This window comes from Bos mutus, chromosome 16 (assembly GCF_027580195.1).
Source record: "Bos mutus isolate GX-2022 chromosome 16, NWIPB_WYAK_1.1, whole genome shotgun sequence".
NCBI lineage: Eukaryota > Metazoa > Chordata > Mammalia > Artiodactyla > Bovidae > Bos > Bos mutus.
Window position 1 is genome coordinate 6292224 of NC_091632.1, and position 69798 is coordinate 6362021.

The window sequence follows — 69798 nt, forward strand, 5'->3', positions numbered from 1 at the left end:
CCACGTGTCCCCGTCCCACGGCCTAGCGCTCCTCCAGGACAACGCCGGGCCCCAGAGTGCAGGGACTGAGGCTGGGAAGGTTCAGAATGACATACCCGGCCGTGCTGCTGGCTCTGGGCTGGTCTGCCTGGGCCTCCCTGTCCTCATATTTGAATCGGACGTTAGCGCCCTCAGCTCTGCCGGTCTCACGAGGGTGAAGAAAGGGAACACCCTAAGGCTTTGCAAGGTCACAGAGCTGGCTTGTGGCCCCTCAGTAAAAAGCCCATTGCTAACGAAGGATAACTAACTTCCGTTCACTCGCTCTCCAGCTGTGCAGGGTGGCAGAAGGCCCTGCGTTCCAAGAGGTGATGCTTGAGGCCTGTGGTGTCTCCAGGGCAGCCTGGGCTCCAGGGACCAGCTTCCCAGCATGGGGTGGATGTGCCGTGGGCAGCCTGGACGTGGGGTCTGGGAGGCTCGGGCTCAGGGCTCCAGAGACCCTTCCCCCGTAGTCCAGTCTGTTTCTGGCCCCGCGGAACGTTGCACTCTCATCAGAAAGTTCTCCAAGAGGCCAGCAGGGCCTGCACCCTGCTGACCAGACACGGCTGGGTTAAGCCGCTCTGGCAGTGCACACACTGAACCCACCACCTCCAGCGGAATCGAGTCCTTGACAGCTGGCTGCACTTTCCAACATCATGTCACCTCCAGGCACCCCGGGCAGGGAGGCGCTCGCCACGTGGCCTCTGCGGTCGCACACACCGGCCTGAGGACAGCAGGCCACGTTGCGTCTGCGCCTTAGGGTCGTCGTGGACAGGCCGTCTCACAGCAGCGCCCGCGGTGCAGAGCAGCAGAGGATGGGGCCCTGGGGGAGCCCAAGCGCCTCCTGTTTACAGCAAGTGAAGGGCGGTCGCGTGGCAGGGTCCCGAGGGCCTTGGGAGCTGCTCGCTTTCTGAATTTGACCTGCGGGCCAGTGCTTGGCGGGTGGAGGTCCACAGAGCTGCCCGCCCCGCAGCTGTGTGCTCTCCCACACATACACTCTGCTTTAACGTGTGAGCGCCTGTTCACACAGGGACTGCAGCCCGCTAGGCTCCTCGGTCCATGGGACTCTCCAGGCAAGCGCACTGGACTGGGTTGCCATTTCCTCCTCCAGGGGAGCTTCCCGACCCAGGGTTCAAACCCGCGTCTTCTGTGTTGCAGGCAGTTCTTTACCACTGAGCCACCTGGGAAGCCCTCGCTTTAATGGCAGTTCACAATTAAGCACGTACTGACTTCGAATCTGCAGTCTGATCTCATGTTCTGGAGGCTCCAGACCCAGAGGTTCAACAGTCTGGGCCACAGACAGGTGGTCCTCCTCCCCCGGAGCTGCCCTCCCCCGGCCTTGCTGCGTGTCCCCAACTGAGGGATGACTCAGGGCTCAGGGTCACAGGCTCAGAAAGGTCACTGCCCTCCCAGGCAGGGAAGGGTCCTTCTCCAGCCTGCCTTAAGCCTTCCCAGGCCCCTCCATCCGGGGAGCCCACAGCCGCGGGTCCCGCCACCACCTGGGGCTTCCGCCCTGTGACTCAGGAAGTCCCGTGTGTCTGTCCTGTCCCTCGTGGGCCTCTTGGGGCGGCGGCCCCCAGCCCATCCTGCAGGACCCGGGGAGAACAGGCCTTCAGGAAATGCGAGCTCCTCTTTCAGCCCTGAGGTCTGCTTTCCAGGGGCCTGCCTGGGTGTGCTTCCCTGGACAACCTGTGTGGAGTTGGGCGCGTCTGTCCCCTCCTGAAGGGGACTTATCTGTAAGATAAGGGCTGCCACAGAGTCTGGGCCTCAGTCCTCGCCTGGCACAGGGAGGCGTGAGTGGCCCCTGGGGCCTTAGCGGCTCCCCCAGTAATCCACTGCTCAACAATGTTCAAAGAAACGCCAGCAATTTATTGATTTCCTGTATTTCCAAAAAAGCAAACACACGGTGTACCCCACAGGGAAACAGGCCTGGCCAGTGCCCAGTTCTCCCACAGACACAGAGCGGGGGCAGGAGCAGGCTGCAAAGGGACCCCTTTCCCTCCCCTGCCCCTGGCTCCACTCGGCCCCAGGCAGACAGGAGCAGCCCCGCCTCTGGTCCAGGAGCAGCTGCGTCTGCGCTGCTGGGCTGGGCCCACCGGGCGGGTCTGCCGGCCCGTGGCCCGTCCGCCTTAAGCCCTGGGTCGGGGCTGCACAGGGAGACCCCCGTGGTCCGGGCCCTCCCCCACTTGACCCTGCATTGGAGCGTCCTGTTTCCGGCATCGAGCCCAGCAGCGTGAGGACATGTTGGCCTCCAGCAACATGTCCTTCCAGCCCAAGCTGGGCCTGCAGACCCCAAGCTCCTTCTCTAGAGCCTCATCCACAGCACCACCCACCCTGCAAAGGTCTGCCTCTTCTAAAGTGACAAGCCTGACGAGCTGACCGCAGAAGTCACGAGAGAGATGGCCAAACCAGGCCTGGCCTGTCTACCCGGCCCACTGAAACACCGCCCACCCCCTGGCAGAGGCGGGGGCCCTCCCTGGCACTGCCACAGACCCCCTGGTTGTCGACTCCTTCCCTCTAGCCCTGACTGGACTGGGCGGCGCTCTCTCTCTGGGGACCCCTAAAGCTGGGGACCCCAGACCCCCTCTTTCGTCCAGGAGAATGTGGGCCACGTGGATGGGGTGTGGTCTCTCATCACCGATGTGTCCTAAGTGTTGGCAACACCGCCTGGCTCCTCACGTGTTTCTTGGAGAAAACAAACTCTCCCGGGGCCCTGGGAGTGGCAGAGGGGATGGTCTTCTGGGACCAGCTCCCCGTGGGCCTGAGAGGGAGACGGGCCTGCATCACGGGGGACGGGGCGGACGTAGCACAGAGCCCAGCAGCAGAGAACACCGGCCGTGTGGCCCGCCATCACGGGTCTGTGCCAACCTGGCCTGTCCAGCTGTTGACTCCGGCAGGGGGTCCCCGGGGCCGGGGTCTGACTGCCAGGGTGAGCAGTGGGGCTGGTCGGGGGACGGTGGGGGGACACGCGGCAGGAGGAGGTATGAGGTGGGCAGGGCCAGGCGGCCAGTCGCCGCTGGGCAGGGGGGCTGCAGCCAGGAGGCCTGCCCTGTCTCAGCTGCAGACGGGGCGCCCTTCCCAAGCCCTCTCCAGGGCCTGCTCTATGCTCATACAAGTCGGGGGGTCTGGGGCGGTCAGTGCCCCTGGCAGGCTCCTCATCATACTCTCTGCAGTTGTCACGGGCAGCTGGGCGTCAGGGAAGGCGAGGCGGCCTCTGGCTGATCCCCGACTTGACGGCTCCCTTTCCTAGCCAAGTGCCTTCCTCCGAAACCCTGCCTCACTGGGGTCTCAGCAGGTCTCGGGACCCGGGGGCCGACCCCTGCCCTACCCGGGCCAGCTCCTCTGCTGGGAACATGAGGACGGAGCCGCCGGTCTCCCACGGCTCGCGGGCTTTGATACCACTCTGCCTCCTTCCTCCCCAACACGTGGATTATTTGCCCCTGTAGGTGAGGGCTCCCAGGTGAGCCTGCTCTGATGGGTACACGGCCCACAGGAATGGTCGGCTGCCCCCCGGCACCTACTCTCCGGGCAGACTGCACGCAGCAAAGCCAGCCTGCCTGTCTCGGCCCATCCAGCAGACCCCACGGCCGCCCAGCCCCGGCCCCAGGCCCTGTGGGAGAGCCGCACGGCCATGCCAAATTTCCCAACAGATACACTGAGCCCCGCCAACCTCCCTTCCTGCAAAGCCGCCTCTTGGGGTGGGTGGCAGGGGGTGAGCCCCAGCCCCAGTCACTCCCCCACCCGACCCTGCAGGACTCCCCGTGGGCCTGGTGCTGCTGAGGGCCCGGCACCCATACTTCGGGATGACGAGGAGCAAAATCCCAAGCACAGGTCACCCTCGTCTATGAGCTCAGCCCGCAGCTCACCTGGCCCTGCACTTCCAGGGCCTGCCTTCCACACACACGCACACACACGCGCAAGCACACACATACTATACATATGTATATGTACTGTTTCTCAGCAAAAGAAGTATTAACATCAAGACATAAGCCCCCTTAACTCAAGAAAGCCCCCGGCTCCCCTCCCCCACCCCCACTGCCTGTCAGTTCCCCCAAGGAAAAGAAAGAATCTAAAAATATTTTCATCCACCGCAGCATCCCAGTGTGCTCTTGGCTGGCTTTGAACATCTCCAAACACTGTGCAGGTGGACAGACACGCCCGCAGCAAGGCCCAGGTCTGCTCAGCTGGTCGGATCACATCTGGAAAAGGAGAAACCTCCAGTGAGCACCCCGGTCTCACCAGCTGTCCCCTCCCAGCGTGTCCACACAGACACGCCCAAGCCTGGGGTCAGGGCCACCCCTGAGACGTTCGCAGGTTGCGTGCATTGGATCAGAGCCCCCCCCCACGCCCACATGTCCACCCCGGTGGTAGACCGCGCGTGTCAGGCGCCTGATGACTGGGCTCGGCTCTGTGCCCGTCCTTGTGCTGTTGGGATGCACTTGCCAGGAGGTGGGCGGTCTGAGGTCTGAAGGCACCTTCGTCTGGATTGAAGTTGCGGCCCCTGCCCCACCAGCATGCCCCAGGCCACTGGGGTACCCAGAAGTCCCTTCAACTCAGAAGGCCCTGTCCTCATGCCTGGCTCTCTGCAGGTGGGGCCACCTCTGCTGACCCTCCAGGGCTGACCAGGCCAGTCTGAGCACCTAAACGTGGCCCTAATCCCTTGGGATGCTTGTTTAAAATGTGTTTTCCTGGACCTCACTCCAGAGCCACGAGGCAGGACTGCGGGGGTGGGACCAGGCGTGTGTGGTTGAGCGAGCATCCCAGGTGCGCGTGGGAAGGCCAAGGCTTAGGAGCCCTTGTCAGGGACGCTGGATCTGAGCTTTCGGTCCCTAGAATTGTCAGCTAGAAACAAGTTTGTCCACGCTAGGCACGCTGCAGAGACTGGACAGTGGCCTGTAAGAAGAAGAGTTTAACTGCAAACACCCAAACCCAAAAGCACATATTGTTTCATTGCTGGGGGGCTGTTCACACTGCAGTCCACGTGAGTTGGACCGGGTTGTGCAGTGAGCAACCTACACGACTGTGCCCGGCAGTTCTGTCCAGACCTCTGGCCTGTTGATACTACCAGTCCATCCTAAAGGAAATCCATCCTGAATACTGATTGGAAGGACTGATGCTGAAGCTGAAGCTCCAATACTTTGGCCACCTGATGTGAAGAACTGACTCATTTGAAAAGACCCTGATGCTGGGAAAGATTGAAAGTGGGAGAAGAAGGGGACGACAGAGGATGAGATAGGTGGATGGCATCACCGACTCGATGGACATGAGTGTGAGTAAACTCTGGGAGTTGATGATGGACACAGAGGCCAGGTGTGCTGCAGTCCATGGAGTCACAAAGAGTCGGACACGACCGAGCAACTGGACTGAACTGAGCTGAATGTCCTGTGTCAGTCGCTGGCCAAGCAGTCTACCCGGCAGTCCTCACAGACCCTATATCAGACAGACCGGAAACTGCTTCTGCGTCCCTGGGGAGCAGGTCCGGGCCTCTCTCTCTGAGGCTGGCCGGGACTCCGGCAGGGAGCCTGGAGGTGCCCCTGCTCCAGAGGGGGTGATTCTTACCTGCAAGCTGAACGTGCGGGCGGCCCCTCTCAGAATCGGGAGGTGAAGTTCCTGAGGCTGTTGGCCCCGGCTAAGGTCCCCAGCATGCTCCTATCGAAACCTTGCTGCAGGAGACAACAGCTGCATGAGACACCCGGGGGCAGGCGCCACGGGCGTCCCCGCACTCGAAGGCTGCCCCCAGCACGCTTCCTCGACAGCCCCGCCCGCCGCACCTCCTCAGCCCTGGGCGGAGGTCAGCCCCTGGACCCCGTCACGAGGGGCCAGCCTGTGGGCGAGCGTGCCGGCAGGGCCAGGCGGGGTGAGGCCTTACCTGCCTGAGCAGCCCCTGCAGCTCCCTGCTGGACCACATGTCGGACAGGAGGAGGCGGGCGGCCTCCGCAGCCTTGGGGGAGGTGCTGTGGGGCGGAAGTTCACCGGGGCTGAGACTGGCCACCTGAAGATGAGCCAACCCTCTGCCCTCTCCCCCTCACTCCCCGTGGGGCAGCCCCGCTGGCGGGCACTCCTCACAGTGGGCACACCCCACTCTACCCACTCATAGGTACCCGGGGCTCTCTTTGGGGCCCCCGTCCTGTCTCTTGGCCTTATCCTGGGAGGACAGAGCTCCATGGACCGGATAAGTTCTGCACAGCTGGGGCTGCTGCTGCGTGCCTCCTGGCGGTCCACGGGACTCAGAGTCCCTTGGTTCCCAGCCGGGACGGGTGCTGCCCGGGGCCTGAAAGTTAGGCCTCAGCTTCTGGAACCTCCCTCCTTTGGGCCTCCCCGCCAATTCCCATTCTGCAGGGCCCTGCCATCCTCCACGCCACCTGCTGCTGCTGCAGCCCTGCTGCCCTGCCCCCACCTGCAATCCCCCCCCATCTGGAGTTCCCCCATCTACAGTCCCCCCCACATATAGTTCCCTCACCTATGGTTCCCCCACTGGTGGTTCCCCCACTGGTAGTTCCCCCACTGGCAGGCCCCCTCCTGGAGTTCCCGCATCTGCAGTCCCCCCCACCTATAGTTCCCTTACTATGGTTCCCCTACTGGTAGTTCCGCCACTGGCAGGCCCCCTCCTGGAGTTCCCCCATCTGCAGTTCCCCCCACCTATAGTTCCCTCACCTATGGTTCCCCACTAGGTAGTTCCCCCACCTGCAGGCCCCACCTGGAGTTCCCCCATCTGCAGTCCCCCCACCTACAGTTCTCTCACCTATGGTTCCCCCACTGGTAGTTCCCCCACCTGCAGACCCCCTCCTGGAGTTCCCCCATCTGCAGTCCCCCCACCTATAGTTCCCTCACCTATGGTTCCCCCACTAGGTAGTTCCCCCACCTGCAGCCCCCTCCTGGAGTTCCCCCATCTGCAGTCCCCCCACCTATAGTTCCCTCACCTATGGTTCCCCCACTGGTAGTTCCCCCACCTGGAGTTCCCACATCTGCAGTCCCCCACCTATAGTTCCCTCACCTATGGTTCCCCCACTGGAGTTCCCCCCACCCCCACTCTGTCCCCCCACCTACAGTTCTCTCACCTATGGTTCCCTCACCTGCAGTTCCCCCCGCCTGCAGACCCCCCACCCACCTGCTGCGGCACAGGTTGATGATGTTGTTGACCATGCTGCTGGAGAAGTGCTGCTTGGCCATGCCCGGCAGGGAGGCCATCAGGTTCCTCACAGTGTAGCAGGCCGAGGCCAGGATGTCCTCTGAGTTGCTGGTGTTGCCAGTGTGACTGGTGAGGAGTCTGGTCACCTCTGGGAACACTTGGGTCCCTGGGAGAGAAAGGAGGGGCGGGTACGGGGTCAGTGATTGAGGGGTCCCCGTGGGCCCAGTCCTAGGCCGCCCTCAGCCAGGCTCCCAGCCAGGAACCTCCCACTCAAGGCTGGTGACCCGATGGAACCGATGCACCTGCCCCCCGCCGAGGTGACCTGCCCCTTCCTACACCCAAGCCTCTCCCGGGCCAGCTCCCTCTCCGGGATGCGCCCCCAGGGAGAGGTCAGAGGGGGACTTTCCAGCAGGCCCTGGAGAGTGGGAGTCCTCCAGCAGGGGGTGGCCCGAGCCCCGGGGGCACTCACCCATCACCCTGTGCAGCGCGGGGTGGCGGGACATGTTGCTCAGGAGCGAGGCTCCGGACCGCACCACGTCCGAGTTGCCAGATTGCAGGAGGCGGGCGATGTGGGGCAGGCCCTTTCCTTCAGCCCGATCAGCTGGCTCATGCCACTGGACATCTGAGAAAGGGGACGCATGAGGCCCTCGCTGGGCTTCCCCAGGCCCACAGCAGGCAGGAGGGGGCCAGGAACCGCACCCTTAGGGACCCCAGAACTTCCTCTTCCGTGTTGGGAGCACAGACAGACTCTCATTTGCTCCCACCTGGGCGGCTACAGAACAATGCCCCAGGAAAATGCACCTGCGGCTCGCCGGGGGCAGCCTGAGCTCAGCGGGTCTGGTGAGGGACGTCCCTGCCCCTCGCCCCCCGTGGGAGGGGCCCAGAATCAACTCCCAGGAGTGGCCGGTGCCCGTGGCCGCCACCCAGCCTCCCTCCCGCTTCCCAGCACTATCTGGTCGCGAGAAACCTGGGATCAAGGGTACCCGCCACCTAAAGAAGGGCTGCCCGTCTCCTGCAGGCCTGCGGCCTCTGTGCTGACTGTGCATCGAGTTGAGGGTGGACGAATGGGCCTGTGCTGCATGGAGATGCAACCCGGGGTCCCTGAGAGGACGGCAGCCCATCCAGGCCACTGGCGGGAAAGCCACACTGGCCGTAACCTGGTCCAGACTCACCCTCTAACAGTGGGGTGGGTCCCCTTTGACCCTGAGCTCACCCTCACCCGCTTCTACCCGACCCTGAGCAGAGAGGGTGGAAGGGCAGCTGCAGGCCTGCCTCCCACACTCCCCAAGTCCATCATGTCCCCACACTGCCTCTGGCCTCGACTCTCCCCCGGTTCTGCCACGTTTTCCCTGGACCTGCCCACACCCCAAGCCCTCTACATCCACCTCTGTCCGCTCAGCACGCAGGAGAGCCTTCAGCCGCGCCCGGCTCCCAGCACAGCCTGAGCCCGGTCCAGGCCGGGAGCCCGGAGGCAGAGAGGATCCTACAGACAGAATCCAGTGGGGCTGGGGGTTCTGGCCCCCTCAGCTGCCCCAGGCCTGGCCCGGAGCCCAGCGCACATCCCTCCCTGACTCAGGCAGGCTGGTGGGAAGGGGCAGCCGGGGTCAGACCAGGGTGGAGAGAGGGTGGGGCGCGGCGGGGCGCTCACCAGCCCCTTGCTGGCGGTCAGGTTCTGCAGGGCACCCGCACAGGCCTCCAGGGTGGCGTCCTTCTTGCTCTTGCCCATGAGGTTCAGGTAGGTGCGGACGGCGTCCGAGTGGTACAGCCAGCTGCTGCCCTTGGGGTTGGGCTCTTCCTCGGGAAGCGGGCACTCATAGTTGTTGTTCTGGGGACAAGAGGAAGGTTGCAGGGCTGACCCCATGCACCCTGCTCCTCTGGCCTCAGCATCGTGGTTCCCGGAGGAGGGCGTGCCCGCTGCCTCCTCCCCCAGGCCCTCCGCCTTCCCGGCGGGCACAGAGCCATCTGCGCTCCCCGCCAGCTGGGCCCCTGCCTCCCGCAGTGAGGTTGTGGCTCTCACATGGGGATGCCTCCCTCACTCCCCGGCCAGCAGGGGTGGTGCAGGGTCTGGCTTGCACGGCCTGCCCAGAGAAGGTGGCCAGCCCTTTCTCCCCAGCATCTCTCTGCTTCTGGGGAGACCTGGGGGCTCAGGAGGCAGTGGGCGCCAGGCTGCGCCCCTCATCGGGAAGGAGGGAGAAGACGGGGGAGAGGAGGCCTGCCAGCAGGCGGCTCTGGCTCCTTCGCCCCGAGCACACAGGGCCTGTGTCGTGGGCGAGAGGAGGCCCTTCCCGCTCCTGGTGCAGTGAGGCCCACGGCCAGGCGGGGCAGGGGCCCTCCCTGGGGGCCGGTCTCGGGCTCCGGGGGCAGAGGCCGGGTGGACGGGGCGGTGGGGCCGGGGCCATGGGCACGCACCGTCATGCGGTCGCTCTTGTTGCTGAAGCAGCCGGTGGAGGACTTGTCGGTGTAGGCGTTGCGGGCGTTGTACTCCAGCTGGCGGTAGCGCGTGGGCACCTCGGCGTCCAGGCGGTAGGAGAGGTTGTGGAGGACGCACATGCAGTTCTCCACTGACTGGGGGCCGAGGAGAGACGGCCTGAGCCTCCGCCCGCCCCCCAGCACCTGGCTCGGCCGGGGAAGGCCCCCTCCCGGCCGCCCGGGACTGAGCGTGCAACCCTGCCCCCGCGGCTGTGTGAGCACCAGTGACCTGCCCAGCCGCTCTGGGCCTCAGTTTCCTCAGCTCTGAAATAGGACCAAAGTCACCTGCTTCCCGGGGAGATGACCCCCAGGAGGCACCTACGGGAGGCCTGGTCGGCGGCAGGCACAGGCTGCGGCCTCGGCCAGTGTGCCCACGACCAGCCTGGCCCTGGAGACAGCCTGCAGGAGAGACCCTGAACTCCTCCTCAAAGCCTTCGAGTCCCAGGACCTCCCCTCCTGAAAGGTCTCTCTCTCCTTCCTGGGGCCTCATCTGCTTCCCTCTTCCGTTCTGTCCTCTCTCTCCTCCTTCCTCTCCCCCCACGCCCTCAATCTCTCACTGTGACCTCCGCCCCTCCCCTTGTCCTCTGCCACTCGCCGGTGCCCTGGGGCCGGCTCTCTCTGGAGGCCTGTGGCCACAGCTGACAGAGGAGCAGGAGATGGAGTCCCCTCCAGGGAAAGCGCGTGCAGGACCCGGGGGTCGCGGTGCCTGGTCAGCCCCCCGGGGCCAGCTCTCTCCTCCTGCCGTGTGGACGGACTGCAGCCTCCGTCCCCCTTCCCGCCTCCGTCTCCGCTTCTGCCCGTCCGCGCAGGTGTGCAGAGTGCGGGTGGGCAGGCGGCTCTGTGGCCTTCTGGGGCCGCACTCACCTTGTCGTCACAGCGGTTGGCTGCCACGCAGTTCTGGACATAGGCCATGAGCGAGTCGATGAGCCCCGTGTAGTTGCGCATGGTCTGGCGGCCCGCATCTGCGGAGCTCAGATTCCTAGTGGAGGACACGGGGAGGGGCGGAGGTCACGGGGAGAGGGCAGAGGTCACAGGGAGGTTGGAGGTCACGGGGAGGGGATGGAGGTCGTGCGGAGGGGTGGAGGTCACGGGAGGGGCAGGGATCACGGGGAGGTGCAGGGATCACGGGGAGGTGCAGGGATCATGGGGAGGTGCAGAGGTCATGGGGGGTGGAGGTCATAGGGAGGGGGTGGAAGTCACGGGTTGGGGTGGAGGTCATGTGGAGAGGGCGGAGGTCACGAGGAGGGCAGAGGTCATGGGGAGGGGGTAGAGGTCAAGGGGGTGGAAGTCATATGGAGAGGGTGGAGGTCACAGGGAGAGGGTGGCGGTCATGGGGAGGGAGTGGAGGTCACGGGGGGGTAGAGGTCATAGAGGAGGGGCAGAGATCATGGGGAGGGATAGAGGGCATGGGGAGAGGGTGGAGATTATGGGGAGGAGTGGAGGTCATAGGGAGGGGCAGAGGTCAGGTGGTAGAGATCACGGAAGGGTAGAGGTCACAGGGAGGAGGTGGAGGTCATGGGGAGGTGAAGGTCATGGGAAGAGGGGAGAGGTCATAGGGAGGGGCAGGGGGTCACAGGAAGGAAGTGGAGGACACAGGGAGGGGTGGAGGTCATGGAGAGGGGGCAGAGGTCACAGGGAGTGGGCAGAGGTCATGGGGAGGGGTAGAGGTCACGGGGTGGAGGTCAGGGGGAGTGGGCAGAGGTCACAGGGTGGAGGTCACGGGGAGTGGGCAAAGGTCACGGGGAGGGGTTGGAGGTCGTGGTGGGAGAGGAAGGCAGGGAAAGAGGACAGAAATGGAGAGGGAAGCAGATGAGACGAGGCTCTGCTCAGGCCTGGCTGAGGCCGGGGCGGGCTCTCCCTGGGCTCCTTCGCCCTCCTCTGTGCCCCCCTGGCCCAGAACTTCTACGTGTCCAGGGCTCTGATGCCGCTGGCAGCCTGGCACACACTGGACCCTCGTGGCACGTTCTGGGCAGGGCCCGGGGCTCCACCCACCTGGCCCTGCCTGGGGCTGCTGGACAGGGGGCTGGAGGCTCCCTGGAGGCGGCGTCCTGCCCCCAGCAGTGGGCTCGCCCCTGGGCAACCTGGGTGCCCCTTCCTGGTGCAGGTGGGGTGTGCCTGCAGCCGCCCCATTAAGGCCTCCATGACCCTGGCTCTGCACCTCCCCAGCCTCTCCCCTCGGCTCCTCGGAGGCTGCTGTTAGAGGGAGGCGTGATCCTGAATGCGGTCTGCTCCTCGTCAGTACCCACCACCCCAACCCCAGAGGCGAGTCCCTCCACCAGCAGCCCTCAGGGCCTTTGCCACGGGCTGGGGCGGAACCCAGGAAGTTCTGGCCAAAGCAGAGCCCTCTCACACCGGGGAACATGGCAGACGCTGTTAGCGTCACAGCCAGGAGGTGATGCACTGGGGCCGTCAGTACACTAGCATCTCAAAGACGCTCTTCAAGAACGCAAGAGCCAGGGCTGTGGGGTGCGGGAGGGTGGGCGGCTGAGCCAGTTCAGACACTCAGATCCACGCGTCTCCACTCAGACTCCTGGCTCAGGCCCCCTGAGTGCAGGTGGGGGTCCGAGCCTCGTCCAGGCCCTCACCCCCAGCCCCTCTGAGCCCGGGCTTGGCCGGCTGGACCCCTGCCCTCACCTCAGGCAGCCGGTGGCGTTGAAGAAGACCTCGGGGTCCACGGGCTCACGGGACAGGTTACTGTTGCCGTCGCACCAGCCCGAGAAGGGGATGATGACGCGGTCAGCCAGCACAGGCAGCGCCTCGGCGATCAGCTCCTCCTTCAGCTCGTCGGTGGAGGACAGGTTCCAGAGCAGCCCTGGGGACCGCAGGCTCAGCAGGACCAGGCCCAGGGCCGCCCCACTTGACCCCTCCCTGTGCCCCCTGCCCCGTCTCAGCCAGTTGGCGGCAGGATTTCGAGGGCAGAGCACTGGGGCTTCTGTGTGGGTCAACGGGACACGGTGGCTGAGCCAAAGCTCCGACCCCTTGGGGTCTTCTCCCGGTCTCCGCCTCTCCGAACACAGATTCCACCTGGACACACTGCCCTCTCTCCTCAGATACCTCAGACCACACGGACGGTCGATGGCCGCACAGAGGGGCCCAATACCCAGGGCACCAGCTAGGCACTACTAGCCTGGCCAGCACTGGTCTGTGGGACTCCAGGGGTGTTCGCCTGAGGCCGCCCCCGGCCCTCACCCTGTCCCGGCCCCCAGCTGCCCCCACCCCAGCTCCCGCGGCCAGGCGCCCACCGGTCAGCTGCTTCTGGATCTCGGTGCTCCCGGTCCTCCTCAGGAGGCTGACCGCCTCGCGGATGCCGTTCTGCCGCCGCGTCTCCAGCTTGTTGGTGGTGCTGCGGAACACCAGGTTGCGCAGGGCCCCGGCTGCGGCCTGCTGCACATTCTGGTTGGGGCTGCGGAGCAGGTCCACCAGCTTGCAGATGCCGCCCAGCTGGTACACCTGCGGGACAGCGCCACGCCAGGCAGGGCTCAGGCCGGGCTGGAGACCCGCCGCCCAGAGCCGCATCACTCTGAGCCAAACGCCCAGACAGACGGGCAGCCTGGGGAGACGCGGGGGCCAAGGCAGCACTGGGCAGGGTGCCCTGCTGCCTCGCAGGGAGCCCTCAGCCCCCTCCCGAGCCCCATGTTCCTCCTGGGGGCCTGCGGTGAGGACCACATGGGGCACGCTTCGGAGTCCTGTGGTGGGGAGACCCCCGTGGGGACACCTCCCGCTGTGGCAGGGACCGCGCACACGGACCCCACGCTGGGAGCCTGCCAGCTGCACGGGGCCACGAGGAGGCCTCCCTGCCGGCCACGCTTGGGAGGCACAGACAGCCCTGCTCTCAACCATGGGAGAGACAGACAGACAGACAGAGAGACAGACAGACAAAGGGACAGAGAGAGGCAGAGACAGAGAGAGACACAGAGAGACAAAGAGACAGAGAGAGACAGAGAGAGACAAAGAGACAGGGACAGAGAGGCAGAATCAGAGAGGGCAGGGAGGACGCTGAGGGGAGGGAGCCGCCCTTCCCCTAGTGAACTTGAGGAGGGGTTTCCTCTGAGCCCGTGGCTGTCACTCCAAGGTCTCCTCTACGACCAACAGCTGAGTGGCGTCCCCTCCACAGACGCTCCCCCGACCTCGGGCAGTGCCAGGCACACTCCCGGCCTTGGGTAGCCGGGCAGGGGGATGAGGAGCCAACAGCAAACGCCTCCCCTCCGGCTTGGGGCAGGTTCAGGCTGCCCCCCGGCCCCCGGCTGCTGACCTGCTGCTTGGCAGACTCGTCCTGGAAGCAGGTGTGCTGGATGTAGTACGCCCCGATGGCCTGGCACTTCTCGTCCTGGGAGCTCAGGTACTGCACGGCCTTGGGGATGGTCAACCCGCTGCACTCAATGTCCTCGCTGCAGATCCTGGGGGCACGGGCGGGCCGGAGGGTTGCAGGGGCTCGGGTCCCTGTGCACGCCCCAGAGCTGGAAGGGGCCGGCCCCACTCCCACAGTGGACAGCTCCCCCAGAGCAGCAGATGGCTCACCCCGCAGTGAGTGCTTGCAGGGACGAGGCCCTCCTGGCTGGTCATGCCCAACCGGGCAAGTCACCTCTGTACTGAGAAGCTCTGCCCTACTCCTGAGAGGAAGCACCCGCCCACCCTGCCATCTCTCACGTCTGTGTCTGGTGCTGGGAAAGCCGAAGAGAATGCTGGGAGCCTGTGCGTCTGTCTGCATCCCTCCATCACCCCTCCTCCCGCCCCCCTCCACCACCCATCTTCCCTCAATCTGCTGTCCATCTTCCATCCATCCCTCCATCCACCATCATCCATCCATCCATCGGCCATTTTCCCTCCATCCCTCATCCATCCATCTAGCCATCCACCCACATCCCTCTCTTCCTCCTCCCTCCATTCCCAAGTCAAGCTGACTTTTCTGACACACACATTCCCACACCTACTCCTCCTCCCATCCTCATGGTCACCGCCTTCCTCCTGACCACGTCACGCTCACTGGGACGAGACCCAGCCCCACTGGCTGTCTTCTCCGAGCACCCGCTCCCACCCAGAGTGTGACGCCCGTTCCCAGGTGAGCGGTTCTGACACGCTGTTTGCTGTGCTGTCCCCATCAGCAGTTTCTCCATACTGCAAGTTCAAGTTCAGTCTCAAACTTATATCCAAGGGCATGTGTTAGGTCGAACCATACAAAATGGCCAATAATCCACATTTTTGGAGCCACAAAACTAGAACCATCCTGTTCTAACCCAACAATCGGGTTCTGCCATCACTCATACACTTCCAGCCCTAACTCACGTCTGCTCTAGCAAGACTGCACTCCACGCTGCACCCTGATCAGGGCCCGGGTGCCTCTGTCCCTTCCCCTCACTGCAGACACCCGGCTGGGAGCCCCCCTGGGGAAAGGAGCCCCTCCTTCCTGAACCTGCTCCAGCTCCCATGGTGCCGAGGGCAGGCCGCCTGCCCAGCCTCTGGTTCCCACAGACAGCAGGGCAGCCTCTTCCTGGCCCCAGCCCCCGCCCCTAGAAATCCTCCCAGCATTTCTAGAGCAGCCGCACCTCATGAGTCCCAGCCTCACACCCGTCCACGGCAGGCGCCCGACTCCGTTTCTGGAAAGACCGCCTCTGGAGAGGAGCTCCTGAACCTCTATCAGTGGTACCCACCGCATCGGGAGAACACCGCCCAGCATCTGCCGGTCAGACCTCACCTCCACACAGCCTGCCACTCGTGCCCCACGTGGCTCACCCGCCCTGTCCTCTCGGGGCCTCCGGTTTGGGGAAACGAGGCAGGGCCAGATGCGGTGCTGGCCCGTCTCCAAGGGAGAGAGCCGCTAAGTCCTCCCAAGAATCCTAACGACCCGTGTGGCCTCCGGGCAGCCAGGAGAGGGCCAGCTCTGTGACGGCCAGGACAGTGTGGCGAGCAGCGGAAGGTGTGGCAGTGGCATGGCCCTGGGCGAGCTACCTGGCCCCTCTGAGCCCATCTCTCCCCAGCTCCTAGTCTGGAAGGGCTCTGGGGGTCAGACACAAGGACTGCAGTACCCCCAGGCCCCGCGGAAGGCGGTTAACCCCGCAGCTGCAGGCGGCCCAGGCTATTCAGTCCATGCTGTCTCCCTGCTCCGCCCACAGACCATCCACGTTCAGCAAACATCAAGGAAACAAGTATGGGACCCTGGGGGGGGACCGAGAGCAGCTCCGAGGTTCATGGGGCCCAAGAGCGACCTGTGCCCAAGGCTCTCTATGGGCAGCTCCCCAGCGCTGGATCCTGCCAGCTTTTGTCTTCTGCCCTGTAAGACGGACCCCACCCCTTTCTTGTCGTTGACCCCAGGGCACACTCCTTTGCTCTTTCAGAAGGTGGGGAGAGGATTACCCCCCAAGCCCAGGGAGCCTCAATCCCCGACAGAGTCTGCAGTGCTTGCAGGCTGGTGACGCAGGCTGCAGCCCCAGCAGGGTCTCTGAGCCGGAGGTCTGGGCGGCCTGCCGAGGAGCCTTCCTCCAAAGCTCCCTGGTGATGCCGCGGCTGCTGGTCAGAGGCACACACTGTGAGGATCACTGGCCCAGCCAGCCCCTCACTGCCCTCCTCCCCCGCTCATCACCAGAGGCCCCTTAAAATCCACACGCTTGATGCCTCTGTTCGCTCTCCGGGTTCTGCCTCCCATGCAGGCTGAGACCCCGGGGCCAGCAGTCAGTCCTCCGCCCGCCCCTCACTGTGGGTACTCACTTGGAGCTGGCCCTGGAGTGGCTGAAGGACAGGTCCTTGGTGCAGGAGGTGGATGGGACGCACACGGGGTCCTGCCTGGAGGTGCAGGAGGGCGGGCGCCCCGGGTACTTCTTGACTGCCTTCTGGCCGCTGCACGTGCTGTAGAAGCTGTAGCGGTTCTGGGTGGTCTTGTGGCCCTTGCCACCCAGCGTGCCCTTGCGCAGCGTGCCCCGGGGGTCGCAGTAGAGGTCGGGCTCGCTGCGGCTGGCCTTGATCTTCTGCATGAAGCAGATGTCGCTGCCGGCGCCCGGCGCGGTGCAGCTGCCCCGCGGGTACTGCCGGCCCCAGCTCTCCATCTGGCTGTAGGAGCTGAAGCGCCTGTTGTCAGCCTCCCGCTTGAGGGTCCCATTGTATATCTGGGGGAGAAGTGGAGGGAGGCTCAGCCGGGGTCCCCACCCAGGATCTGCCGCCCGCTACCGCCGCAGTGACGCTCAGAGGGTCCTGGGATGTCTGGTGTGGGGGGAACCTTGACCAGCTTCATAGACGACTTCTCAAACTGCAGGTTGTGACGCCTTATGGATTAGGAAATCAATTTAGCAGACTGTGACCATCATTTAAAGAAAAATGGGATCAAATTATATATATTGGAATTAGAAGATATGAGTGCAGCACATGTAGAAGGGCTGGGCTGTGTGTAAAGTGTGCTGCTTACTGTGGCTTGTAGCCAGAAAAGGTTAGACAGCTGCTGACCAGGTCCCAGAGGGCCTGGTCCAGAGGGGAGCTGGGCTCAGGGAGGAGAGGGGCTTTCCCACGGAGGGAAGTGCAACCGTGGGGCTTGAACCCACGTCCCCGGGCACGGCCCTGCCACCGTGTGTCCTGTGCAGACACCCCAGCTCCCGAGATCACCGAGGCCGCCTGTGCTCCGCGGGGGACTGCTCCCACCCTGGAAGGACTCTCCCATTGTCATTTCTCTGCTAAACTCCTCACCTCACCTCCTGCTGACCAGGGCAAGAAAGCATTCTGGGGGACCTCTCCAAGGTCAAGGGGGTTATCCTGCTCCTGGGCCCCCGGCGCCCACGAGGCGGGCCCGGGGCTGCAGCGGGCACAGGGTGGCCAGGGCTATGCTGTCAGACGGGCATCAGGGGAGTGGTGGGCAAGGCTCAACCGAACGGCAAGGATGGTGAGGTGTCCCCAGGGCTCCGTGTGAGCCCAGCGGGGAGGCGGGCGCCCTTGGAAGAGCCTGCAGAGCTGGGGGTTGGAAGAGCGCGACCTCACGGAACAGAACAGCCAACCGCAGGGCCGGCTCTGACTCACCCGGAGGCCAGAGGACCCACACGCGCTGGAAAAAGCACGTGCACCAGGGCCGACTCGGACTCGGCTCTGCCGGGGTGAGCTGGGGCCCAGAGCCTGCCTGCCCCACCCTGTGAGTGAGTATGAGTGGGTGTGTGTGCGTGTACGCGGGGTCGGGCAGCCCGGTGCGTCCCCTCCACCCAGGTCTAGCCACCGGCCCTCGGCCAGGCCCCCCTCGCCCCGCACGGAGAGCCTTTGGGGCAGACGCCACTGTGGTCAAGCTCCGGTCAGCGGTGACACCAGCTCAGAAGCCCCAGGTCACCCTGGCAACGATGCTCCAGTGCGCTCTGCTCACACCGGCAGGTGTGCACCCTGGCAGGCGCGGCGCTCACCCCCAAACTGGGTCAAACCAGCCACGCCCAACGGTGTGTGAGGTGGGGGAGGCGCCAAGCGACCAGAAGGGACAGAGGTCAGCGGGGCGTGCTGCCGTCTGGGCGTCTGCGGTTGGCTCGCCGCCGCGCGTTACACGGGAGACAGGCGGAAGGTGAGAAACAGGAAGCCGGCCCCCAGGCGGCGGGCCGGAGGCCACGCCCCGCCCCCTCTGGGGAGGAGGCGGATGGCGGCACCTTGGAGCGAAGGCTGAGCCTTAAATGGAAATGCAGCCCAGAGCCTGCCTGTCCGCAGAGACGACACTCCCGGCCCTTGTTCCGACGGTCCCCGGGTCCAAGCCCAGCACACGCAAATGCCGGCATCCTAGCTGGAGCCTGTGACCTTCGCCCCTTTCTTCTACCGGCCCCAAAGGACGGGGGCGCGCGTGCTCAGTGTGCGGGGCGGCAGGGAGAGCTCGACGCGAGGAGGTGTGGGGGGCGCGGCACAGGGTGAGGCTCACAGTAGGGCAGCGGCTGCGGGCTGCCCTGGCGCTCAGACCGGGACCGCGGGCTGCTCAGGCACAAGAGGGGCCCGAGGCCTCACCCAGGGCGGCCCAGGATGGGTGGGGCGGCCTCAGAGCACGGAAGGCAGAGGAGCCTGGTCCGCCCACACAGGCTTTCTGATGGAACGGCGCCCTATTTCTTCAAGCGGGCAGGACAATTCTTCATTGTCCACGATGCCCTGAGCACTGCGGGATATGTGCTGCGCCGGCCCCCAGACCCTAATCGCCAGGAGCACCTCACAGCCGCTGTGGCCAGGGAGAACGCCCCGCGCACTTCCCAACTCTGCCTCGCGGGTCCCGAGCAGCCACGCGCCAGACCGAGGAGCGGGCAGCTCAGTGCTAGCCAGGCCGGGGCGCCCGGCTCACCCCACGCACAGACAGCGGTCTGCTGGCAGTGCCCTCGGCTTTGCCTACAAAGGACAGTGAGCACACACACGCGCATACACACACGCTCACATACACACATACGCTCACACATGCACACACACGCGCACGCACATGCTCTCACATGCTCACACGCATGCGCACATGTTCACACTCACGCATACATATGCTCACGCATGCACACATACACCCATGCTCACATGTGCGTGCACACGCACATGCATGCCCATGCTCACACATGCGCACACGCTCACATGCAGACATGTACACGCACGCACACATGTTCACACACACACAACACATGCACACACATGCTCACATGCACTTGCACACACCTATACACGGTCACATGCACACACATGCTCACGCTCACACACATGCACAGACACGCACACACACATGTTCACAAACATGCATGCACACACATGCTCACATGCACATGCTCACCCATGCACACGCCCCCACATGCTCACACATGCACACACATACACATGCTCACACATACATGCATGCACACACATACAAACATGCTCACACACACACACATACCCCACACACGCATGCACGCACACACACGCACCTGTGCCCTGTGGTCTGCTTATCTCATGCTTCCTTGGGAAAGGCCAGCCTCAGATGTCTCGGAACATGCCAGAGGCTAGAACCCTGGGAGAGCCTGGGAGCAGAGCTGACCAGAGAGCAGCCTGCGGACACCTGGGGGGCTCCGGACAGACATGTTTCTGTACTGGAACCACCCAGCGAGCCTCGCCGGGCCAGGCCCTGCTCTGCTCCCACTTCAGCTAATGACTGAGCTCTCGTAACCCATTTTTCTCCCTCTCCCCTTCCTTCGTGGAGAAGTGGGGAATTCTGCCCACCTCTGAGTGCCCCCCAACCCATCTCCTCAATGTAAGCTGTCTTCCCACCCCTCTTGAGATTGGAAAGTCCTCAGAGGCGAGGAGTCCGGTCCTATGGGCAACTAGACCCCAGTAAAGCAACCTGGACTGGGGCCTCAAGCCCCTGAGCGCAGGCATCCCCCATCTCCCCCCCTTCTTGGGCTGCGGCAGCCAGAGGTGCACAGGGCAGGCCCGGATGAAAAGGAGGTCTGTGTCCTGCCTGTTAGCCCATCCTGAAACCAAGCCTCGCCGGGCAGGTGGGGCTGGGCAAACCGGCTCCGGGTGAACACACCCAGCCCTCCTGCCCAGACACGCCCAGCAGAGAGTCACCACAGAGGCCCTCAGTGAGAGCCAGCTGGGGCCACTTCGTGGGGTCCTCACCCTCCTGGCCTGGTGAGGGGCTCCTGAAGAACCCAGACTGGAGACGCCTCGGGGACAGACCTCTCCTGCCATCTCACTGCACCCGCTCAGCACCCAGCCAGGGCCCCGCCCAGGGGAGCAGACAGACCACAGCCCGCCATCTTCCTGGACAGCATTCAGGATGGCACCACAGCCAGTGCAGGTGGCAGGGGGCCTTCCCACGTGACGCACTGGCCCGGGGTCTGGAGGGCACAGAGCCCCTCCCAGCAAGGGCTCCCAGGGAACTCGGGGCCCAGGGCGTGGGGAGCTTCCCAGGGATGGGGTGACTGCTTACTCAGCAATTTGCATCAGCGTGGGAACCACCGGCCTGAGTCACCAAAGGTGGAACCTGGGCGGGGGCGGGGTGGGGGCGTGCCAGTCCCTGCCCCCTCCGGCGCACCACTCCCTCCCTGGCTGGGAGCAGCAGCCTGCCCTGGGCCAGCCTCCCTTCCTTCCCAGGCATGGGGCTTGGTGCAGAGCGTGAAGGACAGACAGCAGCCCTGGGCTCGGAGGCCCTGCCGTCTGGGCCGGAGGCAGCTGTGGGGGGTGCCCTGCCCTGTGGTCCCCCAGGCTGGGAGAAGCTGCCCCAGGGGCCCATCACCTGCACCCAGAGACGACAGTGCCCACTCAGGGGCCCTGGCTTGTGAACTGGATGCTGCTGGTGGGTGACCAGCTCGCAGGCTGCAGGGAGCACACGGAGATCTGGAATCACTGATGCCAGCTGCCAGGCATCTTCTAGCGCCTGATTTGTTTAATGTGGATAAAATGAAAGTTTTGAGGTCCATTCTGGGAGCAAAGATCTCACCAGAGAGCTGGCTGACAATGGCTAGTGTTCCTTGTAACCTGGGACGGTGGGATCGGGGCTCACAGAGACCAGGCGGTGGTGAGAACAGTCATGGTAACTCAGAGAGGTCTTCTGAAGTATCTGACTGTGAGGCCCGAAGAGAAGAGCCTGTGATGCTCCAGGCTGTAGCCTATGGGGCTGTCTCAAGGCCCTGCTCTTTCCAGAGAGAGAAATCGCGGCCCTGAAAAGGAGCATCCTGCTGTCCTGGGCTCTGGGCCCACGTCTGCTCTCAGAACGGCAGGCATCAGGCTACCACGGCTCTGCTGTTCCCAGTGATGGGGCAGGGGGTGGGGCCGGTATACTTGGTCATCCCGCACCTTGAGAGCTGACCTCCACGACACATGATGTCCGAAGAAACAATGGTGTGAGCTCCCGCTCCAGCACCCAGCTCAGGTACTGAGTTCCAGCACCCAGCTCCAGCACCCAGCTCCAGCACCCAGCTCCGGTACTCAGCTCCAGCCCCCAGCTCCAACATCCAGCGTGGGTACTCAGTTCCAGCACCCAGCTCCAACACCCAACTCAGGTACTGAGTTCCAGCACCCAGTTCCAACACCAAGCTTGGGTACTCAGCTCCAACACCCAGCTCAGGTACTGAGTTCCAGCATCCAGCTCTAACACCCAGCTCAGGTACTCAGCTCCAGCAACCAGCTCAGGTACTCAGCTCCAGCACCCAGGTCTGCCTTCACATCCTGCTTCCTGCTCCATCACTGAATTGTGGGAGAGACTGGGTCTTCTGAAACTCTCGCCCTGCACACCTGAGACAGGCTTTCCTCAGCTCCTGACCCCCTAGGATAGGTCTGGGGAACTGGGACTTTGGGTTTCACATGCAGACATCTCCGCTTCACTTTGGGAAGGACCCCCTGGCAGGGGACTGCCTTTCAGAGGCAGCTCTCAACAGGCCCAAGAGGCAAAGGAGCCCTGAGCGTCAGCCACCGTTCACGGGCTCAGACCAGTCCGAGGCACGGTCCTTGCACCCTCTTGGAGCCCCAAGTTCTTTTGAACCCAGAGGCAGCTCCTTGGTTCCAGTGGTGGTTCATCCTGGGGACCCCTGGCCCTTCCAAGGCTCCCACGTGAAATAACCCCTGGAACCTCAGACGAAGGGTGGACTCCTGAGAGACCGCACCTGAGGGTGAGGGAGACTCCTGGGCCAGGCACCCCACCTTGTGCCAGGGGTCTGGGGGATCGCTGGGCCCCGACTTGCCCCTGAGCACTAAGCCAGGAGATGAAGGCCAGACGCCCCGAGGTGGCAACGTCCTCAGGGCGGATTCTTCCTTGGAAACTGCGCGGTGAAGGAAGCACCGCTGCTGGGGAGACAGTCATGATTTCACAGGAAGGTTGGCTGGAAGCTCCAGGGTTTGGTGACCGAGCCCTGCTCTGGAAGGTGAGCCTGTGCACATGTGCACACACACTGCTACACGCATACCTGCCTGTGTGGGACACACGTCACTCCACTGAGATCTTCACACATCACGTCACTTCACAAAGCGACCCCACGGGGAAGGTCTTTGGAGCCTTGAGCCTATGATCGCTGTTGTAGCAGGGCTGGCACTTCAGTTTGCAAAGATGCCCCCAGTCATCCCCTGGACATATTGCAAGGACATCAAACCAGTCAATCCTAAAGGATATCAACCCTGAATACTCATTGGAAGGACCGACACTGAAGCTGAAGCTCCAATACTTTGGCCACCTCATGTGAAGAACTGACTCATTGGAAAAGACCCTGATGCTGAGAAAGATTGAAGGCGGGAGGAGAAGGGGATGACAGAGGATGAGATGGCTGGATGGCATCACTGAGTCAATGGACATGAGTTTGAGCAAGCTCCAGGAGACAGTGAAGGACAGAGAGGCCTGGCGTGCTACAGCCCACGGGGTCACAAGGAGTCGGACACGACTGAGCAACTGAACAACAACAGCTCCTTGTGCTGGAGCCTCACAACCCCTGCCTCCCACCCGGATGACGTTCAGGACAGACTGCAGAGCTCTCTCCCATAGCATCTCTCTCTCTCTCTCTCTTTTTTTTGGCTGCACTGTGTGGCATGTGGGATTTTAGCTCTTAGACCAGGGATTGAACCCGCAGCCCCTGGAGTGGAAGCCCAGAGTCTTAACCACTGCTACCAGGGAAGGCCCTGAGAGCATTTCATAATCTTAGAGAACTTGAGGCCAGGCCAAGGCCACACAGCTAAGATGCGGCAGACTCTGAAGCAGGACTAAGACCTTCGACCTCTCCCGGATTTCGTCCTCCGGCCACCCGGCCGCCAGAGTCTGGTGACACGCGTGCCATCTAGTGGCCCAGAGCCTCTGCAGCTGGGGCCCTACAGCAGCCGTGGCCCCCGCCCCGGCACCTCCAGTGTCAGTCGGCTCAGCGCCTGGGAAACCACCTCCCCTGGGCCCCCGACCCTGGCAGCGCCTGCCTCCGTCGTTGGCTGACAGTGGGAGATGCTCAAGAAGAGCGCGGGTGCCTGGCTGGGCGACACACGACACGGCTCCATGCCCACAGGACCGGGCGGAGGCCCTCTCTCCCAAGGGACGCCTGTGATCGGTACACGGCTGCCTGGCGAGGTCACGGGAGGAGGGCAAGACGAGTGAGTGTGGAGTCAGGTCAAGGCTGAGCTCCTGGAATCAGCCAGGCCTTGCTGTGCTTCCCGGGGCCCTAGAAGCCCGCCACCTCGCTCCCCACCCTGGGGGCACTCAGAGGGAGGAGAAGGGCCTGCCCCAAGCCCCCCAGCTCCTTCCCGGCCTCCTGCACAGCACCCCGCCCTTCCTCCCACTCTGTGGGCCTCCTGGAACTTTTTTTCCACCTTGATTCCCACGAGGAGAAGGCCCAAGCTGGTGCCAGAATGTGTCTTTAACATTTGCCAACCTCCCTTTTCTGGGTAGGGAAAAAAAAAAGCCATCCCTCTATGGACTTAAATAAGGATACTTTTTTTTCTCTCTCTCTCTCTTGCGTTACTGATACAAAGTTTCCTTTCAAAATGAATGCACCGAAATTTAAAAGTCAGTCTATTAAAATTAAGGAATAATTGTTGGTGTCATGATTTTGTGAAAAGTGGAGATCAGATGCCCAGGTTCCCTGGCAGGGACAGCGGGACAGGAGTTCTGGACAAGGGGCCCCAAGGTCAGTGCCCCAGGGCCGGATCTCCCCAGGGTGGCTGTGCACCCTTGGGCCATCCCCTCATGCCTCTGAGCCTGCATTTCCCCAACCAGGGTGGGCCCTGCAGGCTTCTGCCTTTGGGCGTCTATGATTCAGCCGGATTGCAGTTGGACATGTCCTTCTCCCCAGCTCAGAGCTTGGGAACGAACCCACCAGCCTGCCCTCGTCCCCTTCCTGGCCACACCCTCGTACAGCTGTGGGGGTGCAGCCCCCCAGCTGCCTCCCTCCCCAGCTGTGTCTACCTCCCATCACCTGTCCCGATTTGGGTTTTCAGCTGAGTTTGCTCTCCCCAAGCAGGAAGGCCTCCGTAGAGACAGGGTGGGGTGGGGTGGGGGTGTGGGGGGGCGTGGTGGGGGCCCTGGGCTAGGAGGCTGGGCCCCACCCTAGCGAGGGGTGGGGGCTTCATCCACCAGCTTGGGAAAGGCTGCTTGCTGCTCTTGTCCCGCTGAGCCTGGTGACAAAGGAAGCCGCAACGCAAGGGAAGGCAGGCAGCAGACCCCTGCCGGTGTTTTGGCACCCCCGCCCCCTGCTCCCCGCTCTGGAGCCGAGCAGGAGAGGCGGGAGACCAGGTCTGGGCCGCCTGTCCGGCCTGAACACCCCCCGCAGCGTGGACTGGGCTCTGGACCGGTTCTGCCGAGTGGACCTGTGAGGCATCTGCTGGGCCAGGCCCTGCACCGTGCTGGAGCCTGGTCTCCCCGCTAATAAATCGGAACCCCAAGGCCCAGTTCGCTCTGATCCCACCAGGATGCCAGGACAGGAAGTGGAGACAAGATGGGGGACAGCAAACTGCCCTGCTGCTGATGAGGCTCCCAGGCCCAGCCCCCTCGCTCTGCGCCCATGCAGCGTGAAGGCAGGGGCCCAGCCGGCCCTGCCTGTCTGCTCACCCAGAGCCCCGGGGTCCCGTCCCCAAGCCTCCCGGACACCAGGAACCAGGGCTGGGGCTGACCTGGTCCTGCCGCCCGCCACTGACGCCCAGGAGATGAGGCTGGAGGTTAGGTGGCTCTGCCACCCACCACAGCACCTCATCCCAGCCTCTCAAGCTGTTGTTGTTTTTAACTGGCGAGTTAGGGCTTTAAAGATTGGTTGGCTGAGGTTAGTTCTTGTCAGGACTTACAAAAAAAAAAGGCAAAACCAAAACACACTAATTTTCTTCTGGCACGAAATAAAGAAGCTTGTGATTGGCCCTGAGTCTTCAAATCTTCCCTCCAAGGTTTCGGAGGCTCTGAGGTGACTCGTGAGAAGGAAGGCGAGCCCGACAGTGGCTCATGGGGAGCGGCCTTCCTAGGAAGACGCTGACCGGAAGCGGCAGGTGGATTAAAGCCAAGAATATGTAAACGCAGGCTCCGTCCTCTCCCAGAGGATGGCACGCCCCTTCCCGAGCCCCATGGGGAAGGACCACTGCAGACTGTCCGGGCGGGCAGAGTCCGACCTTCCGGCGCACTGAGGCCCTGCGGGCACACGTCTCCCCGAGCACGCCCCCTGCCCCGCCGGGGCCCACCAGCTGGGACCCAGCCAGGTGACATCCTGCCTTCGCTGGGGCCTGGCCCCTGGCACTGCCCTACTCGGGGGAATGGCCCTGCCTGGTGAACTCTCAGACAGGAGTGTCCAGGGGCCCGGTGCCAGCCCCATGCCTGGGCACTCCCCTGCCCCTGCTGTCTGCGAAGGGCAGCCCTCCAAGCTCAGTTCCCTGCCCAGAGCTGCTCTGGGACTCTGCCTGCATGGCTCCCCGCTGCACCCTCTTCCTTCCAAGCCCCCAGGTGCCAGCTTCTCTCCCCCAAGTGAGGACACCTGACACAGGACTTCAGAGCCAAGGAGGCCCTGCTGGTGAACTTGGGGTCCGGCCGCGGCCAGACGGGGGCCGCTCCTACCGGGAAAGGAGTGGGGGGCGCCCCTGGCCCCACGCCCTCGTCTCCCCTCTCGGGCACATTCTGTCCCTCGGCAGCAGGATCGTTGCCTCTTCTTGCCCGGCAAGAGCCCGGGGCCCTTGGGACTGGGTAGGGGTGCGTCACTGCTGGCAGAGGACCCGGGCTGGCAAGCACCTAGACCACTCCCTTTGGGGGCAGGAGCCGTGCCCGCCTGGACGGGGCTTGCTTCTCCGCCGGGACTTTCCAAACCGATCAGAGAACCCAGAGGGGGTAGCAGGGCAGGAGGCAGGCCTGGGCTTTCAAGGAGGTGGTTTCTAGGGGCTTCCTCTCCTCTGTAAGGCGTTTGAGGGCCCACCTCCTCTCTGTAAAGCGAAGGGCAATGAAGCCTGAGCAGCTCTGTGGCTGCTGCAAGGGTTAATTAGCCACGGTTTCCCTGGTGACCAGCCCAGATGACAGCAGAAGGCAGTGCACCCACAGGCCTGGGGGCGGCCCCGCCCAACCCTGCCCGGAGACCACCGTCAGGCCCTGGCAGCCGCTCAGGGGCTGCTCTCCAGCCACACAGAGCCTGAAAAGTCAGGGCTGAAGGGGCCCTCCACTAGGATCTCATCCAACAGCCTTCCTCCAAGGATGAGAAAGGCCTCAAGAGATGAGCCCCAGGTCCCTCTGCTCATAGCAGCCGATGAGAGCAGAATCGAAGCCTCCAACTTGATTGGTACATCCTGTCCACAGCCCCGCCTGCCCTCGAAACAGGAATTCTCACCCATTGTGGAGACAGGCAAGCTGAGGCTAAGAACGGGTCCCTCCATACCACCTGCCTCTGGGAGGAGTCTGTTTGCTAGCACAGACAGTCTGTTCCTCTGCCTCAAGGGCAAGAGTCCCACCACATTCTCTCCGGCAGCCCCTCACCCGGCCCCCGCAGACCCTGCGCACACGCAGCTCCCAGAGCCTGGGTTCCCGTTGCCCACCGAGCCTTGCAAAGCCCAGCCCTCTCATCGACAGAAGGGGGCCTCCGGGCACCTCAGGGTGTTGCGTGCCCACCCCCCTCAGGGAGGGGGTCCCAGCACATGGAGGCCACTAACATGTCAGTGAGCATGCATAGCTGAGAAGAGGCCGAGAGGAAGATTCGTAGTGGATCCTGGGTGTTTTCTTCACATAACTGTTTTTCCCTCCAACAGTACCAGTCTGCTTGTGTGACCTTGGTTTGACCTTGGTTTCCCAAACAGAGCCTGGGCCCTCAGCAGTGAGAGCACAAAGTCCTCAGCACTGGACTGCGCTGAAAAACTGAAAGTCACTCAGTCATGTCCGACTCTTTTCGACCCCATGAACTATACATGGAATTCTCCAGGCCAGAATTCTGGAGCGGGTAGCCATTCCCTTTTCCAGGGGATCTTCCCAACCCAGGGGTTGAACCCAGGTCTCCTGCATTGCAGGCAGATTCTTTACCAGCTGAGCCACAAGGGAAGCCCAAAAATACTGGAGTGGATAGCCTTTCCCTTCTCCAGGGGATTTTCCCAACCCAGGGGTTGAATCCAGGTCTCCTGCATTGCAGGCGGATTCTTTACCAGCTGAGCTACAAGGGGAGCCCAAGAATACTGGGATGAAGTAGAAAAATAGAGTCAATGGCCAGAATGAACACAGAATCTCCACTGGTCATTCTCCTGGGGAGTCTGGCCCTCCGAGCTCTGGTCTGGTGTAACTGAGCACAGAGAAGGGGTTCAACACGGTGCCCCCGGGGGTACCCTAGCCCAGACTGCCTGGCAGCTGCTACCGTATGGGATCAGCTCCCGGCAGGATGCTCTCAGCCTGTCCACAGCCAAAGCACCTCTTTCCCGTGTGACGCCGAGAGGGATGGAATGCTCATGACGCACTTGTTGGTTTGTGGAAAACCCTCCAGGCTGGAGGCGCAAGTGAAGGAGACTGACACCGTAACCCAGAGCCTTTCCCAGGAAAGGCTCCTGGGAAACCCAACCTGTCCACGGGCTGCAGCCTCGACCAGGACATGCCAGGGTGAGAGCAGCCCGCTTCCAGGGACCTGGTACAAGGACCCTCAGAGGGGCCAGCAGCCTCCCTTCACTCCCCTAAGAAATTCTGTCTGGGTCCCCAGCCTAGGAGACGGCACTTAGGGGGTCTTGTTTATATTACAGGGAATAAGTGGGAATACACAGTGACCTGCAAGCACAGGACACCCAGCTAAATCTGAAGATCAGACCAGAACAAATAACATTTTAGGATAAACAGGCCTCCAAAATTGCATTCCTTTATATTTTACTGTGCAGCCCATCCTGACCTCCATTGACTCTGACGGCTGAGGGACTCAAGTCCAGGAAGGAAAAAAGGGCCGCTGCCCTGCAGCTCTTGGTGGTGGGGAGGAAGGGGTGGGTGTGGGTGGGGGCGGCAGGGAGCAAGTGAGCGGATGTGAAGTCATGGGTATTGTCTGAGTCCCCAGAACGGGCTGTAGGGCTAAAATACGGAGATTGATGTCTGGAGTGAGGACAGGAAAATCCGGCAGGGCGAGAGCCCGGAGGCGGGGTCCAGTCTGCTCCCCGTCACCAGCCACGAGACCCTGGGCCTCACGGGGCCGGGGAGCCTCAGCTGTGCAGCGTCAGCCTCGGTGGGCTCCGACACTCCCCAAGCCTGGTCCTGAGGACAGGGCTGGGCACGCCCCACCCTTCGGCTCAGCTCACCCACTCCCCTTTCCCCAAGGTTCTGGACTCTGGGCTCTAGCCGTGTGCCGCCCTGTAGACTCAGTCTCCAAGGGCCAGGAGGCTGGAACGAGCAGAAGAGAATGGACAACTGACTGGCCAAGGCTTTTCTCTGGACCGGTTCTTTCCCTCGAGCCCCTGGGTGGTGTGTCAGAGTCACTGTGCTTCATTCTATTACACACCCTCTACGTCCAACTTTCTTGACTTGTGATATGTCTGTGTACACGTGTGCTAAATCACTTCACTCGGGCCCAGCTCTTTTCGACCCCATGGGCTGTAGCCCACCAGGCCCTCTGTGCATGGGATTCTCCAGGCAAGAGTACTAGAGTGGGTTGCCATGCCCTCTTCCAGGGGATCTTCCTGACCCAGGAATCAAACCCTTGTCTAACATCTCCTGCATTGGCAGGTGGGTTCTTTACCACTAGGTGCCACCTGGTAAGACTGACTTGTAATATAAATGGTTGTAGATTACAAGTAGTATAAGTAATATGATGACATATATATATCTGGAGAGGGAAATGGCAACCCTACTCTGGTACTCTTGCCTGGAGAATCCCTTGGACAGAGGAGCCTGGTGGGCTACAGACCATGGGGTCTCAGAGTTGGACATGACTGAGAGACTGACACACACATATATATATCTCATCTATATTTTTTAAATTAGAAGACTATTGCTGAAATAGAATATAAGGTAGAATCCTAAGGCTTTTTAAACACCTTTAGAACTTTCCTTTCTGGAACCGCCCACAGGTGCTTGGCATATTTAAATAAAATCCATGCTCAAGGGTAGCCAATCTTTGTTATCTGAAGTTGATTCAATGTCCCAAGCCTGAGAAGTGAGGGTCTCAGAGGGCTGACTGTCGTTTCTGCTCAAACACAGGTCCTGACAGCACAGAAATGGGGCTGGTTTTCCTAGGGGGCCCCTAAAATGGCGCTAAAGACCAGTATATTTTATGAAGCTTTTTTAGGGTCACGAGTAACGGCAGAGCTGGCGCAATCCTGCGGCACAGCCACCGAGGCCTGCGTTCGCCTTGCCCGCGTCCTCTCTGGGTTCCTCCCAGTTCCCTACTTCTCTGCGGGGAGCTGGAGGCTCCTCTGAGGAGGGTCCGCGTGCCCCGTGCGCCCCCAGCCCCGCCCTCTGGGCCGGTTTCTGGGGAGGGGATGGGGCTGAAGCCCCCTGGCGCGGGCGCACCGTCCCTGGGACAGCCCCTTGGCCTGAGGCTCTCCCTGCATCTCCGCCGCTGCCCGCTGCTCCGCGGCCCGAGTCCCGACCTGCTGGGTTCCGCCGTCCTGGCTGACACGTGCTGGCTCCAGCATCAATTCTTCCACCACCATCCCCCGCCCCTCCCGCCGCCAAATCCCCGTGTGCGCGCAGCTGTGCGCTGTTCCCAGAAGCCTCCTGAGCGGAGCGGAGCCAGGACGTGCCCCGACAGCGCCGGCCCTGAGTCATGTCTTAAGTCCCGCCAGCAGGCCCTGGAGGGAGGGGTTCTCACCAGGTGTCAGCAGGCAGGCACCGCGGGGGTGGGGGCGGCGGGGACGGACTCAATGGGCGGGAGAAACACTCAGCCCTGCCACACTCAGGCTCTGGGAGCAAGCCCTGGGAAGAGCTCCGCGTAGCCCTATCCAAAGGTCCGCTGAGACAACGCCTCCCGGTCCACCTGACGGGAGCAGTCCGGGGCATGGACCCAGGGCAGGTGAAGCACCCACGGAGGGGAGCGCCGGCACCCGGCGGTCAGAGCTTGATCCAGAGCCACAGCGCCCAGGTTCCGATTGGGCAACGCACCGCCATGAAGACACACAGCAACTGCTCAGTCAGCAGCTTACTCATCCTCGCTGCCGGTCCCGTCCAGGGGCCTGCCCTCCTCACTCCTCGCCCTTTCCATGGCATTATAAGTCATCCCCAGATTCTGCCTGGTCATCCGTCTACGTGTCAAAGCCTTTTGCTCACATCTGTGCCTGAACTACCAACCTGCTGGGCCCACTGTGCTCAGCAGGTATTGGCCCTGGTGTTACCAACTGACATCAAGAATCTGAAAAAAGAGGGCAAATGAATGCACAGCAAACCTAGTTAAACCTGTGACATGCAAGAAAGGCGAGTCCCCCTGTCTGAGCTACCAGGGAAGCCCAGTCCTCCCTGCTGCTGCTAAGCTGCTAAGTCGCTTCAGTCGTGTCCGACTCTGCGACCCCAGAGACGGCAGCCCACCAGGCTCCCCCGTCCCTGGGATTCTCCAGGCAAGAACACTGGAATGGGTTGCCATTTCCTTCTCCAATGCAGGAAAGTGAAAAGTGAAAGTGAAGTCGCTCAGTCGTGTCCGACTCTTAGCGACCCCATGAACTGCAGCCCACCAGGCTCCTCCGTCCATGGGATTTTCCAGGCAAGAGTACTGGAGTGGGGCCAAGTCCTCCCTAATGAGCCTCAATAAGACCTCAAGGAGGAAGGAATCAAGGGGATGACAAAGAACATGTAACTTGTAGATCACCCACCTCTCTCTTGCCCAGGACCTGGACAATCAGGGTGACATCTGTGAGCAACGTGGGCTCAAAGCCAGAGCTGCTGAAACCCGAGCCCCAGCGCACAGAGCCCAGCGTCTCCTGGAAAAGCTGTCCCCGCTGCACAGGCCTCAGGGGCCTCGCAGAACTCCTGGAGCAGTACAGGCTGATGTGGACGTTAGCAAAAATAAAGTCACGGAATCTGCAGACTGGGCGAAAACCTGGGCGTCGCCTAACCCAGCACCCCGATCTGGAGGAGCAGGAGACTCCTGTGTGGGCTTGTGTGGTTGAACCAGAGCATCTGGTTCAGTGCTTGGCGTGGAGTTAGGGCCAAAGAGGTATTTGCCCAGTAATGGGTGATGGGCACAGCGGGTGAGGCCACAGAGGACGGTGACAGGGCCAGGATGGAGGCATCGAGGACAGTCTCTTGCTCAGCTTTTTTAATGCATATTGTTTCATTTAGTCCTGACGACAACCCAGAGGTAGACTCTGTCAGACCCGTCCTACATGTGGAGAGACTAAGGCACAGAAGACTCTGGCCCAAGGTCACAAGCCCAGTAGCAGCACAACTAGAATCTGAATGTGAGTCTGTCCAACTTACAAACTCAAGCCATGCCGCCCTGGCACACACCCTCACTCCAGAGCTGCCATGCCGTGCCCTGGCACACACCCTCTTACTCCAGAGCTGCCGCCGCCATGGACGCCCCCGCCCCCAGCCTCAGGGGACCTCCAGAGTCCCGTCCTTGGTCATCAGCACACACTGAGGAGAGGGGACCCCTGGGGATTTTCCTAGAAATATCTAAATATGCCCATGACCGGACCACAAGAATTCAAACTTCTTTCAGATCCATGAGTAAATCGGACATAGGAGAAAATGGACTTAAAAAAAAAAAGGATGTTTTCTTTATGCCTTTTCTAAAATGTTCTCATTTGATACATTTAGAAATACCCACTCTGCCCCGAAGGAGGCTGCAATAGCGCGACGTGAAATAATGGCCAAGCAAACAGACCGGTGAGGAATGGGGGGTTTCCCCTGGGGGAGCCTGCTGCCCCCCACCTCCTTCTCAGCAGCCAGGACGCTTTCTCCTGCTCAAACCAGGGACCGTGCCTGCAAGTGCCCAGGAAGCAGCTCCTTACCGGGTAGCCCCACGAGCCGCTCCCCGCCTGGAACTTGGAGTAGAAGCTGCTCCGGCTGCTGGTCCCGTAGTTGTTGTAGTTGTCGGCCAGGCTGTCGTACATGGAGCCTTGGGGACAAGGACAGGGGTTAGGACGGTGCCGGCCCCGTGCTGCCCCCAGCCCTTGTCCCCCAGGCATCGGCGCCCGCAGAGGAGACCAGCAGGACAGGGAGCAGCCCTGTGCCCGCCTCTCCTCCTCTGCCCGCCTCCTGCACAGTCGCATGGCTGCAGGCTCAGCTCTGAGGGCCCCGGGCAGCCCTCTTCCGGGGTCTACCTGCGGTGGGCTGGCACCAACAGGTCAGGAGCTGGCCTGGGGGGCCTCGGGCCCCTGCCGCCCCGGTCCAGGGAAGCAGGACCCCTTGCTCCACGAGGAAGGCCTTCCCGCTCAGGGGAAACAGCCAGGAGGTGGACATGCTGGGCCCAGAGGCTCTGCTCAGGGCCACGGGGCAGTGCCCAAAGATGCGGCCCGCACCCGGCAGACTCTGGTTCCCGACCCAGATGGGGCAAGGGGCCTCCTTCCTCTCCCAGGTGCCCCCGCCACTGAAGGGGGAGCAGCCACCGACCTCAAAGGACCAGGAAGGAGTAATTACTGTTTTCCCAGAGCGTGTGGGCCCGCAGATGACAGGGTCCGCAGGAGGACACAGTGTCATCACGGTTATTAGGGGCAAAGTGGCTTCGGCTCGCAGAGGGCGGCCTGGGCACGCAGCCCCTTCACCGGAAGTGGGGGGCTTTAGGACCTCTGGCTCTGCACAGCAGGGGGTGGGCCCTCAGGATGCCCGGCTCTGCACGGCAGGGGGGCGTGGGGGGGTCCTCAGGATGCCTGGCTCTGCAGGGCGGGGCGGGGGCGGCTCAGGATGCCTGGCTCTGCCCGCTGCCTGGAGGCCGGCTGGGACCAGCCTGGGGCTCTGCTCACGCTGTGTCTTGTGCTAAGCCTCGGCTGCAGACGCAGAATCGTAACCGTCAGTGAACCCAAGCTCAAAACCTGGGAGCGAGCTCCGCCCGTGGGGCTGTCCTGGGTCTGGACCCTGGGCCGCATCCCGTCTGGCGCCCCATTTCCTGGACCGGGAGCTGTGGCCTGGGCGTCGGGAGCGAGGCTGGCCCCCAACCTCATTAAGTGACGGCCCTGGGGAAGGTGGGTCCCGGCCAAGGGCCTGAGTTCAGCTCCAGGGGCAGTGTCTGGCTCAGTCCGCTCCCCCCCGGGGCTGTGCCCCACAGGCCCCCACACCTCTGGGGGTGGGCACTGAGCCCCCGAGCGGGGAAAGAACGCAGAGCAGGGGCAGCTTTGCAACATGGCTGGCATCCCCGCCTCGGGCCACCTCCTCTGTCTAGAGCCAGGTGACCCTGACAGCTCGTAGGAGGGACCCTGCCCCTGACTCCCCAGGCCCCCACCACGGAGGGCTGCTGGGGCCACTGGCTGTGGCAGAGACCCCTGCCCTGCAGCCTAGAGGTGTTGAAACTGGTCCTGGCTCTGGACCTCGGTGGGGGCTCCCCCGGTGGCTCAGTGGTAAAGAATCCACCTGCCAGCGCAGGAGGCACAGGACACGCAGGTTCAGTTCCTGAGCGGGGAAGATCCTCTGGAGAAGGAAATGACAAACCACTTCAGTATTCTCGCCTGGAGAATCCCATGGACAGAGGAGCCTGGTGGGCTACAGTCCATGGGGTCACAAAGAGTTGGGCACAACTAAAGAGACTTGGCACGCACTTGCACTGGGCCTAGCCTTCCTCTTCTCGAGAAAGAAGGGGTGGGTTCTCTGTACCTCCAGGTCCCAAGACTGTGTGATCATAACAACTCTCACTGTGGCATTCAGGGAAGCCAGCCTTCTTGTCTCTAGAGACAGGCTTCAGCAAGGAAGCCTTGGGCACCCAAGGCTTGGGCATCATCGTCTCCTTGGCTGCCAGCCTCAGGGTCCCTCCAGAGGTGTGCCCGTTCCAGGGTGCCCTGGGCCCAGGCCTGACTCCCAAAGGGGCTCCCCTGAGGCTCTGACTCACTCCAAGCTCCCTGATGACCAGGCAGCTGCACTTCTTCCCTTCTCAGGAAGCCGCCCCTCTGAAAGGTGACCTTCATCAGGAGGAGCCTGGAGGCAATCTTGCAGACATGGACACCCAGGGGAGCCAGCCGACAGCCGGCGTGCTGTCCACCTCCCCTCTGTCCAGCCCACTCCTGCACCCCTTCTGGGTGGGTCGGGGGGAACAGACCAGGGTCCCACAGGGCAAGAACTCCTCACCCAGGGGTGGGTGTGGGCCAGCCAGCCGCTTTGGATGGAAATCTGGGCTGGAGACAGACACGGGGTCCTGGGACAGGCGTCCCCAGGAGGCTCCATGGAGGGCAGGCTCCCACGGGGCCCCTCCCTGCTTGAGAGGGAGGCGGTCAGCAGTGACGTCACCAGCTGAAGCATCTCCTCCCCTGCCTGCACCTGCCCGCCTCCCTCTTACTTCCCTCCACATGACAGAGGGGGAGTTCTCTGCCGTGGATCTGGAGTACCCTATCAGCCAAGGCCAGTTCCTGTGACCTAGGGGGACTGTGGTGGTGACAGGTGTGGGTGGCAGCTCTCACTTCTGGTTGGACCAAGGTCTCCAGGCCCTTCCAGGCAGCTCCTGAAGGCACCTTCCCAAGATCATCTGCGACTGGGGGTCAGACTTCCTGACTCCCACTGTGAGCTGCCTGGCTTGGCCTCCTTGTGAGAACAAGGCTGCCATCACACCAGCCAGCACTGCTTCTCAGGCAGAAGGCAGCTGCTTGTGGGCTGTGGTTTTGAGGGAGGGGAGTCCAGAGACCTCACACACTTGCAGTCACAGCTTGCAGTGTGCCAGATACTCAAAGGGGTGCAGATGGGAGGTGAGCCGTTTGTGAGCCCTGCTCCCACAGCAGAAGCAAGGGCTCCCTCTCCTGACTCGGGGCGGGGGTCTGGTTGGTAAGCACCACCCTCTGAGTCAAGTGCAGCAGGAAGAACATGGGGCTTCTCCCTGAGGGTGATGGAACAGCTCTGCTGGCTTCTCCACTGGCCCCTTGACCTTTCTGGACACCACTCCTAGGAAGCCTTTCACAATGACCCCCACCTGGTCCCTGCTCCCCAGGCTGCTGTTGTCTCAGTGCTGGGCACGGTGAGGTATGGGGCCCCCGCCCAGCCCGCACCTGCAGCAGGACACTGGGGTCCTTCACTCCACTCGGCCAGGTCCCCCCTCACCCAGAGAGGACCCTGATTGGTCCGTGAACTGGGGAGAGACTGGAGCCAGAGTGCCCACAGCTGTAGCCCTGGAGGGGGGTGGGAAGAAGGGTCCCAGCACCGCTCAGTCCACATTCACCCCACCTCCCGGGGAGCACGGCACCCACAGTCCTCTCAGGAAGGGCCATGAGCCTCTCTGTCCAACATGTGTCTGCCACGAGGTGTCTGCCCACCCCCAGAAGTCTGGGGTCAGAGGGCAAAGGTCTGCCTTCCCCGTGGGGTCAGCATCATCAGCCGTTTTGCCCGCACAGAAGCCTCATTTGGGTCAGCAATCGGGGGAGACCCATGCCGCAGACGAAAGCACCTGGGGTCCTCCCCTAGGGCCGCACAGGGGCGACTCGCCCCGGGTCACCGGGGAGCCCTCGTCAGGACGCCCAAGACTCTTCCCCCGCCGGGCGGGCGGACCCACCCGGGATGACTCATCCTTGCACCTCCAGGCTTTCCGTGGCCACACCCGCCACACCTGAAACATTCCTGCTCTCCTCTCGGTGGGCCCCGCCCGCTCCCCCAACCCGACCATGGCCAGCTCCTCGTGGGGAGACCCCCCGGGCGCTTGGGCCTCCCGTGGAGCCGGTCAGCATGTGGCCACCTGCTGGACGCACTCCTGCCGTGTGTTCTTCGTGTGTGTGTGTGCGTGTGTGTGCATGTGTGCGTGTCAGGGGAGGTCCCCACCCACGCCAACCCCAGGACCGGACTCCACCTGGAGGAGGTCCTTGGGACATTAGCCAGCCTGCCGGCCAGGCTGCTCCAGGACAGAGTCCACCCCCCTCCCCAGCCCCCACGCCCCACCCCCACGAGCCGCTGGGCCTCAGAGAGGGGCGCCTCCAACGGCCCCACAAGGCCCTGTCTTCCGGGTGCTCTTGTGCTTACGTCGATTCCTCAGCACAAAAGCTTGAGAAAGGACGCCCGCTACCTTTTGGCCCTGAAATGCTTTTGCTTCACCCCCTAAATCCCTCCCATCAGGGGTGCCCAGCAGAGAGGGGCCCACAGTAAGAGGGACTTCAGTGAGACAGTAAGGACTGTGGGGAGATGGCACAGGAGACGCCTGGGCGCCTGGACCGTCTGGCAGCCCGGCGCCTGCCCTCCCACCACCAGGCATGGCGGGAGATGTTCCGCCCTCGCCCAGGCCAGAGGGGAGCTCCGGACGTGCCACCCGGCCCTGGATGAGGGCGTTCTACGCAGCCCCACAGCCACCCTGGCACAGTCCTGCCCATTCCCGCGCACGTGTAGGAACAGACACCAGAGCAGCCTGGGCCGCCACAGCCCCGTCTCCCCCGTCCCTCACCAGCACACGTGACTCCGAGGGCTGGCCGGGGCGTGCTCAAACCAGCTCTGAACCTGCTTCTCCTTCTGATGATCTGTGCGCGGCCACCGCTGAGCCTGAGGGTTGAGCCAAGGGCAGGGCTGGCACAGGGGGCGGGGCTGGGCAGGGCTCACCCCGCGGGGAGTTCCAGAGTAAATGACTGTCCCCAGCTACCGCCATGCTGGATGACATTTATATGTGTGCGTGTGTGTGTGTGTGTGTGCGCGCGCGCATGCGATGGGGTGATCCCCACACTGGGTCTCTGTCTGAGGCAGGGTGGGGACAAGAACAAGGATTCCTGAACTCTGTTCCAAGTCCACCTGCCCACGCTGTCCCCACAGTAACTAAACCAGAGCCTCCAGGGTGGGACCCGGGCACACGCATTCTTTAAAACTCCCAGACAGTGCCAACACATGGCCACGATTGAGAGCAGCGTGCACTGGGAGATATTTTTTAGTGATCCGATGCTTCCTGGAGGGAGACAGGGAGGGCTGTGTCTTGTGAGGAGCGGCCTTTTGCCGCGGCAGGTGGTTTGGGGAAACGGTCTGCAGAGGCAGTGAGACAAACAATCTGCTTCCAGTGAAACATCGGGGGGCGATCGCACCCCACCTCTTACGGCTGCACTAGACCCAGAGAGAGGCAGGGCTGGCCTGAGGTCACACAGCAGCTGGCAACAGCTCCAGAGAGCGCTCAAGCCTCCGGGGGCCAGCCGGACTCCTGCTGCTGCACGAGCTGGAAGGCAGGGTGAGTGTGTGTGCGAGGACACCTGTGTGCACATGTGCGTGCCTCAGAGGTGCAGCCAATAAAGAGCCTTGCACTAGGCTACCTCCCACTCCCGGGAAGCATTCTTTCATTTTGTTTTGTTCAAACATCACACACCTTCTAGGAGTCATGCCCTGTAGAGAGGTAGCTCCCAGAGTTTTAAACCTCGAACAACTGGGGTATTGGTATAGATAGTGTGGTGTGTGGGGAGAGAAGTTTGTTTTGTTTGTTTTTTTAATCTCTGTCAATGAGCTTAGCAAAGGAGCAGGAAGCTGGGAAACGGCGTGTGCCGTGGAACAGCCGGGCTACTCGGCATTTTTGCATGTGTTGTAACAGGCCGGTGGAAATGCTGGCTAAATCCTCAGCTCCGAGCCAAGAGGCCTTGTGAAGAAAGGAGGACTGGCTCCCGCGAGGTGTAATCAGGACACTCTGCTCTGGGACAGGCCGCCACAGACACCCCGCCCTCCTCGCCCCTCGGCGCTGGTCCCGAGGGAGAAGCCCAGTAGAGCCGTCTGAGCCTGGCCCGTGCCCGGGACGGGGCACCTTCCGAGAGAGCGGAGAGTGGACCCCTGCCCTGGGCGCAGCCTTGTGCTGAGACATGGCCCACGCAAGTCCAAGAGCCAGCCAGCGCGGCCCTAGACGGGGCCGTGCCAACCCTCCCCCTGGGTGCAAGCCTCCGCCAGGAGGGCCTCGGGGAGAGGACACCTGCCCTGCGCACCCCCCACCTCTGCCCGTGCTGCTGAGGAGGGTGCAGATGGGACCCCCAGCCCGTGGTGACGCCTCTCGGGGCAGTGGGCAGAGTGGGCGGGTCAGGACTCCCTGGAGTGAGGAGTGGTGTGCAGAAGGGAGTGGGCTCCAGCATGTGTGTGTGTGCGTGCAAGGGTGTGCCCATTCATGTGCGTGTGTCTGCGTGTGTGCATGCGTTTGTGCACGTGTGTGCACATTCGTGTGTGTGTGCGCGTGCGTGTGTGTGTGCGCATGGTGGTGGTGGTAGGTTTGGATTTGAGTCTGAGTAGGCTTGGTCAGCTTTCAGCAGAGGCTCTGAGCGGAGTGTAAAGGGCGTGAGCGCCACAGGGCCTTGGGCGGGACGACAGTGCACCAGCCCCTTCCCACACAATCCACCCCGCATGGACTCCCCCTCAAGGGGGTCACATTTTCCAGCCCCCATCTCCCACTGGGCGGCCACCTCCCAGGTTCCTTCTGCTTCCCACCTGGGCTTACACCCTTTGCCCACGGGCACCCTTAGGAAGCAAGGGCAGCCACGCCCCAGAGCCCCTTCAGGAAAAGAAGGGGGGGAGGGCAGGTCCTGAGTAGACTCCTCCTGAAGGGTGTCCAGGCCCCAGAGACCCCCTCCCTCCCTGGGCACTGCCTGGCTGGGCAGGGCATCTGTCTGGGCCCAGGTTTTGGGGGGGGGCACGGCGTCTGCGCCAGGCCCCTTCCACGGGCCCCTTTCCCCATCCTCCAAGGCTCCAGGCCCCTCATGTCATGGACCAGGTGGAGAGCAGCCCCGTGGGGCCGGAGCCAGGGCAGGGGCCCGGGAAAATCAAAGACCCCACAGAAGCCTGCTCTCCTGTCGTGGGAAACGGAAGGAGAACCGAGTCTGTCCTGGGGCGGAGGGGGACGGCCTGGCATGTGGTCCCCCCAGGGACCCCGTCACCCGTCCTGGGAACCAGAGCACATGCGTCAAACGAAACCAACGGGACAATGAGACCAGAGCCGGCAGAGGTGGTCGCGGAGCACACAGGGGGCGCCTGGGCGGTGCTTGCCAGAAGGAGGGGATCCCTCGGAAGACAAAGCCAGACAAACCAGAAACACCAGCTCCAGGTGGCCTGATGGCCTCGCCCAGTTACAGCGCCCGCTGGGGAAACTGGTCCAAGCCAAGGGTAAAAGGGACACGCCTACAGGGTCAGCCCTCGGAGAGGGATGCGTGGGCTATCGGCAGAGTCCACGCACACCTGCTGACGCCCCCAGAGGACCTCGGGGTGGAGGCATGGGAAGGGGAGGGGTGGACGTCGCCACAGAGAGGGAGGCTGGGGCGCCCAGCCGGCACCCCGTTGGGGCTGGGAGGGGGCATCGGGCACCTCGCCTGGCTGTCTTCTACAGAGCTGCGGCCCCCAGCGCAGGCCAGGGAGGAGCGGGCGAGGAGGGACCGGCGAGCCCCGTCCCAGGGAGAGAGGAAGCCGGCTTGAGCAGCGACTGCGCTGCGCCCAGAAAGGGGACACTTGTTTTCCAGTCCTACTTCCAAAAAAGGCTGGAAGCAGCCGCCGAGGCCCCAAGCAAACAGGAAGGTGGCAAGCACTCCGGAAAGCTGCGACTTTGAGTGGGAGCCTGGCGGGAGAGGAGCCAGGGCAGGGGCACAGAGCCACAGCCGTGCGGGCTTGGGCGCAGAGCAGTCCTCTGCCAGCCATCTTCTCGCCCTCAGCTGTACCTGGGGCCACTCAGGAGAGAGAAGGAGGCATGGAGGTAGAAATCGTGAGCTGCCGTGTGTGTGTGTGTGTGTGTGTGTGTGTGTGTGTGTGAGAGAGAGAGAGCTGGTATGTGTGTGTGTGTGCATACCTGTGTGCATGTGGACCACGGGCGGGGGTCCGTCCCCTTTGTCTCCTCCTCTTTACTACTCTCGTCTACCCCACTCTCTCATGAGCTCCTGACTTGAAAAATATACCTCTTTTTTTTTTTTTCAATAAATAAACCTTGGTTGACCTGTATTGGTTTACAGTCTGCAGCTTCCTCATTAGCCTTAAACTACTGGGCTTCCCTGATGGCTCAGACAGTAAAGAATCTGCTTGCAATACAGAAGGCCCGTGTTCAGTCCCTGGGTTGGGAAGATCCCCTGGAGAAAGAAATGGCAACCGACTCCAGTATTATTGCCTGGAGAATTCCATGGACAGTGGAGCCTGGCGGGCTACCGTCCATGGGATCCCAAAGAGCTGTACACGACTGACCGGACTTTCACAAACTTAACTAAATAATTAAGTAGAAGGTACCCGCTGACTTACATGTAATTCTCACTGGGAAATGCTTTGTATGAGTCTTTGGTCTAGAACTTCCACTGAGGCGACTGTCAGGTAACAGACCTTCCTCCTTGAGTTTCAGGGGTCCTGCCCCTTTCTCCTGCCCTTCCCTGACAGCTGGGGGACCTCAGCGCGGCAGGGAGGGGCTGGCCAGGCCCATGCCTAGATCAAGGAGTGCCCAGCACCAGGGCCCAGCCAGGGGTAGGGGCAGTTCTGGCCTCCAAGCAAATTGCCTCTGGCCTCTAAGAGGCACACTTCTACACCGGCTGAGTGGGCAGGCGAGTTCTGAGGGAGAGGGGGCTGCTCTCAGCCTCGAGGGCGTCCTGGACCCCTCCCCGGGCTCAACCCCACGGTCCGCGCTGCCCTGGGGCCACCTGGGAACCACACTGCCTCCTCCGGGTGTGAGGCTCCCGCGCCGGCGCCATCAGAGGGCGCCTGCCTCCTGTGCCCGGTTCCCGGAGTGCGAGCCCCTCCCGAGTTCTCGGCGGGCTCCGTGACTCCCAGTCCATCCCAGCCAGGCACTGGGCGGCCCCTCCGCCCCGGACCGGGACCCCACAGCTAAGTCCGTGAACGTTGGGGTGGGAAGGGTGAGGGGCGCTCGACCACGGGCAGCTGGGCAGGATCGGGCTGGGGAGAGACCCCTGGAGCCGGCTGGGGAAGAGAACCCCGGGACCCGAGGTCGGCCCTGACTGTCCGCCACTGAGCGGTCAGGGCCGCGGCTCCACGGTGGACCAGGAGGCAGGGCGCACCCGCTGGGGCCCTCCGCGCGGACCCTGCCCCGCGCCGCCAGATGGGGACGCGCGCGCCCCTCGCCCTGCCACCTGGGAGGCGCGTCGGGGAAGGGCGAACGGCCACGCGGGCATCCGGCCCTCACCTCGGTTGGAGTGACTCAGGGTGGACGACTGGGAAGACTTGGACTTCTGCCGCTTGACGGTCATCATCACCTGTTCCTGCACGCGCTGCCGGCCCGACGTGCCGGTCTTCATCTTCTGGTCGGACGGCAGAGCCAGCGTCGAGTTGTCCTGGTCCTGGAAGCATTCGTAGGCCAAGGCGGTCTTGAGCGGCGAGTGGTTCATGGCGGCGCGGGCGCGGGGCGCGGGGCGCGGGCCTGGAGAGCGAGCCGAGCGGCGCGAGGTGCGGGCGGCGGCGGAAGCGGGCTCTTCTCGCGCTCAGCGGCTCCCTGTGCCCATAGAGCGACGGTCCGCGCGCGCGACGGCTCTGGGCTGCTCCCGGCGCCTCCACCCGCCGTCCCGGCCCGGCACTGGCGGGCCCGCCCTCCGCCAGACTGGATATACCGCCCCGCCCCGCGCCGCCCCCTCCCCGCCGCGGCCGCTCCGCAGGAGCCCCGGGCGCAGCGCCGGGCCGGGCGCTCTCGGGGGCAGGGCTTCCAGTCCCGAACGTGGACCGTGGCGGCTTCCTCCTTTCTCTCCCTTTGTCCCCGTCCCTCTCGCCGCGACCTGCCGAGGCGAGGCCGCCTCCCGGGAGCCGCCCTCTGGCCCCGTCCTGCGCGCTCAGGAGTAAAGCTTGCGCTCAGCTCAGGCCGCGGGAGACTTCTCTCCAGGAAAAGAGTCCTTCTCCACGGAGCGCCCCGCACAGCCCGATGCCCGTCTCCCTCCGTCCAGGGGTCAGGGCAGAGACCAACCCTGTGGATGGGGGCTCCCAGGCTGACGCAGGAGCACCGCCCTGTCCAAAGGCTCGGGGCTAAGACACCTTCCGATCTGAAGGGAAGGGGTGTGGGCCCGAAGCCCACCCAGGGCGAGACGTGAGATGCAAAACCATAGGGGAGCACCCCCACCCCCGTCCCGGGCATGGGCTCCCCAGGGCAACACCTGGTGAGCAGTGGGTGTCTCTGAAACTCCGGACTCAAATCCTAAAATGGGCTCCTGGCCGTCTTAGGGGCTCAATAAAAGTCGGTTTTAGCGGATGAATGGAGACTGGCTAACTTAAGGCAAATTAAGGTAACATGAAGTAACTCGAATCCTGCCCAGATCCTTACAGACAAACTGGAAGGATGCCTGGCCTTTTCAAAGTACCCAGTGGTGGATTTATTACCCTGGGAAGTTGCGCGTGCTCACCCACACTCCCTGGGGACACGTCTAATGAGGCTTTGTTCCTGTAGCCTTGTCTTCAGGCCCAGAGGTCGCTGGCACCAGGGGACCTGGTGTGTAACAGGAACTGAATATTTTAAACTTATGTTGATGGAAATCTTTCTAAAGGCAGCGCGCCCTGCCTTTCCCTGTTAAGCAAAAGACCCTGAGCACAGTCGTGCCCTTCCTGACACGCCGGACACCCAGTGCTGAGCTGTAGTGCGGCCCAGGGGCTCCTCCAGCAGTCACCTCTGTTCTCCTTTGTAGCTGGCACTCACAGCTCATGTCCTTCCCTTTCAGTTTGCCCTTCTGCCCTGTAGAGGGGACTCTCAGAAGCTGCGCTTGTCAGGGATGCTGTGAGGAGGAATGGATAAGCCTGAGGACGGTCTTAGGGCCCACGTGATGGTCACTCTCTGGCTGCTTGAGACGTGGGTGTTACAAGCAGCAGCCCAGCTGTTCTCCATAATGCATTCCTGGGAGCCACGTGCAGAGCAGAATATCGTAAAGCACATCATGGTTTCAATAGAAACAGTTTGATAATTGAGGGTTAGGTCCCTAAGAACTTAGCATCAAGTAAGCCAGAGATGTGACCAACGACAGGTCATAGATAGCCAAGTGCACCCCCTGCAGACTTCGACCATCGCTTCCAGCTGTAAGACCCCACTTCTAGCCTCTGTCGGGGCTGGCCATCATTGGGCCCACCTTCTGCAGTTCCCTGACCCAGAGAGCAGGTAGACTGCCCCTGGTCTCCAGTTAATACATGGCAAGGCCTCCGTTCCCATCAAGCCTGGCTCTCCCCTCCACACGACCAGCCTCCTTGTAAAAGCCCTATAAAATTGGCCTTAAAGTTCAGGACACACCGATGCCAGAAGCGCCCCATCGTCCTGTAAAGTACACATGACCACACATAACAACCCGAGTCCATTGTATCACACACCTGGACCGCCTACAACCCAATGTGCTGGCCGTAATAAATGCCAATTACATCTTTGAATGATGAGAGTTTTGCTACCGGGAGGATGCAGAAGGGCCCTGAAGGGGGTGACGGAAGTACCCGTATCGCTACAGAGGGCCATACTTATCCCTGGAGGTCAAAACCGATTATCTTTAGAATCGAGGGCCATACTTAGCCCCTGGAGGTCAAAACCGATTATCTTTAGAATCGAGGGCCATACTTAGCCCTGGAGGTCAAAACCGATTATCTTTAGAATCGCTTCCAGATGTGAAGTTTTTCTAGATGCTTCTCTATGATTTTGCTTTTATTATTGTGATATACTGAAAGCCACGGTGAGTATTCACTGTGCTCCCACCAATCAGCAAGGTCTGGGCCCTTCATGGACAGCCTGGTTTGAATCCTTATGATCTTCCTATGAGCTGAGTACCAGCGCCATCATCTTTCTTTTTCAGATGAGCAAAGAGGCTTGGCAAGGTCACCAGGCTGGTAAGCCGCCTGAGCACAGGCAGCCTGGACCCAGCCCTGGGGCACCTGGGGACGGTGCTGGACGGCCTCTTTGAGATGTCCCCGTGACAAGCAGCCGCTGAAAGCCTTCCGTGGACCAGCCTTTTAACAGCATCTGTTCCATCACATGGCATGAAAGCCAGGCCTCCGGGGACCCAGCTCCAGCTGCCTCCCTAGTTTGCCGCATGACGCTGGACTGGACCCCTCTTCTGTCCTCCCCCACCAAATCTGTGAAGTGAGGAGGTAGACTTGGCAGCTCCCAAGCCCACTGTCACCCTAACACCCGGATCAGTTACGTCGTCTCTCCTACCTCCAACACCAAGGAGAAAGGGAGTGTGGCTGTGGATGTGGATGGAGGGTGGGCTGGTGCCAGGGGCCCGTCCATGCTGCAGACACGATTTTATCTCCCCAGAACCCCCCAGAACCTGCAGGAGATATGGCTTTGCCGATGAGGAAACACACTGAGAAGCATGAAGTCAGTGGTGCAGTGGAGACCTGAACCCAGTCAGACCTCCACCTGGGAGAAAGAAAGGGAGGGGACTAGGGCTTCCCTGGTGGCCCAGGGAGCAAGACTCTGAGCTCCCAAGGAGGGGGCCCCGGGTTTGATCCCTGACCAGGGAACTAGATCCCACAAGCTTCAACGGAGAGTCTGCATGCCACAGCTGGAGATCCTGTGAGCCACAACTAAGAGTCCACGCAGCCAAGTAAAGAAACAAAAGTTTTAAAAAGAAGAAGAAAGGAAGCGGGCTCATGCAGCAAGTCTGGGACCACGGTGAGGTGTATTCTGGCTGGAAGACTCTTGCCATCCATCACCTCCCTTCTCCACCTGCCCCAGCCCTGCCCCATGGGGCCCTGCGTCAGAAACGGGCTGAGAGGGTCACAGTCCCCAATGAGAGAGCAGAGGTCATGAGGGCCCCTGAGATGAGCATGCTCTGGACAGCATGCCTGTAGATGGTGAAGATACCTTAGTGAGTGTGGGTGACGAGTCCTGAGGGTGTGGGGCGGTCTAAGGAGAAAGCATCTTGGAAGAACTTAACCCTGACTTGATTCGGAAACGAGAGTCGATTTCATCCTCAAAGATGTCGCCATGACAAGTACGAACGAGGGTCTCACCCTCTGCCCCTGCCCTGCAGGCCGCTGTGACCCCGAGTCCACCATTCTCAATGCTCAAGGTTCACAGCTTTGTGACCGAGAAGTGGACGACGGGCTCCTTCATTTGACGGTGTCCGTGAGGACCGCCCGCTTGGCGGGCCCTGTCCTAGGACACGATGCTCAAAGAGACCAAGTTCCCCTGCATCCAGCTCACCCCCTGGAGGCGCGGGAGGCAGCGGCAGCCGATCCAGGCAGGAGCCCTGGCCCGGGTGGAGGCTGAGAGCAGGCCCCTGGGGCTCCTGTTTTCAGTCCCCCAGGTGAGGGGGCCACCTCCACCCAAACCCCAGATGGAGCCAGAACTGGCGGCTTCCCAGGTGGACCCCTGAGCTGGGAGGCATGGCCCGCCACGTGCAGCTCAGTCCTCAGCGCCTGCCTTGTCCGCCCGCACCTGCCCTCCGCTGCAGGCAGCTGTGGGCTTCCCGTTTCACCTGCCCAGATGTTCCAGCTGAGTCCCTGGTCAGCTCGTGGGCTCCCCAGTGGCTCCCCAACTCGGGAGCCACAGAACCTTCCCTGGGGGATCCCGCTGCCCTCCCCAGCCTCTCAGCAGCCTCCCTTCTCGCTCTCTTGCCTCCCAGCCCTGCCCACTCTCCTGGTGCCCAGTGCCCATTCCATGTTTTTGCACGGCCGTTGCTCCGTGTGCCCCTCACTCAGGCTGTCCTGTGAGCCATCCCAGGGCTAAAAGGCTACAGGCGGTCTGGGAGGGTCAGAGGCCAGTGCTCAGGCGGTCCGTCTCAGCCGTGTGAACCATGGGTGTAAAGGCCGCAAACCTGGCATGTCCTCAGGACCCACAGACCAGGGTGGCCTCGGGGTGTGTGGGGGAGGTGCGCACGGGTGGGCGCAGGCAGGCGGGGTCCCGCAGGGCTCCGTGTGGTGACGGGAGTGCCCTGTGTCCGTGCTGACTGTGCCAGCTACAGCACAACGAGAGGCGGGTAACACAAGAACCTGGCCTAACGGACATGCACACTCCTGTACCTGTGGGTCTCCCTTTGAATGCAGATTCCAAAGAGTAGCAAGGAGAGATAAGAAAGCCTTCCTCAGTGATCAGTGCAAAGAAACAGAGGAAAACAACAGATGGGAAAGACTAGAGATCTCTTCAAGAAAATTAGAGATACCAAGGGAACATTCATGCAAAGATGGGCTCGATAAAGGACAGAAATGGTATGGACCTAACAGAAGCAGAAGATATTAAGAAGAGGTGGTGAGAATACACAGAAGAACTGTACAAAAAAGATCTTCATGACCCAGATAATCATGATGGTGTGATCACTGACCTAGAGCCAGACATCCTGGAATGTGAAGTCAAGTGGGCCTCAGAAAGCATCACTACGAACAAAGCTAGTGGAGGTGATGGAATTCCAGTTGAGCTATTTCAAATCCTGAAAGATGATGCTGTGAAAGTGCTGCACTCAATATGCCAGCAAATTTGGAAAACTCAGCAGTGGCCACAGGACTGGAAAAGGTCAGTTTTCATTCCAATCCCAAAGAAAGGCAATGCCAAAGAATGCTCAAACTACCGCACGACTGTATTCATCTCACACGCTAGCAAAGTAATGCTCAAAATTCTCCAAGCCAGGCTTCAGCAATACATGAACCGTGAACTTCCTGATGTTCAAGCTGGTTTTAGAAAAGGCAGAGGAACCAGAGATCAAATTGCCAACATCCATTGGATCATCCACTGGAAAAGGCAAGAAAGTTCCAGAAAAACATCTACTTCTGCTTTATTGACTATGCCAAAGCCTTTGACTGTGTGGATCACAACAAACTGTGGAAAATTCAAGAGATGGGAATGCCAGACACCTGACCTGCCTCCTGAGAAATCTGTAGGTAGGTCAAGAGCAGCAGTTAGAACCTGACATGGAGCAACAGACTGGTTTAAAATTGGGAAATCAAGGCTATACATTGTCACCCTGTTTATTTAACTTCTATGCAGAGTACATCATGCACAAGCTGGAATCCAGATTTCTGGGAGAAATATCAATAACAGATATGCAGATGACACCACCCTTATGGCAGAAAGTGAAGAAGAACTAAAGAGCCTCTTGGTGAAAGTGAAAGAAGAGACGAAAAAGCAGGCTTCAGATCAGATGAGATCAGTCGCTCAGTCGTGTCCGACTCTTTGCAACCCCATGAATCGCAGCACACCAGGCTTCCCTGTCCATCACCAACTCCCGGAGTTCACCCAGACTCACATCCATCGAGTCAGTGATGCCATTCAGCCATCTCATCCTCTGTCGTCCCCTTCTCCTCCTGCCCCCAATCCCTCCCAGCATCAGAGTCTTTTCCAGTGAGTCAACTCTTCGCATGAGGTGGCCAAAGTACTGGAGTTTCAGCTTTAGCATCATTCCTTCCAAAGAAATCCCAGGGCTGATCTCCTTCAGAATGGACTGGTTGGATCTCCTTGCAGTCCAAGGGACTCTCAAGAGTTTTCTCCAACACCACAGTTCAAAAGCAACAATTCTTCAGCGCTCAGCCTTCTTCACAGTCCAACTGTTACATCCATACATGACCACAGGAAAAACCATAGCCTTGACTAGACGAACCTTTGTTGGCAAAGTAATCTCTCTGCTTTTAAATATGCTATCTAGATTGGTCATAACTTTCCTTCCAAGGAGTAAGCGTCTCTTAATTTCATGGCTGCAATCACCATCTGCAGTGATTTCAGAGCCCCCCAAAATAAAGTCTGACACTGTTTCCACTGTTTCCCCATCTATTTCCCATGAAGTGATGGGACCGGATGCCATGATCTTCGTTTTCTGAATGTTGACCTTTAAGCCAACTTTTTCACTCTCCACTTTCACCTTCATCAAGAGGCTTTTTAGTTCCTCTTCACTTTCTGCCATAAGGGTGGTGTCATCTGCATATCTGAGGTTATTGATATTTATCCCGGCAATCTTGATTCCAGCTTGTGCTTCCTCCAGTCCAGCGTTTCTCATGATGTGCTCTGCATAGAAGTTAAATAAACAGGGTGACAATATACAGCCTTGACGTACTCCTTTTCCTATTTGGAACCAGTCTGTTGTTCCATGTCCAGTTCTAACTGTTGCTTCCTGACCTGCATACAAATTTCTCAAGAGGCAGGTCAGGTGGTCTGGTATTCCCATCTCTTTCATAATTTTCCACAGTTTATTGTGATCCATACAGTCAAAGGCTTTGGCATAGTCAATAAAGCAGAAATAGATGTTTTTCTGGAACTCTCTTGCTTTTTCCATGATCCACCGGATGTTGGCAATTTGATCTCTGGTTCCTCTACTTTTTCTAAAACCAGCTTGAACATCAGGAAGTTCACGGTTCACATATTGCTGAAGCCTGGCTTGGAGAATTGTGAGCATTACTTTACTAGCGTGTGAGATGAGTGCAATTGTGCGGTAGTTTGAGCATTCTTTGGCATTGCCCTTCTTTGGGATTGGAATGAAAACTGACCTTTTTCAGTCCTGTGGCCACTGCTGAGTTTTCCAAATTTGCTGGCATATTGAGTGCAGCACTTTCACAGCATCATCTTTCAGGATTTGAAATAGCTCAACTGGAATTCCATCACCTCCACTAGCTTTGTTCATAGTGATGCTTCCTAAGGCCCACTTGACTTCACATTCCAGGATGTCTGGCTCTAGGTCAGTGATCACACCATAGTGATTATCTGGGTCATGAAGATCCTTTTTGCACAGTTCTTCTGTGTATTCTTGCCATCTCTTCTTAATATCTTCTGCTTCTGTTAGGTCCATACCATTTCTGTCCTTTATCGAGCCCATCTTTGCATGAAATGTTCCCTTGGTATCTCTGATTTTCTTGAAGAGATCTCTAGTCTTTCCCATTCTGTTGTTTTTCTCTATTTCTTTGCATTGATCGCTGAGGAAGGCTTTTTTATCTCTCCTTGCTATTTTTTGGAACTCTGCATTCAGATGCTTATATCTTTCCTTTTCTCCTTTGCTTTTTGCTTCTCTTCTTTTCACAGCTATCTGTAAGGCCTCCCCAGACAGCCATTTTGCTTTTTTGCATTTCTTTTCCATGGGAATGGTCTTTGATCCCTGTCTCCTGTACAATGTCATGAACCTCATTCCATAGTTCATCAGGCAGTCTAAGTCCCATCATTTCATGGCAAATAGATGCGGAAACAATGGAAATAGTGACAGACTTTATTTTCTTGGGCTCCAAAATCACTGCAGATGGTGACTGCAACCAAGAAATTAAAAGGCGCTTGCTCCTTGGAAGAAAAGCTATGACCAACCTAGACAGCATATTAAAAAGGAGAGGCAACACTTTGACGACAATGGTCTGTCTAGTCAAAGCTATGTTTTTCCCAGTAGTCATGTATGGATGTGAGAGCTGGACCATAAAGAAAGCTGAGTGCCGAAGAACTGATGCTTTTGAACTGTGGTGTTGGAGAAGACTCTTGAGAGTCCCTTGGACTGCATGGAGATCCAACCAGATCATCCTAAAGGAGATCAGTCCTAGGTGTTCATTGGAAGGACTGATGCTGAAGCTGAGGCTCCAATACTTTGGCCACCTGATGCGAAGAAGTGACTCATTGGAAAAGACCCTGATGCTGGGAAAGATTGAAGGCAGGAGGAGAAGGGGATGACAGAGGATGAGATGGTTGGATGGCATCACCAACTTGATGGACATGAGTCTGAGTAAACTCCAGGAGTTGGTGACGGACAGGGAGGCCTGGCGTGCTGCAGTCCATGGGGTTGCAAAGAACCAGACAGGACTGAACTGATACTACTGTACATCAAATAGATAAGTAACAAGCAAGCACTGTCTAACACAGGGCACTGGATAGTCTGTGCTAGATGTATAGCACGGATCTAGGTCTATTCTGCTAGATATTCAATATTCTGTGATAATCTATACGGGAAAAGAATCTGAAAAAGCATGTGTATATATACACACATATGTATAGCTGAATCACTTTGCTGAACATCCAAAACTAACACAACATTGTAAATCAACTATATTTCAATTAAAATGTTTTTAATTGCTGCTAAGTCACTTCAGTCATGTCCGACTCTGTGCAACCCCAGAGACGGCAGCCCACCAGGCTCCCCCGTCCCTGGGATTCTTCAGGCAAGAGCACTGGAGTGGGTTGCCATTTCCTTCTCCAATACGTGAAAGTGAAGTCGCTCAGTTGTGTCCGACTCGCTTCAACCCCATGGACTGCAGCCTACCGGGCTCCTCCATCCATGGGATTTTCCAGGCAAGAGTACTGGAGTGGGGTGCCATTGCCTACTCCGTGTTTTTAATTAAAAAATACTAAATGAAGTAAAAAAAAAATTTGATGCCTCAGACATACCGGCCATATTTCAAACACCCTCAATGCACGAGTGCAGTTATTAATAGCACTTTAGCTCAGATGGTAAGGAATCTGCCTACAATGCAGGAGACCCAAGTTCTATTCCTGGGTCAGGAAGATGTCCTGGAGAAGGGAATGGCTATCCACTCCAGTATTCTCACCCAGAGAATACCACGGGGTCGCAGAGTCAGACACAGCTGAGAGACTAAGATGACGACGAGCCCGGGGGCCTCCAGCATGGGATCCTGCCGGCCTCTCTGGGCCTCTGTCTGGGGCTTGGATTCTGTTCTAAGAGGGTTGAGAGGCCACCGAGGGGCCTGAAGCAGGAGGGACGAGTCGCTCCACACCCGCCTCCTGCCACCTGTCAGCTCATCAGCCCTGTTTGCCAAGGAATTCCCCCAAACGAGTGGATTCAGTGCCCCCTCCAGGGCCCGTGTACCTGGCACCTACCTGGCAGCCCCGGCACTGTAAGAGCCTGAGGGACGGGCTGAGAGCCACTCCTTTCTCTCCCCACTGCTCATGCTGGCACACACTGCAGTAAACGCTTGCTGTGTCCACCCAGGGCACCTGCCCGCTCTGGAGCCAGGTCTCTGGGATAATGGAGGCCCAGCCTTCGCTCTCCTAAAGGCTGGCTTCTCCCAGCACCTTCATGTTCCTCTCACCACCTGCTGGCGGGGGTACCCCCAGGAAGCACACGACCTCAGCCCACCTCTCAGCCTCCAGGGAACGCAGGGACCCTCTCTGCACACCTCCTGAGAGAAGCCCGCCCCAGGAAGTCAGAGTGCCCTGCCCGCCTGTCCTTCCCAGTCATCTTGGGGAACACCAGTCTAGGGAAGTGTCCTCCCAAGGATCTGAACGAATGAACTCTGTGGTGGCCCCTCGCAGGGTTCTGGACCCCTGCTGCGCTCGGGGGACCAGAGTAGGACTGGACAGACCCTGGACTTGAGTCCTGGTGTGACCTTATGCCACCCTAGGTGTGGGTGCCCACAGCCCTGTCGTCCCAGGTCATCGCGCCTGGAGAGTCCCAGGGGCCACAGAGTGGCTGTCCGCCCTCGAGGGGGACGTCCTGCGAAGGGACCCGGGCGGCAGAGGCCATGCCCCAAGCCCCTCGCGGGGGTCCTGGTTGGACGACTGGAGCACGTGACGAGGGACCCGGTCCCCGAGGCCGCGCAGGACCCGGGGGCGGCTGTGCCCCTCCATCCACGCCACCAGCAGGGGCCGGGGGCCAGCTCCGGCCGAATGGGGCGGGGAGCAGAGGCCTGCGGAGCCGGCGAGTCTGGGCGGGTCCTGGGCGCTGGGAGGGGCCAGCTCAGGGGCCAGGCCGGGCTGTGCACGCGGCCCCCGACACCCCGGGATTCTCCGGGAGCTGCCGCTCTGGTCTCCCTGGGCAGGGCGGTGTCCGAGCTGGGGGCTGGGCGGGTGATGAATAACAGCCGCAGCCGGCCCGGCCCAACTGGCTGCTGTCAGCGCGGGATCTGCTCTGCCCCGCCCGGCTGCCAACCCAAAATTCCAGTTTTGTTCTCCCCACGCGGCCAAACCCAGCGCCCGCCCCGGGCCAGCGCTGCTGTTTTGCAAACCTGTGACAGGACTGGGCTCTGGGCGGGGCCTGGGCCTCAGGATCGGGGTGCGGGTGGGGTGGAGAGTGGAGTGCATGGGGGGCTGGGGACGGGGCAGGGGTGCACGGCTCCCTGCAGGACTGAAGACCCCCGAGCACAGGCTCCAGGGGCTCCCCAGGAGGCGGCCTGGGGAACAAGACCAGGCCTTTGCAGCCACTGCTAGCTGTGTGACCTTGAACCAGCCGCTTGACCTCTCTGCCTCAGTTTCCCCTTTGTTGTCTAGTCACACCTGGCTCACAGGCTTCTTGTAACCATAAACTCGTATAAAGTGTTTACCACCCGTCTGGCCCCAAGCCAGGCGCCCCGCAGGAGCTTAACGACAAGCGGAGCATCCTTCCCTCCTCCCCGGGGCCTCCTGTCCACCCCCCAGAGCCCACTGCACTGCTGGCCACTGCTGCCCCTCCCAGGCTCTAAGGCCCGGCCCCGCCCCTCCCCCTCCATCCTCTCCCCTCCCCCTCCCAGCCAGAACCATCCTCTGCGGTCCTGACTCCGGCGTCATTGACTTTGGAGACCTCAGAACATCACAGGTGGAGGGGGTCTTGGAGACCATCTGCTCAAGCCCTGGACCCGTCAGAGGAGGCGTCTGAGGGCAGAGACGATGGGACCCCGCCTCGCACAGGCCTCCTGCACCCCAGAGGCCGGGCTGCGGCTCCCTTTGGGGGACAGTGGGGGGTGGGCTGAGTGGTGAAACACTGGGGAGACTGAGGGCAGCCCTTGCTGGGAGAGTCCTGGCGTTTGGAGGCCGTGGGAGCGGGGAGCTGGCAGGGCTAAGGTATGAGGCCCCCCCGGCCCCACCCCCTCGCCGCGGGCTCTGTGCTCCCCTGGGTCCCACAGTCACCTGCCCCAGCCCTCACAGCCTCCTGGCAATAGGGTGAGTCACCTGTCCGCGCCCCAGACGGGGCCACACCCAGGCCAGCTGGCACCCCACGGTGTTTCTGCTCTGAGCTGCTTCCTGGCAGCCTGCCAGCCACGGATGGGCACTGGTGGGGCTGTGCTGAGTCCCGCTGGGGGCAAGCCCTGTCTGCATCACCCCCCCCGCCCGCCCACTGCCTTGGCTGGGAGCCCACCCAGTGCTTTCTTAGCAGGAGCCCTGACAGCCAGCTGGCCAGGTGCCCCGGCTACTGGGGCCCATGGGCGCTGGGCTTCAGGCTACTTCGAAAGGTCTGCCGTCTCCCGCTGACCCCGCCTGAGTCGGGGGCCACAGGGGTGTGATTCATGGCCTCTCTGCCTGGTGGGGTGGCTGCTCCTCCTCCCGACTCAGCCCCATCACACCCTGCCCTCACCCCCCACCCACAGGCGCCCCTCCCCATGGCGCCCTGAGCTGGACAGCTTGCCTTCCCCAGCGCATGGTGAGGCATCCGCATCACCAGCGTCCGTGAGACAGGGCCCGGTAAAGCAGTGTTTGGATGTCCCATTGGTGTGTCGTTAGGACATCCTGTGGCCAGTGGCCCGTTTGGGCACCGCTCTGCCCAACGCCCCCCACCCCGCCTTCCAGGAGGTACTGTCATCCCAGAGACCCTGCTGGAGGTGTGCTGGACTGGGCCCGTAGTTACAAGGAGCCAGAAACGGGGGGGCCTCTGACGCCGCCGTCTGCAGCCTTAGCCCTGCGCTGGCTGCTAAGCTCTGGAGGGGCCAGGGGGCCTCTCCTTGCCCTGCAGGGCTGCCCACGCTGGCCTTCTGCCCCCAGGAGGCCAGGGCGGCTTGTCACGGAGGATTCTGCCCCCACCCCGCTGGCCAGGGACTGGTGACTTTGAATTCCACTGAAGCCAGACACACCTGCCCACCTTACTGCCCTCAGCTCAGACCTCGGGCTGGGGAGGGTGGGCATAGTGACGTGGTAGTAAAATTTGCGGCCTTTTGGGAACGGGATGCTGGGGGCCAAGGGCAGTGGGAGGCAAGTGTGCGGTCCACGTGAGGAGTCCTGAGAGGGGATGTCCTGGGGGACCCGGGGGAGGGGGCACTCACTGGCATGGTTCACCGCTGCTTTTTGCACAAGGCTTCATGACCCTGCTTCCTGTCTGTCTAGGTCTGCAGTCTCCAGAGTGGTCTGGGATCTGCCCACGCGTTTCCCTCCCGAGAAAAGTGTTGCCCCGTCAGCGCCCCTACTGTGAAGCTGGGGCTCAGAACGACTGCAGGACTCAGTAGCCGAGCTGAGCCTCTGAGGTCATCCCTGCAGCCCTCGATGGAGGACTTCCCTCCACGCCCACCCCTCACACAGCACAGGACAGTCTGGGGTGGACTGAGCTGCTGGAGAGCACAGTCATCGTGGGGGGCACTGGGGCACCCCCCAAAGGATGTGTCCATATCCTGCCCCCGAACCTGGGGAAGGAACCTTGTTGGGAAGGGGTGTTTGCAGATACAGTCAAGCGAAGGATCTGGAGATGAGGCCACCCTGGGTTGTGGGTGGGCCTGAAGCCCATGACCAGCGTCCTTCCTGGAGGAGGCAGAGGGCGATGGAGCCAGGGAAGAAGGGCATGGAGCCAGCAGTAGGGGTGGCCATGCCACCAGCGCTGAGAACATCTGGGCCCCGGAGGCCAGACCATGCGTTGGGTTCCCCTGCAGAGCCCCTAGACCATGAGACGGGGCCCTGTAGGTGTGAAGACGTTGGATGGGTGCCAACCTGTGCAGCTGCCCTGGGAACCAGACTCGAACCCTGAAGGCTCTCGGTCACCTGGCCTGAGCTGCCGGCCTCCCAGCCAGCCCCCAGGGTGCCTGTAGAGTGTGAGACCCAGGGCTGGGGGACGGTGCGGCGTGAGGCCTCGACCAGGGGATGGGGCCCCGGCGTGGCGTGGCCCCGTGGCCTGGCACCCCACACAGGCCCGCTGCTCCTGCCCAGCACCTGCCCACTGCCCACCTCCCTCCCCTCTGCCAGCCGGCTTTGGTTTCACTCGCCCCCAGAAAAGAATGTGCTCCAAGGGCTCTGGGAAAAGTAGCCAGGGACGTCACCTCCCCGGGAGGGATTTACGAGGCCAGTTACACCTTTGCAGGAAGTCAGTCTCCACACCCCGCCCCTGCCGCCCCCTCCCCGAGGCCTGTGGCTTCATGCACCCCACTTAAAGGGATGTCTTCAAGCAGCGAGGGGATGAGGCCGCAATTAAGCCCGACAGGGAAACACAATGGGGCCCTGTCTCCGAGGGGGTGGTCACCCCGAGAGCTTATGCAGCCTCACGTGCCCTGGGAGGCGTGATGCCTCCTTTTACACAGGTAAACTGAGGCGCGTGTCTGGGAGGGGAACCAGAGGAGGGCTCCAGTTCAGTCACTGGTTCATGACACTGGCCAAGTCCTTGGTCCAGAAGGTCCATCCTCGTGGTGGGATGGTCTACCAGCCTTCAACAGGAAGCACAGTTTTTTTCTTTTTTTTTGTTTTTCAGAAATCCCTACAGGATTTGCTGGAACTGCTTAGAGATGTCAGGTTGGGCTTGACCAGCTTATTTTAATAAGCAGTGGGAGGTGGTGGGAGAGGGGAGGATGGATTTCTAGGGAAAGAGCCCTGGCCTGGGGGTCCTTGCCCCCCAGCTGCCTGGCCTGGCCCCCGACTTGCTGTGTGACTTTGGACGAGTCACTGCGTCTCTGGGCTTCAGTTTCCTGGCCTGTGGAATGAAGGAGCCTGGTGGGCTACAGTCCATGGGGTAGCAAAGAATCGGACGCAGCTCAGCCACTGATACTTCCACACTTTCTGAGTCACTGGAGAAATACCATAAAGTTCTGAGTTTTTCTTTTTCTAGTGCCCTACATGGATTATGCAAGTTTTCATCATTTAAATTTTCCCCTTTAGCTAAAAGAAACAGACAAAATGCAGATTTGGGAGTAATGGAGAGACTGATATGGATTGCAGTAGAGATATCTGTATATCGGTATAATCATTTCTGCTTTGGAAACTGTTTACCATATAAGCTCTGTCCTAAATCAGAGCTTCTCAAACCTGAACGTGCGTCGAATGCCCTGGGAGTCTCCTTACGACTCAGGTCTGGGGCACACCCGGGGCTCTGCATTTCTGACGGTGCGGGTACTTAGACGGACGGCTCTCGGGACAGGCTGCCTGACCGGGACGTGGCCAACACTGTGGTTCCCCGGTCACTGCCCTCCCCGGGCGCTGCTTGAAGAAGAGACAGGCTACTGGTGTGAGTGCTTTGTTGGCTGCAGCGTCCAGAGCACACACGTGTGTCTTTAGAAGACCGCGGCGGTGTGGTTAGGACTCTGTGCTGGGAGACAAAGGCGCCTCTCAGCAGGGCCTCGTAGGTAACCCAGCGAAATGGGGGCCACAGCACCCCCCTGGTGGGCTTGTTATGAGGATTAAACAAAGCAAGACGGCTCTGGGCAGGGCCACAGAGCAGGTGCCTAGCCGCCAGCCCCTCTTGAGCCCAGTCCCCTTTGTGGAGGGTACAGCCAGGGAGCTGCCCCCGCCACCCTCTCATCCTGGAGTCCAGCTGCCAGGTGACGGCCCCCGGGGTGCCCCGAGGTCCCAGCAGCTCCGCTATCCCTGGTGTCCTGGAGGTGGGGCCCCCTGAGTGTGTTGAACCCCTCGGAAGCAGTTGGGGAGCCTGCGAGAGGCCTGGGGACGCGGGGGTGGGAGGGAGAGCATTTCCCTTGGGAGACAGCCCTCCGCCTGGAGGTGCTTGGAGTTCCTGATGGCCTCCATGGCTATGCGATTTGTGGGGGAGCGGGAGGGGAAGCAGCCCCAGTGAGTGTGGGGGGCAGGCTCAGAGACCCCCCAGCGGGGCGTCCCCTTTCCCCACCCTGCCTTGCATCACCCTGCTCCCTCCGCGGGCCCGGCGGAGTGGCCACCCTGATGGCCCCGCGGCCTCCTCCGCCAGGCTGCGGGTGAAGACGCCCTCACCCGTGCGGTGAAGTCTGTGAACTCTCTCAACAGAACAATTACCCTAATTGCTGTTTGTGCTGATTCTTGCTTCTCCCGTCAGCTTGGGTCTGACAGTGGGACGGGCATTACTCACCCCACCGGCCGTGCAGAGCCGGCTGCGGGCCAGAGACGGCCCCTGCAGAGGGGCTCGGGGCACGGCCCACTCGCCCCGCGCTCGGGGTCAGAGGCCTCTCTGACCACACTTGGTGTCTGTTTCTGGGTGCGGAGCTTTAGGTTTGCAGATGTGCGGTGTTTACATAATACAGCTAAATATGCAAAAAAAAAAAAAGGTAAGCTATTGTCTAGACCTGACCCAAGGAAGGCATGAGCCCCCTTTCTGATGATGGTGCAGAACCCAAGCAGGAAATGTGCGCCCCGCCACGTGAGGTCTCGGGAGGCCGGTTCTCAACAATCCCTCCTTGTCCACTCAGTCTCTGGTGAGTGATGAACTCAGCATCGAAACTCCGCGTCACGGCTGCTCCTGCCGCCCCAGGACTGCCCGAGGGCACCTTCCTGGTGATGGGCAGTGGGATCTGCCCTTGCCCTGGGTTTGCAGGCCCCCTGCCGCGTCAAGGCGAGGCTCTGGGGCTGCTCCTGGGGGCGCAGCACCGTCTCCCCCTCCACCACAGCCCTCCTGGCCCTGAAGAGGCCCAGCCCTGGTCGTGACACACACTCCGTCCCAACCTGGGTGTGCCCCCGCAGCCTCCTCGAACCTGCCAGTCAGCACTCTCGCCCCGCCTGCAGCTTGGGGAGGAGGGGCAGGGGAGGCCCTGGAGGCGTGGGGGGAGGGGGGTGGGGAGGGGGTGGAGGGAAGGGGAGGGCGGGTGGGGGAAGGGAGGAGGGGGAGGGGGGTGCCCGGGACCGCCTCTCCAGACTCCCCATCTACTGCCCTGTCCTGGGTGGATGGGGCCCCACAGGGACCAATGGGCTTTCCTAAGGGGCCTGTAGAGGACGTGGGGAAGGGAAGGAGGCTACGGCAAGGGGACTGCCACCAAAGTCCCTGGGTGTCCCCACCCTTAATGGAAGGCTTCTTCCCTCCTCCCGCCTAGAGCCGGCTAGCGGGGGAGGAGGGCAGGCCCCTCACGCCTCTGGCCAGACCCCAGGTCTCTGGAGGGCCGTCCTCTTCCTCTCTGCATCATCCCCTTCTACGTGGGCAGGAAGTCTCCTGCGTCCATCCAATCACAGGGGACCCGCAGGGAGACGGAGAGACAGCCAGACACCATGAGGGGAGGTGTGGGAGCCCGCTGCTGTCTCCCACAGAACCCGGGGGGCAGGAGGGGGCCTGGCGCCCGGAGGACTGCTGGTGTCTGGGCTGCTCTGCCCGGCGCTGCCTTCTCTGAGCAGGAGAGCTTGGCACTGACATGGACTGGGGGGCATTTGGAGATGGGGGCGGGGCGGCAGAGCCTGGGGCCCCCCTGGGTGGCACTCAGGGTCGCATGTGGGTTGGGTCTCTTGGAGCGTCCTGCTCTGGCTTCTGGGATGATGACCCCCTCCCCAGTCCCCGGGGGTCCCAGAGCCTGTTCACGGGTGGTGGACCGGCCCAAGCAGAGGAAGCCTGAGAGTGGGGCGGGGGTGCTCTGGGTGCTGGGGACCCACTGGTCAACCTCGTTGCCTGGCAGGCAGAGAACCGGGGTGCAGGGACCGAGGGTGAGGCAGGCCCAGGGGAGAGAGGGGAGGAGGGAAGGGACCCCCAGCCCCCGATTCCCGGGCCTGGCCTGGCCCGGCCCTCCTGTTTGGGCCCTGTGATAACCGAGAATGGGCTGTTCTGTCAGGGGAGGGGCTGGGTCCACCGGGAACAACACAGCTGTGACAGAGGCCCCCCAACGAGTGACCCCACTTGCTCCGGCTCACCCGATCACGGCCCTCAGGCTGCCAGCCAGTGCCCACCCGCTCCCGGACAGCTCCTGTAGACGCTTCCCGGTGGATGAAACTGTGGACAGTGAGTCACGCTGGACCCAGGGGTGGGCGGTCACAGTACCAGGGGGTCTGCAGTGATGGGGGAGGAACCAGGTGCCCTGCTGGGCCCTCCCCTCCCAAGAGCCTCTGTCCTAAGGGAACAGCCCTGGTGGGGGTCCAAGGGGTGGAGGAACATTGGTCCCCCTGCCCCAGGGCTCCCTGGAGCTGCTGCCCCAGGCTTCTCCGAGGTGCCCGGCTGCCCACAGGGAGGTCTTGCACCAGAGGGAAGAATGCATCTCCCGGGCACGGCCCCGGCCTCAGGAAGACGGGTTCCACACACTCCCCGAGCCAGTGATGTCCCCAGCCTCTGTTCTGGCCTGTGATCTTATTTTTTTAATATAACAATCTAATTTTATTTTATTTATTGTTTTATTTTCTGGCTGCACTGTGCAGCATGCAAGATCTTAGTTCCTCAAACAGGGATGGAACACAAGCCCCCGGCATTGGAAACTCGGAGCCCTAAGCACCGAACCACCAGGGAAGCCCTGGCCAGTGGTCTTTAAACTAGAGAGCATGGGAGCCACCTGAGTGCTCCTTTTAAAGGGCACACCTCAGGAAGCCACCCAAGTCTGGGGTGAGGCTGAGGAAACTGAGTTTTTAAAGAACATGACAGATCCAGCTAATTTTAAAGACTGTGATTAAATACACACAACATGACATCGAGTGATTTCAAGTGCACAGTTCAGGGCATTAGGGCGCCACGTTGCCCCCCACCACACCATCCACCTCCAGAACTGTCTCATCTTCCCGACAGACGCGCTGCGCCTACTAAACACAACTCCCTACCCCACCCCCACCCCCTGGCACCCGCTCTTCTACTTTGTCTCTGTGAGCTTGACTATTCCCGGTCAGGCGAGTGGGACAACACAACGCTCTCCTGCTCAGTTCACTTCAGTCCAGTCGCTCAGTCGTGTCCGACTCTGCAACCCCATGGACTGCAGCACGCCAGGCCTCCCTGTCCATCACCAACTCCCAGGGCTTGCTCAAACTCACATCCATTGAGTCGGTGATGCCATCCAACCATCTCATCCTCTGTCGTCCCCTTCTCCTCCTGCCTTCAATCTTTCCCAGCATCAGCGTCTTTTCCAATGAGTCAACTCTTCACATCAGGTGGCCAAAGTATAGGAGCTTCAGCTTCAGCATCAGTCCTTCCAATGAACACCCAGGACTGATCTCCTTTAGGATGGACTGGTTGGATCTCCTTGCAGTCCGGGGGACTCTCAAGAGTCTTCTCCAACACCACAGTTCAAAAGCATCAATTCTTCGGCGTTCAGCTTTCTTTATGGTCCAACCCTCACATCCATACATGACTACTGGAAAAACCATAGCCTTGACTAGATGGACCTTTGTCGTCAGTGTTGCCTCTGCTTTTTAATACGCTGTCTAGGTTGGTTATAGCTTTTCTTCCAAGTAGCAAGTGTCTTTTAATGTCATGGCTGCAGTCACCATCTGCAGTGATTTTGGAGCCCAAGAAAATAAAGTTTCTCACTTTTTCCATTGTTTCCCCATCTATTTGCCATGAAGTGATGGGACCGAATGCCATGGTCTTCGTTTTTTGAACGTTGAGTTTTAAGCCAGCTTTTTCACTCTCCTCTTTCACTTTCATCAAGAGGCTCTTTAGTTCTTCTTTGCTTTCTGCCATAAGGGTGGTGTGATCTGCATATCTGAGGTTATTGATATTTCTCCCAGCAGTCTTGATTTCAGTTTTTACTTCATCCAGCCTGGCATTTCCCATGATATACTCTGCATAGAAGTTAAATAAGCAGGGTGACAATATACAGACTTGATGTACTCCTTTCCCAATTTGGAACTAGTCTGTTCCATGTCAGGTTCTAACTGTTGCTTCCTGACCTGAAAAAAGATTTCTCAGGAGGCAGGTCAGGTGGTCTGGTATTCCCATCTCTTGAAGAATTTTCCACAGTTTATTGTGATCCACACAGTCAAAGGCTTTGGCATAGTCAATAAAGCAGAAGCAGATGTTTTTCTGGAACTCTCCTGCTTTTTCGACGACCCAGCGGATGTTGGCAAGTTGATCTCTGGTTCCTCTGCCGTTTCTAAATCCAGCTTGAACATCTGGACGTTCTCGGTCCACGTGCTGCTGTGTCTGGTGTGTTTCACTGAGCACAATGTCTTCCAGGTTCCTCTGTGTGTAGCACACTGTAGCAGGTGTCAGAATTCCCTTCCTTTTCAGAGCCGAGTAACACTCTCTGTGCTGTGGGCTGCGCGGTGCTCCTCTGCTGGCCCGCCAGTGCGCACTTGGTCTGGTTAGTGTGAGTGACGCTGCTGTGAATGTGTGTGCACGCGCCTGCTCAAGCCGCTGCTTTCCGTTCTTTCAGGGACAGGCCCACACTGTCACCTCTGTCTCTGACTCTTCATCCTTTCTCTTCCATGACTTAGGACACCTTCTTGACTTCTGTCTTCCCAGCTCCATCCTGTTTCCCGCGCCTCTTCTAGCTCTACCCACCCTTCCTGGAGGCCAGCTTGGGAGGCAGTGGTGAGAGGCAGGCTTTGGGGGCACAGGGTGGCTCGTGCTCCTGTCTGGGAAGGGCACTTGTCTATGTCCTTGGACTAGTCACCTAACTTCTCTGAACTTGTGTTCTCGTCTCTGAAAAGAAACTATCCTACAACTTGTAGGATAGCTTTGAGAGGGTTCAGTGGGAAGGTAAACACGAAGTGGCCGGCACAGAGCAGGTATTTAATAAACAGTGGTGGTGCTGCAGTTGTTCAAGAAGAAACTAGCCAGCAGGCTGGATGTGAGGTGTGGAAGCTTCGCCAGCAAACTGCACCCCGAGAAGATGGGAAAACAAAACCTCCTCCCCAGAAGGTATAAACTCGTGTGTTTTTTTGGGTTTTTTTGCTCCTATAAAATTAGCATCAGGCAGATTCTTGGAATTGAGCAAGTTATGTTTTCGCAGTAACCTCAACTTCTCTTGTGTAATTTAAGCACATTTTCTCATTTTTATCTTTCCTAAGCGACTTCACTTTCACTTTTCACTTTCATGCATTGGAGAAGGAAATGGCAACCCACTCCAGTGTTCTTGCCTGGAGAGTCCCAGGAAAGGGCGAGCCTGGTGGGCTGCCATCTATGGGGTCGCACAGAGTCGGACACGACTGCAGTGACTTAGCAGTAGCAAGCTCCCAGAACTGCTGTGGAGAGTCCCCTGTGACTATAAAGATGTCTCTCGGGGCTTGAGAACTTGGTGCGGCCCCCACCCGGCTCGCGGGAGCCCGAGCTCAGCAGCGTCCTCTGCGGCCCGGCCCTCAGGGAGCGGAGCCCAGGGAGCACGGCTCTTGTCTGGGGCGCCCAAGGCAGGAGGGCGGGATTTACATGCATGAGGCAATCCGGGGAACAATACAAGACAGGTGTGATTCATCCGCTTTATATCACAGCTAATAGAGGGCGTGGACGGGGCCGCAGTGTCAGCATAAGCAACGTGGAAAAGAAATAGCGCAGCAACTCTGCAAACTTGCCGCGGTGGGTGGGGGAGAGGGGAGGGGCAGGGCGACGGGGGGGGGGGAGCACTTTGCAAACATGCCCCGGTGGGTGGGGGCAGAGGGAGGGGCAGGGGGACTGCAGGGGGGGGGGGGGGCAGAGGGGAGGGGCAGGGGGACTGCGGGGGGGGGAGGGGGCAGAGGGGAGGGGCAGGGCGACGGCGGGGCGGGGGGGAGGGGGGGAGCACTTTGCAAACAAGCCACGGTGGTGGGGGGGTGGGTGCAGGGAGCGGGGGGCGCGGTGCGGCGAGGGGAGGAGCCTGCCAGAGACCAGGAGAGTCGGCCTGGAGGAAAACCTAAGCCCGCCAGAGCAGCATCAGAGTCCGCCCCAGTGCTTCCTGTCTCAGAGAAGGCGCTACCGCCGTATTCGAAGGCCGGATGATCAGACTGAAGGAGATGGAAAGAGATTGCAGGGTCAGGAAGACAGACTGAGAAACAGTTACTAACCCCATACATGATTTGGGAAGCACCACAAACAAGGCTGCAAATAGAATGGCTCGAAGGAGAGGCTTGAAACCATCACAATCAATGCAGAGAAAAGGGGAGAGAAAACCAGTCTTCAGAGAGACAAAACTAAATAAAGATCAGCTAATGTAAGAGTAATATCCCTAAAGTAGAGAATCATACACATGAAATAGAAAACATATTTGGGGGTACTGTACAGAAAAGTTTCCTTTACTTGAATGAAAGACTGAATTTACCAGCAGAAAGGATACCAGGAAAAATCCCAGGGAAAAAATAGAGAATGGTTGACACAGAGGTGTAACCTGCTTAGGTTCAGTTCAGTTCAGTTCAGTCGCTCAGTCGTGTCTGACTCTTTGCGATCCCATGAACCGCAGCACGCCAGACCTCCCTGTCCATCACCAACTCCTGGAGTTCACCCAAACCCATGTCCATCGAGTCAGTGATGCCATCCAGCCATCTCATCCTCTGTCGTCCCCTTCTCCTCCTGCCCCCAATCCCTCCCAGCATCAGAGTCTTTTCCAATGAGTCAACTCTTCACATCAGGTGGCCAAAGTATTGGAGTTTCAGCTTCAGCATCAGCCCTTTCAATGAACACCCAGGACTGATTTTCTTTAGGATGGACTGGTTGGATCTCCTTGCAGTCCAAGGGACTCTCAAGAGTCTTCTCCAACACCACAGTTCAAAAGCATCAATTCTTTGGTGCTCAGCTTTCTTCACAAGCCAACTCTCACATCCATACATGACCACTGGAAAAACCACAGCCTTGACTAGATGGACCTTTGTTGGCAGAGTAATGTCTCTGCTTTTTAATATGCTGTCTACGTTGGTCATAACTTTCCTTCCAAGGAGTAAGCATCTTTTAATTTCATGGCTGCAATCACCATCTGCAGTGATTTTGGAGCCCTCAAAAATAAAGTCTGACACTGTTTCCACTGTTTCCCCATCTATTTCCCATGAAGTGATGAAACCAGATGCCATGATCTTAGTTTTCTGAATGTTAAGCTTTAAGCCAATTTTTTCACTCTCCTCTTTCACTTTCATCAAGAGGCTTTTTAGTTCCTCTTCACTTTCTGCCATAAGGGTGGTGTCATCTGCATATCTGAGGTTATTGATATTTCTCCCAGCAGTCTTGATTCCACCTTGTGCTTCTTCCAGCCCAGCATTTCTCATGATGTACTCTACATAGAAGTTAAATAAACAGGGTGACAATATACAGCCTTGATGTACTCTTTTTCCTATTTGGAACCAGTCTGTTGTTCCATGTTCAGGTCTAACTGTTGCTTCCTGACCTGCATACAGATTTCTCAAGAGGCAGGTCAGGTGGTCTGGTATTCCCATCTCTTTCAGAATTTTCCACAGTTTATTGTGATCCACACAATCAAAGGATTTGGTATAGTCAATAAAGCAGAAATAGATGTTTTCCTGGAACTCTCTTGCTTTTTCCATGATCCAGCGGATGTTGGCAATTTGATCTCTGGTTCCTCTGCCTTTTCTAAAACCAGCTTGAACATCTGGAAGTTCATGGTTCGTGTATTGCTGAAGCCTGGCTTGGAGAATTGTGAGCATTACTTTACTAGCGTGTGAGATGAGTGCAATTGTCAGGTAGTTTGAGCATTCTTTGGCATTGCCCTTCTTTGGGATTGGAATGAAAACTGACCTTTTCCAGTTCTGTGGCCACTGCTGAGTTTTCCAAATTTGCTGGCATATTGAGTGCAGCACTTTCACAGCATCATCTTTCAGGATTTGAAATAGCTCAACTGGAATTCCATCACCTCCACTAGCTTTGTTCGTAGTGATGCTTTCTAAGGCCCACTTGACCTCACATTCCAGGATGTCTGGCTCTAGGTCAGTGATCACACCATCGTGATTATCTTGGTTGTGAAGATCTTTTTTGTACAGTTCTTCTGTGTATTCTTGCTACCTCTTCTTAATATCTTCTGCTTCTGTTAGGTCCATACCATTTCTATCCTTTATTGTGCCCATCTTTGCATGAAATGTTCCCTTGGTATCTCTAATTTTCTTGAAGAGATCTCTAGTCTTTCCCATTCTGTTGTTTTCCTCTATTTCTTTGCATTGATCGCTGAAGAAGGCTTTTTTATCTCTCCTTGCTATTCTTTGGATCCCTGCATTCAGATGCTTATATCTTTCCTTTTCTCCTTTGGTTTTTGCTTCTCTTCTTTTCACAGCTATTTGTAAGGCCTCCCCAGACAACCATTTTGCTTTTTTGCATTTCTTTTCCATGGGGATGGTCTTTGATCCCTGTCTCCTGTAGAATGTCACGAACCTCTGTCCATAGTTCATCAGGCATTCTATCTATCAGATCTAGTCCCTTAAATCTATTTCTCACTTCCACTGTATAATCATAAGGGATTTGATTTAGGTCATACCTGAATGGTCTAGTGCTCTGCCCTACTTTCTTCAATATAAGTCTGAATTTGGCAATAAGGAGTTCATGATCTGAGCCACAGTCAGCTTCTGGTCTTGTTTTTGCTGACTGTAGAGAGCTTCTCCATCTTTGGGTGCAAAGAATAGAATCAATCTGATTTCAGTGTCAACCATCTGGTGATGTCCATGTGTAGAGTCTTCTCTTGTGTTGTTGGAAGAGGGTGTTTGCTATGACCAGTGCATTTTCTTGGCAAAACTCTGTTAGCCTTTGCCCTGCTTCATTTCGTATTCCAAGGCCAAATTTGCCTGTTACCCCAGGTGTTTCTTGAGTTCCTACTTTTGCATTCCAGTCCCCTATAATGAAAAGGACATCTTTTTTGGGTGTTAGTTCTAAAAGGTCTTGTAGGTCTTCATAGAACCGTTCAGCTTCTTGAGCGTTACTGGTTGGGGCATAGACTTGGATTACTGTGACACTGAATGGTTTGCCTTGGAAACGAACAGAGATCATTCTGTCGTTTTTGAGATTGCATCCAAGTACTGCATTTTGAACTCTTTTTTTGACCATGATGGCTACTCCATTTTGTCTGAGGGATTCCTGCCCACAGTAGTAGATATAATGGTCATCTGAGTTAAATTCACCCATTCCAGTCCATTTCAGTTCGCTGATTCCTAGAATGTCAACATTCACTCTTGCCATCTCTTGTTTGACCACTTCCAATTTGCCTTGATTCATGGACCTGACATTCCAGGTTCCTATGCAATATTGCTCTTTACAGCATCGGACCTTGCTTCTATCACCAGTCACATCCACAACTGGGTATTGTTTTTGCTTTGGCTCCATCCCTTCATTCTTTCTGGAGTTATTTCTCCACTGATCTCCAGTAGCATATTGGGCCCCTACTGACCTGGGGAGTTCATCTTTCGGTATGCTATCATTTTGCCTTTTCATACTGTTCATGGGGTTCTCAAGGCAAGAATACTGAAGTGGTTTGCCATTCCCTTCTCCAGTGGACCACATTCTGTCAGACCTCTCCACCATGACCTGCCCATCTTGGGTGGCCACACACGGCATGGCTTAGTTTCACTGAATTAGACAAGGCTGTGGTCTGTGTGATCAGATTGGCTAGTTTTCTGTGATTATGATTTCAGTGTGTCTGCCCTCTGATGCCCTCTTGCAACACCTACCCTCTTACTTGGGTTTCTCTTACCTTGGACGTGGGGTATCTCTTCACGGCTGCTCCAGCAAAGCGCAGCTGCTGCTCCTTACCTTGGATGAGGGGTGTCTCCTCACCGCCGCCCCTCCTGACCTTGAACGTGGAGTAGCTCCTCTCGGCCCTCCTGCGCCTGCGAAGCCACTGCTCCTTGGACGTGGGGTTGCTCCTCTCGGCCTCCGCCCCTGCTTAGGTTACCAAACTTCAAATCATGAAGAATTTTTCAGGTGCCCAGGCAGAAAAAAAAAAAAATCAATACACGAGGGAAACTTGGGGTAGCCTCAGATTCCCACGTTCAACACCAGGAGACCATGAAGAAATGCTCTCAGCAACGGAGGGAAAGAAAGCGTGGCCAGAGTCCAAAGGCAGCAGACGGGCCTTCAGACGTGGGAGCCTGTCTTGAAAACACTATCCGACGAGAAAGGGCAGAAAACTGGGAGTGATTCAAGCTACGGAACCCAGACAAGAAGAGCTGGCGGCGAGCGGTGCGTCCATTCACACTGAGAGCGGAATGGAGCGCTTGGAACTCCCAACAAGATGAAAACTCTGAAAAGGAGCAAAGATGGGGGTGTGCGAGAAGCTGAGGGACGGGATGCAGGGGGTTGGCATGCTGTCTATAGTGAAATGGCTGGATGGTTGGATGGCCTCACCGGCTCGATGGACATGAGTCTGAGCAAGCTCTGGGAGTTGGTGATGGAAAGGGAGGCCTGGCGTGCTGCAGTCCATGGGGTCGCAAAGAGTCAGACACAACTGAGCGACTGAACTGACTGACTGACTCCAATGAAAGCCTAATGCAGAAACACCAGCAGCTACAGCCTTTTGAGACGGCTTCAAAAAATAATTTATTTCCTTGTCTATAGAGGGATCCTATAGGTACAGATGTCTCTTGTGGTTCTGAAGCATTTATCTAAGGTCAAATAATGCCTCCAGCTTTCTTTTTCTATCACATCTAAGCCCAAAATAAACTTAATGTTTTCGTATTTTCAACGTGTGTGACATGACTCCATTCTGAGGCTGTTATTTCTGTTTGTCTATCATCTGTCTACCATTTTATTTGTATTTAGGCTTAGAGATCTGTCAACACTGACATTCAGCAAATATTCATGCTGGTTATTTGTGGGTGGTGGCATCTAGGGTGATTTACAACTTTCTCCTTTGCGGATTTATGTGCCGTTTGGATTTTTACGATAAGCATGTACAATGTTAACCAAAAAATATCAAAATCACTACTCAGAAACATTGAAGGAAACGTTAGAGTGAGTGTAGCCAACACCAGTCCTGGAGCAGAGGGGCCCCGTGGCCTGTCCTGAGCTCAGCCCACCTCCAATCACGGGTCAGTGGACACGGGAGGAGGCTTCTTGGGGGAGATGAGTCTCGCTGGACCTTGAAGACAGGCAGGCTTGGAGCCTCTGTCTCGCCAGGCATTCCATGGATCTAACCTTCCTAGTTCTGCGGGGTAGATAGGTAGGTGGTGGCACCCCATCTTATGGGTGGGGAAACTGAGGCCAGAGAGAGAGAGAGCAAGGGGCAGGGTATGGCAGAGCCCAGACCACAGGCACACAGCACAGGCTGGACAGGAGCCTGGTGCAGAAAGCCGTCAACAGAGCTCAGAGCGGGGGTCTGGGCAGCAGTTGAGCAGGACCCCGAGGGCGAGTGTCCCGGGTGGGGGGAGGGAGGTCACTCACAGAGGCTCTGAGGGCGGACCTGGGGGCACAGTGGGGATGCCCTCTGACTAGAGAAAGAGGCTGCGTGGGGAGGGGGTGGCAGTGAAAGCCGACCCACCCCCTGCAGACCTGGGCTCCCCGCAGCAGTGGGCAGTGAGGGGCTAGGCGGCAGGACCCAGTGGGGACCCCCAGGCCCAGAGAGGAGGGGCCAGGGAGACTGAAGCCACAGTGCAGCGAAGTCCCTGTGTGACCGCGGCCACACCCGGCTCTCGGCCGGGCCACCCTCCCGGAGGCCAGGAGGGCTCCGTCGCCTCCAGAGTCATCAGTTACACAGCGAGTGGTGGGACTGTGGCTCCTGCTTCCTCGTCCTCCCCAGAGCCCAGGGCCTGGGGACCTGCAGCTCAGGACTGGGTTTGGACCCGCTGTCTGGCCGCGTCTGGCAGTCTGGGAGGTGCTCACTGCCTAGAGAGCAGAGGGGCCACCTCCCAGGGGTCTGGCCCCCACGTCCAGCCTGCCGCTGGGTGGCCTCAGCCCAGCGGGTCAGCCTTCTCAGCATCCAGGTCCAGACCCTCACAGGGCCCGGGACACCTTCTAAGAACATCAGTCCTGCCCCTCCTCACGTGGACCTCTGAAGCTCCCCCCTGCCTCCCTGCGGATGGAACTCCCAAACCCCACTCCGCCCTCCAGGACTCAGAAACCGCCCCACAGGACAAGCTGGGGTCAACAGTATAGGCTTTGAAGTCCCATAAACTGTATCTGAATCACAGCTCTGCCACTCACCAGCTTTGACCCGGGCCGAGTGCACTAACCTCTCAGAGCCCCGGGCTCCTCAGGCGTAAGACGGAGACGTATTATCCACATGTGTATCTGTCACGAGGAAACCGTGAGAACAGTGCACCCGCACACGGCAGAGGCCCCTCCTGCTGGCCCCGCCTCCAGGTCACATCCACGGCTTCCTTCCCACCTGATCCCACTCAGCTGGCGGCCTTGGGCAGGCCGGGCCTCGTCTCCAGCAGCAGACAGCCGAGGACAACGGTCAACCCTCTCGGGTCTGGGTGAGGGCAGGGCAGGCTGTGGGCTGGACGGGGCCTCCAGAGACACCTGGTGATCACGGCTGCCCAATGTGATGAGACGTACATGCAATTAAAGTCTTTGAGTAGCTGCATTTAAATAAGTGAAAAGAAACCAGTGAAATTAATTTTGATAATATTTTTATTTAACACAATATACCCAAAATATTAGGGCTTCCCTGATAGCTCAGTTGGTAAAGAATCCATGTGCAATGCAGGAGACCCCGGTTTGATTCTTGGGTCGGGAAGATCTGCTGGAGAAGGGATAAGCTACCCACTCCAGTATTCATGGGCTTCCCTTGTGGCCTAGCTGGTAAAGAATCCGTCTGCAATGTCGGTAGACCTGGGTTCGATCCCTGGGTTGGGAAGATCCCCTGGAGA

At 59.6% G+C, this 69798-nt stretch overlaps 1 protein-coding gene across 1 annotated transcript; it reads right to left on the reverse strand.

Moving 5' to 3' along the window:
- Positions 1 to 1863: 1863 nt before the first annotated feature.
- PKP1 (plakophilin 1) lies at positions 1864 to 42131 on the reverse strand. The gene is given in 15 exon segments (XM_070384654.1): positions 1864 to 4214; positions 5575 to 5678; positions 5885 to 5969; positions 7124 to 7310; positions 7614 to 7730; positions 7733 to 7766; positions 8793 to 8969; positions 9554 to 9709; positions 10478 to 10592; positions 12248 to 12425; positions 12856 to 13063; positions 13866 to 14010; positions 16316 to 16710; positions 32378 to 32484; positions 41590 to 42131. Coding segments are annotated over 14 exon segments (2181 nt in total). The 5' UTR covers positions 41792 to 42131; the 3' UTR covers positions 1864 to 4214; positions 5575 to 5603.
- Positions 42132 to 69798: the final 27667 nt, after the last annotated feature.